This window comes from Ammodytes marinus, assembly GCF_949987685.1.
Source record: "Ammodytes marinus genome assembly, chromosome: 18".
NCBI classification, from domain to species: domain Eukaryota; kingdom Metazoa; phylum Chordata; class Actinopteri; order Uranoscopiformes; family Ammodytidae; genus Ammodytes; species Ammodytes marinus.
Window position 1 is genome coordinate 12,462,452 of NC_137222.1, and position 72,089 is coordinate 12,534,540.

At 39.8% G+C, this 72,089-nt stretch overlaps 3 protein-coding genes across 3 annotated transcripts; 1 reads left to right on the top strand and 2 right to left on the bottom strand.

The window, feature by feature from the left end:
- Positions 1-2,132: 2,132 nt before the first annotated feature.
- Positions 2,133-31,162, bottom strand: lrrc75bb (leucine rich repeat containing 75Bb; the record flags this gene model as incomplete). The annotated part of the gene is made up of 4 exons (XM_080047039.1): positions 30,845-31,162; positions 25,589-25,717; positions 21,634-21,746; positions 2,133-2,751 (listed from the first exon to the last, which is right to left on the bottom strand). The coding sequence occupies exons 1-4, from the start codon at positions 31,148-31,150 to the stop codon at positions 2,133-2,135; spliced, it is 1,167 nt and encodes a 388-aa protein (XP_079903165.1). The 5' UTR covers positions 31,151-31,162.
- A 6,766-nt stretch (positions 31,163-37,928) lies between these two features.
- ggt1b (gamma-glutamyltransferase 1b) lies at positions 37,929-47,553 on the top strand (the record flags this gene model as incomplete). The annotated part of the gene is made up of 12 exons (XM_080047032.1): positions 37,929-38,095; positions 38,469-38,599; positions 38,735-38,824; positions 39,067-39,259; positions 39,358-39,518; positions 39,979-40,128; positions 42,549-42,685; positions 44,974-45,161; positions 45,270-45,397; positions 46,349-46,461; positions 46,549-46,662; positions 47,407-47,553. 12 exons carry the CDS (start codon positions 37,929-37,931, stop codon positions 47,551-47,553), a joined length of 1,719 nt encoding a protein of 572 aa, XP_079903158.1.
- A 3,157-nt stretch (positions 47,554-50,710) lies between these two features.
- Positions 50,711-58,759, bottom strand: ggt5b (gamma-glutamyltransferase 5b). Its single transcript, XM_080047031.1, has 12 exons — positions 58,321-58,759; positions 56,037-56,164; positions 55,849-55,944; positions 55,189-55,384; positions 54,440-54,600; positions 54,174-54,320; positions 53,858-53,988; positions 52,965-53,146; positions 52,748-52,839; positions 52,524-52,633; positions 52,325-52,435; positions 50,711-51,971 (listed from the first exon to the last, which is right to left on the bottom strand). Exons 1-12 carry the CDS (start codon positions 58,479-58,481, stop codon positions 51,819-51,821), a joined length of 1,668 nt encoding a protein of 555 aa, XP_079903157.1. The 5' UTR covers positions 58,482-58,759; the 3' UTR covers positions 50,711-51,818.
- Between the last annotated feature and the right edge of the window lie 13,330 nt (positions 58,760-72,089).

The window sequence follows — 72,089 nt, forward strand, 5'->3', positions numbered from 1 at the left end:
AATGACAATGTTATAAAACAGCAGAGAATTGTATGAAAGCAACTGATACGCTCCCCTTAAGTGGCTAAATATATCCGTTATTGCAGGTTTGACAGTTCAGAATTTGCCTAAGTTTTTTTTATCTGTTGTAGTAAATATAGGGATTTCTCATTATTAAAATATCTCCATCTGCTATCCACCACTTTTTCACTTGACTATGTCACTGATAATACAATGCACTAATAGTTCATATTTTGTGCAAAATTCATTACTTGACACTTGCGTTACTACAAGAAGTCCACAAAATGCAAATGTAGTCAAATCATGTTTATTCTTGAAGCAACAGCAGGCAAACCTCACTTTAACTTAAAAAGCAGGCGCTGATCTTATGAGCAGTAAATCTACCAATAGATGTCAGGACAGTGAAAAAATTAAATTCAGATAATAAATGCATTTTAAGATAGGGGAATGAGTTGTTTTTGTATCAACAACAACCCATAAAACAGTGCTTGTTTATTCAGGAACAGAGTCGTTCTTAAAGTGCAAATGAGTAAACATTTAATTTCACAGATCAAAGGTAGTAATTTACTTGCATGTCCACAACACACTCATGCGCAGAGGCGCACACTCTAATTATGCTTTCATGGACACACAAACACACACACACACACACACACACACACACACACACACACACACACACACACACACACACACACACACACAAACACACACACACACACACACACACACACACACACACACACACACACACACACACACACACACACACACCAAGCATCCTATCCATTAACATTCCTTTAGACACAAATAAATACTATTTCCTGAATAAGCATGGAAAGAGAACATACCACATCTACATCTGTAGTCAGGATAGAGAGTGAGCTTGTGTTTACATGCAGAAATGTTTTATAATCAAATCCCCCTCGAAACAATGTAAGATTTCTGTAATTGAAATATATATGTAAACATGCTCTCTGTCCGGGGGAGCTGATGTAACAGTAAACAGTCATGCCCATTTATTTTATTTTTAAACAATACAAGAGAATGAGAACTTCACATCCAATGGGAAAGACTAAATCAAAAATAATCTGCTGCAGTATATTCATGCCACAAAAAAGATGTGTGTTTCCATGTAGCACCACTGAAAACAACAGAACAGTTTCTTGGTGCTGATGGTCTGATTAATACATAGAATTATTCATAAACCACAAGTGGAAATGATTATCTGGGGCTAGTCCTATTTGCTGAGAAAAAAAATAGATCCTCTTCTAACCATCTGTGCCTGAAGGCGCCTAACGAGGCCTGATATAGGCAGCAATCAGTTCATCGGCTGCTCATGCCCATACGCTGTGTCGTCAGCATGTGTGTATCAGGGCCCATATAGCTGCAGCATCCGTTTATCTGCACTAACTGCAACTTCAGCACTGGATATTTTAATTAAAATGGATTCAGTATGCCTTATTTTCTTACAATAACTAACCATTTATACTAAACTATTTCCTGAACTGAAACTGTGAACCAACAGAAAACAGTGGAAAACAGAATGTGCAAATTGCAAATAGAGTACATCTATTTCTTTAAGATCTATATTTGGTTACTTTGAATTTTATTTAGTTTTATTAAGGGGCAAAGTTGTTTGGAGAGGTTGAACCAGTTGGCTAAATGTGCTGCTTAGGGAATGTAAATTAGTTACCAAGCAATACTGACGAGGTGCCCTTGTGCAAGGCACTTACTGTAACCCCCACCTGGTCCAGTGTAAAGCGGCAAATTATCGAAAGCCTCAAGGTGTGAGAGGGGACAGAACATTAGGAACAAAAAGCACTGGGAAAACAGCAAAAAGCAAAATGTTCAGTTCATGAATTAATGAAGGTTAAATCAATCCATAGAGAAATTCTTGGTGTCTGTACAACCACAGAGCTGCCTGCATCACATTGCTGAGTTCCAGCATTCAGAGGATCCAGAGGGACACACACACCACACAGTGTTTTAGTTTGAAGTTATTTCCAGAAACACGTGGGTCACTGTAAGCATCTGCCACGGTGACACCTGCTACCACTGGAGGCTTGAGGGAGAAGATGCTTTTAAGATATGAGGGGCAGCCGGATCCAAAAGAAAGCAGCTCTGGGCAATCACCTCCCACAGAAGTGCACCGGCACAACTTTTGACATATTTTCCTCTCCAAAGCCCCAGGCCTGAAGCTCCAGCCTGTCCTCCTCCACCTCTACCTCCACCTCCTCTCTATCGTCTTCCTCTCCATCTGCCTCCTCGTACAGACTGAGCTCCTCCACAGAGGTCTCCATTGTGGGGTTGTAGCCGCCCAACGCCTGCGCCTCCCTGTACTCGTAGATGGTGGGGAGGCTACTGCGCAAACCGAAGCGGCGCCGCAGGGCCACGAGCAGCGACTGCGGCACAGTGAAGATGTCCGAGTTGTTGCCCAGGTCGACCCAGGACAGTTTGGGGAACTTCTTGGGATCCTTCACCGCGTCCGTCAAGTCCTTCAAGATGGCGACGGTCAGACGGTTGCCATTGACGGCCAGTATGGTGAGTTTGGGCAGGCAGCCGAGGGAGGGCAGCAGCAGCCTCAGGCTCTCGTCCTGCAGCTCGGTGAAGCTCAGGTCCACGGCAGACACCGCGTCACTGCTGCTCTGGAGATAGAAGGCCACGCGGTGCACGTCTCGGCCAGACAGAGGGATGCCTGAAAGGTTGACCACATCCCCGGACTGTTTCTTCTTCAGCGTGGTCTTCAGACTGGGAGGAGGGGACAAAAAAAGAATTCCATCACTTTTTTTTACACACTGTACATGTGAATTTTTTTTGGCACAAAATGGCTATTTGTTTCACACAGTATTAAAGGTGTGCTTATTCATCAGCACCGGCAGTTAGCATTTTCAAAAGTGTGTAAAGACAAACAATCTCTACCTAATGATACTAGGGGTTATTGATCTGAAAGGCTCTCTGTACTGGAATGCCACACTGTCCCACAGTGGGAGTACAGGGGGAACTGCTAGGTACGCAAAAAAAGAAACGGCATACACCAGTAGAGTGTTGAGAGTGAAGCAATCAATAATCTAAAGGAGAGAATTTGCATTTAAATGTGTCTCTGTCTGAGTCCCTCAAGCAACAAATTCTGTCTCCTGTTCCAAAAGTCAGCCGCTGCAAGCCACCAGCTGTTTTCAGTTTCGGGTGAACCTAACATGCAAAGCCATCTCAAAGACAGCTCCCTCAGTCTGTAAGTGCAAAACAGCCATCAAAGGCAACAAATAAATAAATTAATGATTGGAAAACTGTGTAAAAGTTGCAAAGAAGGAGTTGCCCTACTATGGCAACTGTGGGCTTGTAGTTTCAACCCTGAGTGTCATTTTGAAAACATGAATTCAGGAGAGATTTAAAAAAAAAATCCACGCAGTTGGCGCCTGCAGTGCAAGTGATAGAACTCGACCACTGAAATTTCTGTGGGAGATTTTTCAAACTTAGTCGTTTCAACATGGTCAAATCTAGGGACAAATAACTACCATGAGCCTCTGCTCGTTGCCCGGCAATCCAAGACATAGTTTTAGACTTCGGTTTTTGTGCGGATTAAATAAAATATAATGTATTAATTTGTGACAAGTGATAAAGGCCAGTGGTCATTTATTTATGTCCAAATGACTTCATACAACAAGTGCAAAGTGAATCCATCTCACGGAAAAAAATCCTACCACAGCCATCACACCTGTCAGGTTGGATTATTGTATCCCTCTAATAGCACTGGGCAGTCTGAAACCAAAATGTTCTGGCTATAACAGAGTGTGGTTAAATATGCATAAGAAAGCTATAAGCAAGCTGCACGCATGGTGCCAAGGTGTCACTGGAGAGTTAGAAGGAGCCTGCTGCAATGCATTGGATTCATATTTTGTTTTTACTGGGCTTCCAACTCAAAGGAAATCGCAGGAAAGTCATCTGCCAAACAAAATCATAATGAGGTGGAAGTGTGTTGTTGATATCCGACAAACGGCAGAAAAATGTTGTGTTTAACTGGCCTAAGGTTTATCTCCTCTTTGTCTCAGTCTTGTTTGCCTCTGCTTCCTCAGGCACCGCAAGGATTATTTTTCTTGCATCTCTCTCTCTGCTTTGTGGTCTGTCTGGGAGCCTTATAAATGGGCAGGCTGTACGATTTACATCCGTCTCCCTTTTCTGCTCGGTTAAGGGAAAGCAAAAGATCTGTAGCACACTGGCGCTGTGATTCGCACGATTATTGATTCCAGGAGTATGTATGCTATAATTAATTTCTCCTTCTGCCGCTCACTTTATTGCTCTTTCAATTTCTTAGCATATTTTCCTCTTAGCCTCTTAGTCTTTCTTGTTCTGAATTTGGTCTGCCTGGGGCACCCAAATCCACTCTTCTTCTTTTTTTAATTACTTTATTTGAATGTAAGTTTATTTCAATTCTTATTCAGCCAGCCAAGTCTTTACAGATACAAATGTCAATACTGATTCCTTTTGTTCCTGTCAGCTAGTGATTATTATCATTAATTCATTTAATCATTCTATTTGGTCCAATAGTTCACAACTTGGGGATGCGCGCCCCTCCCTTTGCATTTGAGAGAAGGAGAAAACATATGACTGCAAAATATATTAGATTATATGATATTACATAATCAGGGCCCTTGAAATTATTTGAACAAAACAGTCTGAGGAAAAAACAAAAGGCGATATCTCAGATATTGAGTGATAAGCTAAGGTATTGGCTAGATGAAGAGTTCATGGATCACTAGTTATAACAATAAATTCTGAAGGGAACATGGATGTCTGTATATTTCATGGCAACCCATTGAGTAGATGGATAGAGGATAAATTAATATTTTGACCTGCTTTTGAACCTCAACCAAATATCTGGTGATCACTAAAGTCAGTATGAATCATCTTCTTGACACAATGAATGTCTGTCAAATATTTCATGCCAATCCATCCTCTAGTTATTTATATATTTCAGTATGGACCAAACTTTGATACTTCTGTTGCCCCCAAGAGGAATTCTCGAGAGTCATTACAAGAGTCATTACAACAACACTGTCGGGGGCATCTACATAAAATAATCCTATGGTGATCGCACATGGATTTTAGTTTCTGCTGTACGTCAAGGTTTTTTCTTAGCAATAGAATCTACAAATGAAACATATGTTGGGCGCTTCTTGGTATTTTTCTGAGCTCCTGCGCCATTGTCAGGGGCTTGCACCAGTTTGTAATCACTGAAATTCTGAGAAATACAGAGAGAGTTTTGTGGAGCTGATTAATCAACTTTGGCTTAATACACTTTGTTTCAACTCGTTTGGTGATAGATTGAATGTAACCGACATTCATTTACAGTATATAAAAAAAGTTACACACTATAGCTTTAAAAGTATAAAGCATTAAAGGTTTGACATTTGTTGCTTGACAAAGTCCTTAAAATGTATCAATTATTAAATAGATTGATTTGATTAATTTCCTGTTGATTTGACTACCTTTTCATTGACTAATCGTTTCAGCGCTCAAACAATATTGATTTTGAAGGTAGCCTGTAAAAATGCCAGGGGAGTCTGGCTGCATTTGCAGCTTGTTGGCACACTTTACTGTACCACTGTGCAGCTCTTGCACTTTACTATGATGAACGGATTAGGAGCATCGTCGACATTTGTTCCATTGGACTTTATAAAAGGACTTTCCTAATTTTGCTGGATCCCTCCCCTCTCACCTGTGTCCCTTTGTTTGTGTGGGAAGAGATATTCTATGTGACAAATTCATAATGTGCTTTTAATGAGAGAGTATAACACGACTTCATAGATCCTTCCAAATCCGCTGCATCCCGGCTCCGTGGGCACAGTTCCGCCCACAGGTTGCTCGGCTGGCTGCAGGCCCAGGGGCACAGCTAGCTTATTCTAAAGCCACAGTGTACACTATAGTCCATCGCCGTGAAATTATAATAACGTAAACAACTAAAACGTCTGGTCTCGCTCCCTGTGATGTGGCTGCCATGTTCGTAGGCAGTTTTGTAAATCTTCTTGGGTAACACTTTACAATAAGGTACACAAAATTGTAGTAGCTACTACATACCTACTACATAGTTTTTTTTTTTTTGTGCTACCTATGTGTTAGGTAGCACAAAAAAAAAACCCCTATGTGTTAGGTAGCACATAGGGTTTTTTTTTTTTGTGCTACCTATGTGTTAGGTAGCACAAAAAAAAAAAACCTTATGTGTTACCTACTACATAGTTTTTTTTTTTTTGCGCTACCTATGTGTTAGGTAGCACAAAAAAAAAAAACCCTATGTGTTAGGTAGCACATAGGTTTTTTTTTTTTTGTGCTACCTATGTGTTAGGTAGCACAAAAAAAAAAACCCCTATGTGTTACCTACTACATAGTTTTTTTTTTTTGTGCTACCTATGTGTTAGGTAGCACAAAAAAAAAAAACCCTATGTGTTAGGTAGCACATAGGGTTTTTTTTTTTTGTGCTACCTATGTGTTAGGTAGCACAAAAAAAAAAAACCTTATGTGTTACCTACTACATAGTTTTTTTTTTTTTGCGCTACCTATGTGTTAGGTAGCACAAAAAAAAAAAACCCTATGTGTTAGGTAGCACATAGGGTTTTTTTTTTTTGTGCTACCTATGTGTTAGTTAGCACAAAAAAAAAAAACCCTATGTGTTACCTACTACATATTTTTTTTTTTTTGTGCTACCTATGTGTTAGTTAGCACAAAAAAAAAAACCCTATGTGTTACCTACTACATAGTTTTTTTTTTTTGCGCTACCTATGTGTTAGGTAGCACAAAAAAAAAAAACCCTATGTGTTACCTACTACATAGTTTTTTTTTTTTGCGCTACCTATGTGTTAGGTAGCACAAAAAAAAAAACCCTATGTGTTACCTACTACATAGTTTTTTTTTTTTGTGCTACCTATGTGTTAGTTAGCACAAAAAAAAAACCCTATGTGTTACCTACTACATAGTTTTTTTTTTTGCGCTACCTATGTGTTAGGTAGCACAAAAAAAAAACCCTGTGTTAGGTAGCACATAGGGTTTTTTTTTTTTGTGCTACCTATGTGTTAGTTAGCACAAAAAAAAAAAACCCTATGTGTTACCTACTACATAGTTTTTTTTTGTGCTACCTATGTGTTAGTTAGCACAAAAAAAAAACCCTATGTGTTACCTACTACATAGTTTTTTTTTTTTTGCGCTACCTATGTGTTAGGTAGCACAAAAAAAAACCCTATGTGTTAGGTAGCACATAGGGTTTTTTTTTTTTGTGCTAACTAACACATAGGTAGCACAAAAAAAACTATGTAGTAGGTAACACATAGGGTTTTTTTTTTTTGTGCTAACTAACACATAGGTAGCACAAAAAAAAAACTATGTAGTAGGTAACACATAGGGGTTTTTTTTTTGTGCTACCTAACACATAGGTAGCGCAAAAAAAAAAAACTATGTAGTAGGTAACACATAGGGTTTTTTTTTTTGTGCTAACTAACACATAGGTAGCAAAAAAAAAAAAAAACTATGTAGTAGGTAACACATAGGGTTTTTTTTTTTTGTGCTAACTAACACATAGGTAGCACAAAAAAAAAACTATGTAGTAGGTAACACATAGGGTTTTTTTTTTTGTGCTAACTAACACATAGGTAGCACAAAAAAAAAAAACCCTATGTGCTACCTAACACATAGGGTTTTTTTTTTTTGTGCTACCTAACACATAGGTAGCGCAAAAAAAAAAAAACTATGTAGTAGGTAACACATAAGGTTTTTTTTTTTGTGCTACCTAACACATAGGTAGCACAAAAAAAAAAACCCTATGTGCTACCTAACACATAGGGGTTTTTTTTTTTTGTGCTACCTAACACATAGGTAGCACAAAAAAAAAAAACTATGTAGTAGGTAACACATAGGGTTTTTTTTTTTGTGCTACCTAACACATAGGTAGCGCAAAAAAAAAAAAACTATGTAGTAGGTAACACATAGGGTTTTTTTTTTGTGCTAACTAACACATAGGTAGCACAAAAAAAAAAAAACTATGTAGTAGGTAACACATAGGGTTTTTTTTTTTTGTGCTAACTAACACATAGGTAGCACAAAAAAAAAAACTATGTAGTAGGTAACACATAGGGGTTTTTTTTTTTGTGCTAACTAACACATAGGTAGCACAAAAAAAAACTATGTAGTAGGTAACACATAGGGGTTTTTTTTTTTGTGCTACCTAACACATAGGTAGCGCAAAAAAAAAAAAACTATGTAGTAGGTAACACATAGGGTTTTTTTTTTGTGCTAACTAACACATAGGTAGCAAAAAAAAAAAAAAACTATGTAGTAGGTAACACATAGGGTTTTTTTTTTTTGTGCTAACTAACACATAGGTAGCACAAAAAAAAAAACTATGTAGTAGGTAACACATAGGGTTTTTTTTTTTTGTGCTAACTAACACATAGGTAGCACAAAAAAAAAAACCCTATGTGCTACCTAACACATAGGGGTTTTTTTTTTGTGCTACCTAACACATAGGTAGCGCAAAAAAAAAAAAACTATGTAGTAGGTAACACATAAGGTTTTTTTTTTTGTGCTACCTAACACATAGGTAGCACAAAAAAAAAAACCCTATGTGCTACCTAACACATAGGGTTTTTTTTTTTTTGTGCTACCTAACACATAGGTAGCACAAAAAAAAAAAAACTATGTAGTAGGTAACACATAGGGTTTTTTTTTTTTGTGCTACCTAACACATAGGTAGCGCAAAAAAAAAAAAACTATGTAGTAGGTAACACATAGGGTTTTTTTTTTGTGCTAACTAACACATAGGTAGCACAAAAAAAAAAAAACTATGTAGTAGGTAACACATAGGGTTTTTTTTTTTTGTGCTAACTAACACATAGGTAGCACAAAAAAAAAACTATGTAGTAGGTAACACATAGGGTTTTTTTTTTTTGTGCTAACTAACACATAGGTAGCACAAAAAAAAACCCTATGTGCTACCTAACACATAGGGTTTTTTTTTTTTGTGCTACCTAACACATAGGTAGCGCAAAAAAAAAAAAAACCTATGTGCTACCTAACACATAGGGTTTTTTTTTTTTGTGCTACCTAACACATAGGTAGCGCAAAAAAAAAAAAACTATGTAGTAGGTAACACATAAGGTTTTTTTTTTTTGTGCTACCTAACACATAGGTAGCACAAAAAAAAAAAACCCTATGTGCTACCTAACACATAGGGTTTTTTTTTTTTGTGCTACCTAACACATAGGTAGCACAAAAAAAAAAAAACTATGTAGTAGGTATGTAGTAGCTACTACAATTTTGTGTACCTTATTGTAAAGTGTTACCTCTTCTTGGACCAGCTAAGATGCAAACAACTTCAAAGGATAGTCTACCCGCATAAACATGAGCATCCCCTGCATCGGGACTCATTTAAAGGCAAACAACTCAAGGAAATCCATTTATTGACATCCTCAGGAGCAACTGATACAACAGTGCAGGAATCTAATGAGAGCTGACTCTCATGTGTCAACCCATTGGCTGCTTGAATGTGGGTTCAGGCAGACTGTCTAATTGCTTTTCATAGCCTGTCTTTCCTGGTGGATGTTAACCTTAACACACTGAAACAAGGGTCCTTGCCATTCTATGGTTATGTAAACCCTAGAGGTAGGAAATACAACATCTGGGGTTTGTATGGTTGAAAATGCAGTGCAGGAAAAGCAACCAAGCTTACAAAGAAGGTCAGAAGAAAAATAAGAATGTGTCTTCTATTTTATTTTATTTCTTTAAACTGTTTAGGTAGGTATGCTTCTGTGGATTCTTTGATTCAATCCCTTTTTTGACTACAGTGGATATAGAGTACATACTGGATATAACAAACCTGCAGTGATTTAAACCATCTCACAAGCTGCCAGTGTTGATACAGAGATTTACTCTGACAGCTTCAGCTGTCCAGTGATTACTGGAACAGCTGCACAGGAAACCCATCAATTTCCATAAAGTCCCATCTCTGATAATATGTGAACTGTGGCAGTTGGCACTGTTATTTCCCCCCAATATTAACAACATTTGATATACAGGAGTGCATTATAAATTGAATACTGTATTGATAAATTCCCAAACTTCCACTTTTGTCAAGGGCCTTAGAAAAGGTTGTTCACAAACAATTACCAGCTCACACAAGTTCTTGCAGCTAATTGACTTTAGTTTGGCACCTATTACAGTAGATCGTTAATTCTTCATTTATTGTCTAAGGGACTCACAGACACTGCTATCAAGTGGTTCATCTCCTCCCTCTCAAACAACCAGTTTAGAGTATATGGTTATTCATTTCACTTCATCTACTGGCCCTCTGAACTGTGGAGTACCTCAAGGCTTTTTCCTAGGTCCCGTTTCATTTCAACCTTCTTTTACTTGGTATAAAAAAACTGAAGAATCTGAAAAAAATCCAGTTTGGTTAATCATCTTGATTGTTTTAGTAATTCCCTAACATGAATTAATATTTTTCTATATACTGTATATATTCTGCACCTCTCTTTTGCATTAGCTTCTAGTTGATTTTAAAATGTATCAAAATTGAAGTTTTCACTAAATAATAATAACAATATTATTATTCAATTGTTCCATTTTAATGATTCAAATGTTGAGCCTCTCCATTATAGGTCCATGCAGGGCCATTGATTTCTTTTCAATAATTTTTCCAACCCACTAGGCATCAGATTAGTCTCCATTCCGTCTATCTGTCTCTCCTGATGCTCCAGAAGTGCTCATCATTAGAGGTGGCTATCTGTAGCTTTCCCTACTCTACCACTCTGATAATCAATTTCCACTTGAATACAAGAAAAACACACTAATTCAAAGACTGAACCTGAAATAGGTTTTAATATAGGTCAAGCCAACTTGCATGTTCTTCTAGATGAAAATACAGAGACTTTCAAGTGGATAATCTCACAACCCTTGTATATTCTGCCACCATAGTGAACGTTAAAAGCAAATGGCAGGGCAAACTTGTTATATGTCCACCCACACAGAATACATGTTCCCCTTCATTTACTCTCATGAATCAGTAATACATCACAAGATGGGTGAGTGTTAGAGGTTTCCTCATTTTTAATTACTGTGGGATATATTATAACAATGGGTGGTGCATGTTAAAAGACGAGTTTGGTTTGGTAGAATAAATATAGTTAACTGGATGACCTATTTTTCGGGCACTGCTACATGATCAGAGAGACATCAATGGAGATACTGGGGGCTGCAGTCTGATTATGTGGTGGCCATTTTAAATAACACACCCACACTCAGTAGGGTTTATCAGTTGTTACTAACATATTAAATCACATGTTCCAGATACTCACTGCACTTGTTTAAGAAATACACAAAGCACACCTTGTTTTACGCTTTAGTCTTTGTATGGGTTAAACAAACACAATATAATGTGTTCATTAGCGATGGTGTCCCCTTTCAATCGAGCAAGGCTTGCTGTTTACCCCTGGCCTGGGTATACATTTTCTCATGCAACTCTTGGCAACAATTTAATATGTGCATTTCCCAAAATGTGGAACTATTCGTTCAATGTTTTATATATGAGTGAGGCAGCTGGCTAAAAAGACAAAGGAAGTTAAAGTTCACGGACACAAAGTTAATGTCAGAGGAGGATGTAAACTAACTGGGCAACCCAAAACACACTCTTGTTCATGCCTTATGCTATTACTGATCCTCAAAGCACTGCTACATTATTTATTAGCAATTTATAAAATATTAACAATTCATAAACTCTTTAAAAGAAAGTGATAAGGGTGATTGTCTCTGTGACTGTCTCTGGACAATAACACATTTAAAACTGCAATGATCTGGCCAATTCAAATGAGGCACTGATCAGATCAGAGATAGATGCAACAAAGGAAACTCTGTGTGACAAATTTTAATTAACTTCCCTCTGATCATGCAGAGAGACACTCATTTTAAGGGAATGAAATAGAAGCACTTGAGAAACATTGAATGTTTATGCCGTTCCACAGACCCAGGGCTGTACGCTTATTTTTTCAGGTGGTAGCACTGGTGCTAGCAAGCAAAAAAATTCAGTAGCACAAAAATAAATTTGGTAGCACACAAAGTAGGCTATGATTGAAAACTTGCATAACCTTAACCCTTGCATTTTGCTCTAATTACCTTTGAGCATGTCATCCTGGTCTCATTTGAGATTCACAATTAATATGATATCCTAGTGGGTGCAGTAATAATTGTAGAAAAATTAATAGGGGTGCACTGATTGCAATTTAGAAAAAAGAATCTAACCTGCCAATTGCAATTTTTTGCTGATTCAGAATTATTATTATAATGTCCTTCTGTTAATTAAAACCAAACTTTAAAACATTAAACATAGCCTATTAAATAAATAAGTATAAATATTGGTACAATTTAGGATAAATTAAATAGGTTGTTGTGAATGTGTTGGGAGTAGCTTTTCAGTGGCTTATTTAAAACTTTGTAAATAGACTAGGCTACTGTTGACTGCTCTCTGCAGCTGAATGAGTTGCCTTTCAAGCTAGAAAAAAGCGCTAACTTCCTGTTCTTACCGGCTTCAAAATAAAAGTCAACTCACGTTTGGCTAATAACAGGCTTTTAATGTGAAGGCGCACAGGAAATGTTCTGTTTGTACACGAGCTAACTTAACTGCGGTAATGTGCCGTCTCCTTCCGGTAATTGCCGTTGGTGAAGTTTTTATACCTAGAATCGCTGCACCCGCACAGATCCCGAGGACACATCTTTCACCAGCCAAAGTGGAGGGTGGATTCAATAACTTACTTGCCTAAGACTCATTTACCCGCAGTGTTAATGTAGAGCCCTCTAAGCAGTGTTGTGCATCTCTCCTCTGTGTTTCAAAGACAGCCTCTCCTCATTAGCAAGCTGTCGCACGAGTGCTAATGGGTTCGTATTCATCATCGCACGTGATCAATTTCAGTAGCAAATGCGATCAAAACTGTCGCACTGTACAGCCCTGCACAGACCCACGGGATAGGTAAGATCAATGACTGCTGCTTCATCAACCCTTTTGGTCTTGACCTGTTTATTCTTCAGATAGATCTTAGCTGTTTTGCCTCCAGGCATCTGTATAATAATTGCGCACAGCAGTCAGCCGTGGGAGGGCCTATGGTCGTATGTACAAACCCATCCCTTTAAAGTGAGCAGCTGGTAAAAGGCGGCTCCTTCATTTCTGCTTCTTTGTCTTTTATCTGCCTTGAGGTCTGTGACTATGGGCTAAAGTGCTGAACAAATCCCAAAGCAGTTTGTTTCACATGTCGTAGAGTTAAGTGACTGCTTGATGAGAATCCTATTCAGTCACTGCAAAATATGTAGTAGAATTTACCTCAACTATGGGACTGGTTCTGCAGAACACTGCGGGAGAAACATCAAAGTGGTTATTTCATTCGCCATCCAGAGTCCTCCAGTTTCATGAGGATAATGGCCCAATTTCTGGGGAGGAAATAAAAAGCTCCAAAGCTAATTTGGATTAAATTTCAGTGAAATTGGCTGCATAAGGCTTCCTCTATTGTGTATTGTCAAGAGAGCAGCTCTGTGATGTGCATGGTTTTGACATCTCAGATCAATCACTTGGTTCTCGGAAACTTTGTATTTGAAGTGCGGGGGGAAAAGTAGAAGCAGTGATGTCAACATGGAGTGGACTGACAACTGTGATATACATTATCATGTGCATGGGCAAAATCCACCAAATGCTTCAATATATCTCTAAAACAGATGTGAAGGGTCTGTCGAGTGCAGCAAATCTCATTTAGAAAATTCATCATACAACTCTCATGGGCTTTTTGGACAAGAGCATTGGAAACATGTCAACATGTTTTCTCTATGCAACACAACATACAACAAAGTAAGAAGGAGAGACAAGACAGACAACATAAGTTAAAATGCCAACACCAAAAATAAAACAACATAAATCCTCTTGGTACAGAATGTACCATAATGCAACTGCAGCGTGTAAAACGTGAATGTACTCTGCGGTTGAGCTATAAATTCAGCCATGATTTGATTCACTGTGACAAACGACACGCTTAGGAGAGAAGAATACTGTGACGGAAGACATAGCAAACAGTTTGCATTACATAACTGTATAGCATGGAGGAGTGTGCAGTGTCTGCTATACAATGTCAAGGCACAGTTATGAAATCATCATTAAAATGCAGGGCCCAGAACACATACCGAGGGGTTTGATCTGTATTTGTATCTCAAAGGAACGAAGTCCACAGATCAGCCGAAGCTCAACAACATCTTGTTTATGTTATTCTAAAGCAGCAGCAGCAGCAGCAGCAGCTTCATCACAGATTTACAGTTAACATCCAATCAATGAGAGGTTAACAGAGGTTCAATCCCTGGATAAAAAAACAAGGAAGCCTTGAAATGCTGTTATTTGAGCATACCTTTCAAAGTGCTTCAAGTTAGTTTTTTTATTCTGTTGAATTAGAAACACCTCCAACATGGTATTTACCAAATGATTTAATTTTGATAGTATTACTAATGATTTCATTTTGGCCCCATGCCCTGAAGATTGGAACAATGGGTACTGTACTCTCTTAGTCCTCCCCCTCTTCCTCCAGGATCTCAGTCTGTAGCCCTCAATTATTCATAGACGAGGACTGTGGCTAGCTTTTTAAGTCTCTCTTAAGAATGGAGTTCAAGCTGAAAGCAGATTGAGCAGACCAAGTGTAGCAAAGTGGAATACTTAATCTCTGAGTGGAAATGACCAGGCAAAGAAAAACGAAGAAGTCTGTTATTATAGTCAAAAACACAAATTGATATTGTTTGTAGATTCTTTCCTCGTGTTGCCAGAGTGTTGCCTTAGGGTTAGTCAGAGGTCAAGCCTGTTGAGTCATCCGGCCTTCCAGTACACACCTCAGGGGGGTGACTTGACTCCAGAAATAGGTTGCATTCTTGTTAAAGGAAAGATGGCACATGGCTCAGTGTACAGATGCCCCATACAGTCAAGACGAAGATACACTTACAATAAAATGTGGAACATACAAATCTAGGCACTCCTAAAATGTATCTGACAGATCCACTTTACCACAGAAACACCCACTAAAATGTATAAAAGTACAGCTTAGATGCAGAGCTGGCCCAAGCCTTCATGGGGCCCTAAGCGAAATATGATTAGGGGGCCCCTCTCCAATGTTAGCGCTGCTGAAACTATAGATCTTTGTTAAATATCATTCACACACCCAGTGTTTTCCGCTAGTGCCTCCACTGTGCAGCTGTGCGAAAATATTAGACAGCCGAGATTCAGACCCTCCTAGGGAGGTCCGGGGGTATGCCCCCCCGGGAGATTTTTTTATCCTTTTTAAAGTGAAATGCATGAATCTGGTGCACTTTGAGAGGAAAATTAAGAGGCTAAATCTGAGAAATTTTGTGTAAACAAATAATTTGGAGACACTGGGTCAGATGAATTAGAAGCTATTGAAGAAGGACACATGGATTTTCCATAAAAATATTAATATAAAATAAAATATTATGGAGGGTCCTTTGGGTTGGGCTTGGAGCTCTTTTTCTTTGACGGGACATATTTCTCTATAAAATAATGAACGCATTTAAATGCAGTGAGAGGAACGAAGCAGAAGAACTCTGTTGTCCAGCTACTGTATCTTTTTTTCCACAGACGAGGCTGAATTAGGCTATAGACTAAACACAGTGCATGGACAACTGAGGGCAGCCCCATTTCCAATAGTTTTTAAATAAACTCAATACACACTGTGCATGGATGTGAACGTGACATGATCAGATAATTTCGGATTACCTCCCAGATGAACTGATTAAATTTTTAGGCTGTTAATTATCTAGCCTGGCTCCGCCCGCCCGCCTACTTCCGGCCAAATTTAATTTTCCCTTCAGTAGTCAGTCTGGGTGTACAGCGCATTTCCCAGATTCTCCGGAGAATCTACGATCGTGCCAATCAGCGAACAGAGCGAGTGGCTGAGACCGCTCCAGTTTCAGTTGAATGCTGCGTTCCTTTATACTCGGAAGAAGGAGATTTCCGACTTGGTAGTTCCGAGTTCCGACCTGTCTGTGTTCCAGTGCATCTGCTCGCGAAAGTATGGACGCCTAAAACCTTTCTCGTCCAAATAACTAAACGTTAGGCTCTAACAAGTTACTGTTGCCAGGTACCGGTAGATTCATAGACTACAATATTGTAGTGAAGTCGGAAATTTGGTGATGCGATTGGTTGGCTAATCCAGAGTGGCACTGGGCAGATCCAATAGTTTTAAACTTCGACAGACACCCGCCTCCAAATGAGTGAACGTTTGCCAATTACAGCACTTCCAGACCTTCTGTACAAATGAAATGAAGTACGATGGTCTGGTAGCACCAGGCTATTAATTATCTAGAGTCTAGACCAAAACATTTTATTCCTTTCTTTGTATAACTTACACTTGCATAATATGATGTTAATACCAAACACACAAACTAAGGCGGTCGGGGGCCCTAAGCGACCGCTTAGTTCGCTTATGCCTCGGGCCGGCTCTGCTTAGATGCCCCATATGGTAAACATGATAATGTGCACTCTACAGTTCCCTTCTAGTGGAGAAAAGGCAATGCAGTGCCATATATGCTGCACCATCGCAGGCCCAGGCGTGTGCGTATTGGAAATGCAGCAATATGTGGGCCTATACAATATTTCAATTGTTGTGTTTAGCCCTCATCTTGACGTCTCTTGTAGTCCATTGGTGAGGAAGTGGAAAGAAAAAGCAAAGGATTTAAATTGACATCAATAGACATGACCTTGAATGGAGAGTAGAATAAGCTTAAATTCATAGGTCGACAAACACTTTACCCATGAGGTGGAATGTGTGGTGACTTAACAATACTGCGTTTGCCCTGGCAGGATCAAGTAAAAGAGAAGGGCTCAAAATAACAGAGAAGAGGAGAGGTAGTAGGGATTTTTTTAAAGATTAGAGCAAATTAGCCTGAGCAGAGCAGAGAGAAACTGCAGAGAGAATCCCAGTAAGCACTTCTACGGTGATTAGCCGCTGAAGAGTCGCAGAGGATTCCGGACTAAAAATATAGCGGTTGTATGCAGTTGAAAAACGGTTCATAAGCATCCAGACTATAACACAGCCGTCTCTCTAATAGCTAATACTCTCTATGGTATGATGATTCAGAAGTTGGAGGATAACATGGGGCACCACTTTTTGGTAATGAGTTTTTAAACATTATTTTATATCAACTCCGGTGATGAAGGAGAAAAGGACGAGTTTGTAAGGTCACATGTTAGCTTGCTACCTGGAGGTTGCCAGCTTTCCTTCCTTCCTGCTGTTTCAATAGTTGAGACAAGAGATGATTTAAAGAGCAACCCCTTGCTGCTACGGCTTCTAGGAAAATGTATAAACAAAGCTTTCTGAACAAAAACACACACTGCCACACACAAATATTTAGCTAGCTAGCTCACAGCTAATATCCGAACAGTCCATAATTTGTGGCTGTTTGGGTCAAATAGCATGTTATTGAGTGCAAAGCGGCTACTTTAGGTTGCTGCAAGGGCAAAACAAGATGAATTGTATTCAAATGGGGGCATGCACTTTCTGGGTGGCCTTTCCTCAAAGGCCTTGTGCACTCAGCTGAACACGGGAGGAGTGGGCGAAAACAGTTGTGTGAATAATGCATAGAGCTCGAAAGAGTTCAAACTCTGACTCAGTTTTTAATTCAATTTCTCCAGTTTATTTCAGTCATCCTCTGTCCACGTGATGGCTTGCTTGCTCGTATAGCCAGGCAGGCGGTGAGTGTTTCACATGACGTTGGGAAAAAGTGACAAGCACACTTGAAGCGCACTGATGCCTTTAAGGTTCTAATGGAGGGGTCAATGTGTGACTGTCACTTCTGATGGAAGGGGAGGAGCCTATTTGACATGTTGAGACCGGGTTTAAGCAGAGATCTAGTCAGGAATCCATCTGCAGAGCAGCATATTCAAACAAAATGTAAGAAGACGATAAAGAAGTAAAGATGTGTTCAGCTACTTGAAGATGGAGACCAGCTCTTGCAATTTTTTACTTCTTAAATTACATAATGCAGATCCTTCTCATAATCTTGCTTTTTCTCATAAAACAGCTTTGTTTATCATTGTTTGCAAAATGAAAAAGATAGAAACAAGACATGATGGCATTGTTATGTTAAAATTCCAAAGTGTTTCCTCTTTGAGAATATTGCTGTTGTATATCACCATGGTTGAAGTGTGCAACAATAAATATGATGTGTCTTCTAACATGTTTGTGATGTTAAATGTTCCCAGATGCTGCTACTGATAAAGACATCAGCCGAGCAGCATCAGTGACGGATCCTCACCGTTATCTGTTTTTTATTTGTTTGGTACACCTATGAGCACTGATTCGTAGATATGTATGCAGAGTGCAGATTTGTATTTTTGGGGGCAGGTGAAAGTACTGCAATATACTTTCGTTATTGATTCAACAGTGTTCGATGACTATCAAGCTTTATGGGAAGATAAATAAAAGCAGTAAAATGACTTTTGGACAGCCTTGGCAGTGTGAGCTGTGGGAGGAAAGGCACTTTAGCCTGAGCAGTGTGAGGTCTGGGTCAAATATCGGGGCTGGCAGACTATCGACGCTCACCCACAGCTGATTACACCTTCCCAAACAGCTGTCATAGCCAGGACGCCTTTCACTCTTTTGATCGGTCGCCACAACCTGCGCAACCGAACATTAGCACTTCACTAAATCCTCAGAGTTATTCTGCTGAAGAGTGTATCATACTGTATGCTGACTCAAGTAGAGCAAAAAAGTGCCAGATGCACATAGATTTCTTTCAGCGCTCGGGAGTGTCTTCATTCTACAAAGCTTATATACGATGAATGCAACACTCCAGTTGTCTGCTTGAACCACATTTGTTTCTTTTACTGGAAAGCTGCTGCAAGAGTCTAGCATCAATTACTCTCTCGCAGTAGAGGCAAGTAATGAAATGGCGTGCCATTTCTTTAAAATGTGCTGGAAGTGCAATTTTGGTGTATTAAAAAATATGAACTTGATTAATCAAAAAATCAATAGCAATTACAATAACATTAGAAGATCGTCTGGGGACTCAGGAATAATGTACTTCTCAGAAACCCGGCACATGCAGCTGCAGAGAGAAAAAAATGGAAATTGCCAACTTGCTTTGCATTTGCAGCGTTTCAAAAAGCAAAGCAGGCGAATAATATTAAAGCGTGAGTCAGGATTAATGCGTTATTGCTGGAAGATTTGCAACCAATTGCCTCCATTTCATTTTCAAACAATTCAATTTGAGACGTTCCATGGTTGGAGAGCGGGCTGCGGCATCAGTGATCAGTGATGAAAAAGACTTTTCAAAATCACTTGGAGAAAATAAGAATGTACAAATACAGGTTATATGACAGCAAATGCTTTTTTCACCCCTAAATATAACCAAATTCACGATCGATTTCAAAGCGAGGCAGGAAGAAAGGGAGGAATATGCGCCTTCTAATTGGCTTCATTACAGTGATTCCACCTCTCGCCCTTTTTCCCCCTCTCCGTCTGACAGAGCGTTTCCCAAGAGCCTCGGCTCAACCTGCAGAACGGATCTGTGTGGCAACTGTTGAACAAAATGGACTCGCGCAAGAAGGAGAGAACAATCCCACAGGAGAAGAAGAGAGGCTAAAAAATCAATGCAAGGGGAAGGGATTCTTAAACAGTAAAAAAGGGAGATAAAAAAAACCAAAGGAAAAGGAAGAGGAAACAGACTGAAATGTTAAGGGGAATGGATAAGGACAGCATTGAGCTATAATGAAAAGATCGATAACAGAAACAAAACCATGTAAACTGTGCCCTAATGCCTCATTTACAGTAATCCAAATACATAATTTCTTGCTCATTTGAGTGAGCATCATATTGGCAGGGTATAGAGACAGTCTTGTTGGAGACGACCCACAGTATTGCATGCGCTGCTGTCTGGATGTTTGCAGCAGAGGCTGTGGGAGAGACACAGCTCACTAATGAGCACGCTGGCAGAGTCTGCCTTGTTGTTCTGTTGAGTGCTATTTCGAAAAATATTGCAACCATGAGGCTGGGGCTGGAAGTGAACTCAAGCTGTCAAAAAAAAATTCAATCTGGGTTAATTGCTCAGGGAGAGGGAGCCTCATGATGATCATTAGAAATGTTTTCCCCCCTTTAATAACGTCTCCACAAATGTACCTGAACCTAATTTGAGTTTGAGAACATTTTGCATTTGTTCGCAATGTGTTTTTGCAGCTGCTTTCTGTTGCTCTAACTTTATTTTACTTAGGCAAGGATAATCAGCATCTGACCGCTGATGGCCTGCAGTTTGGTGGAACTTTGATTCAGTTTATAGTTTCTTGTTTGTCTCCACATCACTCGCAGAGACATTGGAATTCGGTAGAAAAACTGGGTTGTTAAAATCACCCCCAAAAAACATCACACTTTTCTCTGGTGGTGTTCAAGCTGGTGTTAGGCTGTCTCTGTCACAGTAGTTCAGAGCAGGAATCTGTTTGTTATGCTCCTGAGAGACAAGTGTGAACAGAGATTGAAGCAACAATACAGGTTGATGATTGGATGTCCCCGCAATTACAACCGGACTACCGGTGGGCTGTAGAGTATGTCAGACAAAAGCAGACAAACAAAGATTTAATTAAATTAACATGAAATAGAGAATGGTTGAATTTGGTCCGGACCAATAATTTGTTTTTGGTTCAGTCACATGGTATTTCTCACCAAAATCTGCTTCTGTTTTGAAGGAAACATACCTGCCCATCCTTTAGCATGACTGCAGTATATTATATACAGTATAATGAAGCAAAGATGCACTTTTTAAACCTCATCAATGCCTCAGTGCAACTGCCATTAGTCCAACGTAGTTAGAGTATATATATCAGCTTTTAATCTGCAGTAGTTTCTTATAATCACTACCTCTAGAATAAATCAACAAAGTTGAGTTCAAACACTGTTAATGTGAACTATGCTAATTGTTTAACATTGACTTAATTTGATATGCAAAGTACCTTCAACCAAAATCAGAGCAGCAAGTCCTAATTAGGTAGAGCATTGAACACGTGTAACATTGAGGGCATAAGAATGTCCTTACTGTAAAAATCCTCTAGTTCTTTATGGACATAATACACTGACATATCTGCAATGCAATGGATATTCTCTACCACTGGAGCGGTAATTACCTCAGTTCAGCACTATAAAGATGATCAAACTCTCCATTATTGATCGTAAAACTTATGATACTCTGTAAAACAGCGGATCAAATATTTTGCTGGCATTGTGGTGTTTTCTATCTCAGGGAACATCAGAAAACTGCATTTTATAATTAAAAAAAATACTTTTTTCATTTGAGGCAAGATATCCTAGGAGTCCTGCAAAAAGAGCAGCATATTCCCAAAGAGTAATAACATTAACATTACGAGGAGCATCTTCAGCGGCCCCGTACTGTGTTTAACCTTGAAACACTGGAAGGAAGGATCTTCCCAGACACTGGCTGGGGATTTCTTCCAAAACTTTCCTTAAAGTCGGAACGAGTATTTGTGAGAGGCTGTGTAGACTAGTTTTATGAGTTGCGCTGACCCTTGTCATGATGAGGATATGTTAACTGTGGCAGAGGAAGAGGACACACACTCACCAGGCCTGAGACTTCCTCCTGGGCACGCTCTGTCTGCTCCACTTGGAGTGAGGGGTCAGGTGGTAAATCAGCTGCCGGCAGATCTTGTTGGTAGACTTGAACGAGCCGGTCTCCTGCAAAGGCACGGATGACAGGCGACAACTATAACACTTTAAACAGTTGCTTGTTCATCAATAAATGCAGGATGCCCTTTGAAGAATCACAGGGGAAAAAACCCAACCAATAAACAATGTATTTTGCATATGACCATGGAGAAAGAGTATCTGTTTTCAAAGGCTAGTACTAGATACTGTATCTGTGAGTCAATTATAAATGCTGGATGCCTGATGTCTTTTTCTTTCTTCAAGGAAAGTACAGATGTACTGATTTATTTCAGTCTTGTCGCTTTCTTTCTTGTCCCTTTGAATGCAGCAGCTTCGAACACTTTTTGATTTGTTAATTTATTTTTCCCTTTTTTATTGCCTCCCACTTGTTTCTCCTCTCCCCTCTCCTCCTCGTCGCATTCTCTTTTCTCTACACCTCCTCCGTCAAAGAGCAGAATGGGTTGTGATGAGCAGGGTAAATCTAATTAATGGTACAACACAAAAACAAGGAAGAGGCAATGTGGCGAGAGACAGAGAAAGCTAGAGAGAGAGAGAGAGAGAGAGAGAGAGAGAGAGAGAGAGAGAGAGAGAGAGAGAGAGAAAATACGGGGGCAATATACCTTAAGGCGATTAACCATTCCTGCTGCCACTTCTTTTTTTGGTTGACCAAACAAACACGCCTCTTTACTTCAATACATTCAGTGAGGCTGTTTCAGCCCCTTGGATGACTGAACACAGCGTTACAGCTGCGCATACTGATATGCACTGTGAATGTATTCTTAGAGAATGTGAATGTGTGGCGTGGAAGAGTCAACAAAGTCGCTAAATGCTGTGCAGCACTCTGGAACTCTGCCAGCATTTATCATGGGGCCATAAATGCATCATACAAAAAACATACAGTACATTAAATGAACTGTCTGAAACTGAAGAAGGCTAGGCTTCAAAAGCACTCCCAAATGATGCATCTTCTAGCCCCAATGTGTCCTTGAATACATAATCTAAACAAATGTCAGTGTGGTGGAGAATGCGGGCCATCGAAGCCCACTGCCAGGCCCTTAAATCTTGACACATTGCCTCTCTACATCCTCGTCACGTCTGACACAGTATCCTGCCATGGGTCGCCAGCCAGTCAGGAGAACATTGGTGCCAGCTCCTCCTCACTCTCCCTCCCTTCTCTCCTCCTGGGCTTTCCGCGGCATAAAGCAAACAGCGATCAGATTAGCCTTCCTTACAGGTGATTATCATCTGGACTCGGTGAGTAAAAAAAAACTAGACCCCAGTGACTTTATCTTGAGGCAGCCCATCTTTTCCTAAAAGAGATAAGTGCTGACTTTTAGATAAGTGTATGATGGCTGCTGGCTCACAGCTACTCTGAGCGGCTTCTGTAGTGTCTTCAGGCTCAAATCCGAGTTATGAAGTTTAATTTAAATTCTTAATATCACTGATTTGTATGCCATGTTACAAGTGGGTGAGACGGCTCCCGGCTTGGATAAATCACAATGTGTATTTTTAAAGGGCAAGTCCTTTATTTTATCTAGCATAAATCTGAACTTTGTTCACATGCATAATTAAAGAGTGTGTCTTCATTTTTTAACATTAAAATGTTGCGCATCCAGCTCAAAGCACTGGAAAATGTAAGCCTGTTATACCGCTGTGTTTACAAATATTAGTGATATGGACAAACCTTTTTTACGGCATCAAGACCCATTAATAATATTACATTCAACTGTCTAACATTAGCCTGTATCTACCAATTGTTTTATCAAGGTTTGAACAAAACAAAAAGTAATTGAGATTGCAGCAGATGGTCAGAAATCTGAGAAAACGGTTGATCCCATAAGAGGCCCTGCATTTCATGACTTTAATGGAGGAGTCATTAAAGTCATTAAACCCTTTGCAAAAAAACAAGTCCTCCAAATGAAACTACTTCATACCTGGTTGGTCGGTGCCCTCTACAACAACACAACAAGTACTTTCTAATATGGCGCCATTAACAGCAAGAGGACTTGCCTATGCCTTTCAAAATAATTACGAATTTCATTTGAAAAACAAAGTTTGTATGATGTGATTTTGTTATTCTTAAGGCTTAATTAGGTTTTGGGAAAATGGTTAAGGTTAGAATTGTCACTTTGTCACTGCTGGTTAAAGCAAAAAACAGCTGTCTCCTGACATTTATAAAACCATCACAAGACTTGCATCTTTACTCCCGTCAATATTACTTTGGCTGCTAGAAGGCTTTTGTCACTTGAATGTAACCATGTGTCGTTTAGGGGCTGGAATAACTGAAGCTGTCCTTCTGCGCTGGGCAGCCTCTGTCCAAATAGGGTACTATTTACTAACTTTTGTACAAACGGAAGTCTTTTTGATGTTTTGATTTATACAACTTAAAAGTAATAAATGTAGTAGAAGAAAAACAGACCCACCACTGCTTTCTCTCTCTGACTACCCTACCGCCAGCCAAAAGAGAAATTACAATACATTCCATTTTTTCTCAACCCCTTTTTCATGCAGTCACTTACAAAAAATGAGAGGTGGCTGTACTCTGGGACAGAGCAGCTTGAAAAACATACTTCAGGGCACTCAGTTGACTTCAGCAGCACCCGTTTGATCCCAGTGCACCCCTTGCCACCTGTCAGATCCCTCAAAGTGCTCTCACTGCCAGTGCCAGAGCCCCTCTGCCCCCACAAGCCCCTGCACCATTGAGCGTGGCCCCTTGCCCACTCTCTCTCCAGTATGAAGCAACAAAGGAAGATAATCTCATACACCTGCAGGTCTTTGAGCACAGTTGCTGCCCAATTTGCCAGTGGAATGAAAAGGAGCACGCGCAGCAGGACAGGCAGACCACATGGTGACTCTGAAGAGACAAACCTTGACCCAGAGTATATGCAGGTGTTCACTTTGTAGCAGGGGCTGATGGGTAGCCCTCTTTTAACCCTCCATAATGTCCTCCAAGTAGCGCTTTTTATTACGGCAGAATGTGCAAAACGTAAGGGGAATATTTTTAAAAATAAATATGAAATTAGCGTCTAAGTTCAAAGCTTCTGTTGTTAATGCTACTAATGACGAAAATGAATAATGGAAGGGTTGGCCTTTTTCTGTTTACCTCGTCAAGGTTTGAATGAGGCGATGTCATCTTACCTCCTGTGAAACTACTTATCATTTTACACTTCAGATTCTGCTGAACAGATTAAACAAAGAAAAAAATAAGTTTGAATAAGTGAGCTTAAGCAGTGCTTGTAGACAGATTGTGTTACTTTCATACAGAGTCATGCTAGCTGTTTCCCCTTTGTTTCCAGTCTTTGTTGTAAGCTAAGCTAAATTGGGTGCTGGTGATGGTTTTATATTTCTCATGCAGGCATGAGAGGTAGTGGTAGTATAGAGTGGTTTCTCAGCAAGAATTATTTTTACCAAAATATCAAACTATTCCTTTGATTTAATCCCCAATGACCCCTGCAGCTGTACAATTATAAATTGAAATTCATGTTAAAATGTTCTGTTTAGCAAATCATTTTTCCCTTCACAAACTTAATCCGGTGACTTGTGTTGGATGAATGAATGCAGGATCTCTAAATAATTCAAATTAATAAGTCAAGTGCACAGTAATCCAATATGCTAATGGTTAAACACCTACAACATAATTGCTCATGCTCCCTAGCTTCTGCTGTTGGGTTTACACAGAGCAAACTGACAGGTCATTGTCGTCACAGTAGCATGACAACAAATATTACACTTGAGTGTGGCTAATAAATGCAGACATGTTGCAGCTTGCCACCACCCTTCCCCCTCCCCTAGCTGATATATGTAAAAGAGCTACTTTTACACATATCATGAAGGCAACGGTTGAAACCAACTGGATCGCTCCGAACTCTTACCCTTTTTGGACATTGCAGATCGCGGGCGAGACTGAGCAGCAGCTCGTGAGAGATGGGGTCCACTAGGTTGAGAAAAGCTGCGTTCTTGTACAAAATGTCATTGAGAGACGTTCCTTGGAGTCCCAAATCCTGAGAGAAGAGGAAAAAGGGAGAGAAATTATTCGGTTAACTCTTGCTAAAGGCTAACACGCGGCAATGGAAATTCTGTGATGAATTCGGTAAAAAAATAAATAAAAAAAGATCACATCTGAGCCGCTCTTTAACTTAATATTCAAGTGACGTTTCATGGATAATTGAATTAAAATAGATTATCAACGTTCATGAGGTTTATTCATCATCCCCTTCCATCCCGCCCTCTTATAAAGCTGCGAGCTGATAAGGTTTCACAATCAGAGTAGCCTAGTGTGTGTTAACACCCAGTGCAGTTGATTAAGGGTAGGGGTAATGTGTGTGCGCATATATATATATATATATATATATATAGGCTATGTATTTACTGTATGTGTGTGTGTGTGTGTGTGTGTGTGTGTGTGTGTGTGTGTGTGTGTGTGTGTGTGATTGTGTGTGTGAGCGGTGGGGGGGCATTGGTGGGAAAGATTAACTTCAAATATTAAATTTATACCCTCTTGAAGAGAATAACACTCCTTGGGGTTCCTCATATCTCATTTGCAGCTTTTGCAGTGGTAGTTTTATCCCCACGGGAATCTATCATTATCACAAAACAGAACTCTAAACCATCTGATAAAAATACTTTTTGATTAGTGCACTCCTGTTTTCTACCTTCAGTCTTCAGAATTTATAGGTGAGAGATTGTTTTTATGCGCAGGGACAGTTCAATAAAACCAGAATCCTGTACTCGTGCCCTATGGGGGTTGATGATGAAATGTACCGTCTTCAGGCTGTTCCTATTTGCGGTCACATTGTAAATATATCGCCTTCACGTTATGCTTCTAGTGTCCTGACGTTTCATTATTAGCAGCCAGTGTTTGAGACGTTACACTTCATATAATATTCTCAGCAACATCCACCAAAACTTAAGAACAAACAGCAGGGAGGGCAGGAAACTGAGCAGATGAAACAAAATAATCAGGAGAACATGAAAGGAGTACGAGAAAAGAAAGTCAAAGAAAATCTCTTCTTTTTGAGCATAAAACTACATTTGATTCTTTCCTAATCCATAACAACTGTTGAAAGATGATTAGCCCTTCTCTTACACAGTGTTATATCACTGCTGAAGCTGCTGTATGAAAAGAACAAAACCAATATGTCACGAATGGACCATCACCGTAACAGCGATGAATGTCATGTAAACTGTAAAACTGGAAGCTAGTTGAGGAGCAAATGCCGTCAGCTCTCTATGAACTGAAGAGATGTTCACAAGCATGCTGGGGGTGGGAGATATGTAGCACACGCTCTATATGCTGTGACAGCACCAACACTTCGGGGCGCACTGGAGGCAACCAAGGAAAACTCCCATCAGCATTTTTTTCCCTCTCCAGCTTTTGGGTTGATTTATTGCAGCGCAGCTCAGTGGGATTCCCTGACGCTGGACAATCCTTCAGACCTACCCCCCTCCCCTTCCTTCTTTCAATAAAGCTTATTTAATCCAGATGGAGAGAGGGACTACATGTGTCCATACATGAAAACACAGAGGAATTTGAATGTTATTTTTTGATGATGATGATGTGATATAAGCTGCAGTAGGGTCAGATATGGCTGTTTATTTCTGTCATATCAAAACGGAAATGGTGCATGTTTTTTCAGATCCGATCTGACCCTGTGGATTCATTTTGACTGATTTGTGATTGTGAACAGCGTGAAATGTTGTCCAATTTGCCTATGATGGGATGCGTATGTGCTCCTTCAGTTCCCACAACAGGTATCCTGGGGCAAGCTGCATATCTAATCTGACGCAGGCCTCGCGGATGAGCCATAGAATGGTAGAACATCATCCCACACATGCTGTTCATTAGAATCGAATTAAATATATTACAAACTGTGACAAAGCCAGTGCCACAGTTTTCTGCTTCGGTTAAGAGACATGTCACAGCTGTCAGGTCAGACCAGGCAAATTCTAGTTCAGTTTACTTATTGTACTGTAGGATTAAAAGTTCCGTAAAGAATTGACAAAATGCCGTGACCCTTAATGTAATGATGACAAAATCAAAAAGTCGAAAGGGCAAGTGTGTGAAAAGGAAAAAAGTACTGAAATGCTGTTTTCTTGAAGATTTAAAGGCACAAATGCTTGGCTGGCAGCAATAATGTGTCTGGCTCGGAGATACTTAAGACAAGGTCAATATGTCGGCCTAGTTATATGTGACAGGAAGGGTTTGCTCTCCATATCACTATAGTCATTAGCAGTCTGTCTTTTAAATAAAGGGGGAAATTCCTATTCACAGTAAACTTTAAATTTCATTCAGACGAAAATGATTAGAAAATGTAATACATAAATCAGGTTTTTCTTGAAAAATCGTCATATATTCGTCATATTTTTATGATATCTATTCTGTAGCTACAGGCCACTTGAACCAAGTGCCATACATGAACTTTTGAATGTTTTCTCAAATTAGACTGAAAACAGGGGGAAGCAGCCTGGCAATGGTAAAACTAAAAAAATATCCATCAGAGTTAACTGTTTTAATAAACTTGTTTTTGTGTGTAGATCCAACAAACAAGATATGATGTCTAAATTATTGATCTTTGAAAGACTGGTAGACGGATTTCTCTGGCTTCATAATACCCGTACAGACAGGAATCTTTTCATCTAACTCTCGGGAAAAATAAAACTAATAAGTGTGTTTCTCAAAAGATCAGACTTCTCCATTCGATAGCACACATGATATGAGATACTGTAAAATAAAAAGAGAGTGAAGACATGCAGCAAAGGCCAAGGCTGGATTTAAACTCGGGATGAATAATCGGATGAAAAATTATATAATTATAAAGGCACCAAAATCTGACAGGCAGTTCTCTCCTTGGGAATTTCAAGTTGACAAAAATAAACAAATACAATGGTTGTTTAGAGGCAGCTAACCTTGGACATCAAGCAAAGATCTTCCTGCATGTCAGAGAACACCATAATTAGTGTCTTCCGCATCGCTGCACATTGGTTACTGAGTGTGCATGTTGTGGAGTGTAATTGATATGAGTACTTGCTGATTCTTTGTTTACTAATGAATATCTAGAAGGTCCCAAACTAATTAACGTAACTGCCCTGAAGGCCAATCTGCGATGGGGATGCTGTTGTTGCTTCCTTATTTTTTGTACTGACTTCCTGGATGTGAAAGAAACATGTTCCAGCATCCATCATGTCAAGGTGATTATCTCACAATCCATCCGCCTCCGAGAGGAAAAGCTGCTGGAGAACTACAACAGGAGATCTAATGCCAGTTTTTTTTTCTATTTTTTATTGCCAGTGTTGAGGCATTGTTAGTCAGGCAGTTGGCTTCAGCCCCAACAACATACAACAGGCAGCACTCTGGCCTCACCTCGGTGAGCGATGGAGGGAGTGTTCATGCTTCGTGAGCAGTTTTACGAAGAAAGCTGCCCCCTGCTCATGACTAGCAAGTGTACACGATGATCTTTGAAAACGTCTACTTCTTATAAGGCAAGACTGAATGCGGGGACTGCCATATCAAAATGATTCTATGCATGAGTCACATCCCTCCTGCTTTATACAAATATGCACATGAAGCTTACAGTGAAGTTTAAATTCATGCCACACTGTGTATGCCTCACTCAATGCGGATCTGTGCCGAGTAGAAGTGATCCCCACAAATCCATCTTCCATTCAGACACATGCAGCCATTCCTCAACATTGTCTCCTGCTCCAGTGTGCACACATTAGTATAATTTATTCTACGGCACCGCACAGATGTGCAAGGAGTTTGCATGACAGGGAACCCTCTTGATCAGAACTGCTTTTGTATGAACATCAACACTATTCCCCTTTGATCAATTTGCAGGTACCAGAAGGCAGTAGAGAGCTCAAGCTAAGGTTTATAAAAGCTATTCCTTTTTTTCTTCTTCTCTTTAGTTTGGATAAATCTTCAGAAAGTGAGGATTAGACCAGGGAAGGTTTTACATGAGCAAGTGTAACAGATAAGACCTAAATACAAGAAACAAACCTACATATGGCAGTGAGCTTTATGAAGCTGACAGAAACAAAGTGTTTGCACAATGCTGTGGAGAGATTAGAGCTATTTAAAAACACAAGGATCTGCTGAGTTTGTATAAACTGCTCCTTCTTATGAGGATTTGGATATTTAACATCCTCTCTTATGTACATTTCAAACATCATTCTACATATGGAACCGGTGGACAATTGCAGAAAGAGAGTGCAAATACAGATTGCCATTCATATGTTATTTACATGAGATTTCGTCATTTTTTTAGACTTAACCCTGAAAACACTTTATATGTGTATCTTGTGAGGAAAATGAATATCACGTTTGTCACATTAACAAATGAAAGCAAGGTTCATTTTAAGCAAGTCTTCCTTTACTGTTTTTGGTATATTCGGTCTTCTGTGTTGTTTTGAGCAGATTGAATATTCAGAACATTAAACAGGTGGTTGATTCAGTCAGACCAGCCTCCCACCCAAAGAGACATCAACCCTCATTATAAGCGCTTCCTTTTTTATTTTATTTTTTTCTACCTCGGGAACAAGAAGTGCAGTGTTCTCGTGCCCTTTATATCAGCGTGGAGCTATCTGGGAAACATTTATGAGGGCTGCAAAAAGAAGTTGGTGATTAAATGACTTTTAAAGGAAACATTCATTAACTCAGAGACACCTGCTGATACACGTGCTCCATGAGAAGTGGGATTCCCTCCAATGAGATAGCTGTATGAATCTAGCTCTGAGCTTTCGCTGGATTATTCAGTCAGGAATAGTCTGCAGTAGCTATATGCCTATTAGTTGTCACCATGATCCGTGCATAGCAAACCCAGTAGAATAATATAGAATAATACAAACATGGACACAATAACTGGCATCTTTTTAAGCACCTGCAGACTTGGTTGACACGGAAACCTAAAAAATGTATGACTTGCAGACAAAAAAAAGTTCTCTTGAATGTAAGCAAACTTTATGCGAATAAAGGGATGACTCCCGAGTCCCGACAACACACAATTAGGCTAAACCACGTCTCTTCTTTTCATTGACAACGGTTCAAGTGAATCTAAAGAAGTGCAAGCGGAAATAACTCAGCGCTTCCAAAATAATGACCAGTGTCCCACCCCCCTCTCCCCCCTTACCTTTCTCAGCAGTTTGAGCACTTCGGCGGCTTGCTCCATCTTCTGCTCCCGTAGAAGCCTCTGGATCTCCCTGATCCAGGCCACACGTCTGACATACGGGCTGCGGTTGGTTTTCCGCAGCATCCCCGGGAGCTTGTCGGACCTGAGCATCAAGGAGGTAAACAAGAAGTCCCCTCTCCTGCTGCTGCTGCTGCTGCCGCCACTTCTCTCGCTCTTTCCCTCCGGGGCGTCATTTCTCGGGCGTCTCCTCTTGGCCAATTTGCTGTCCAAATCCAGACTTCTCTGTCTGGTCAACTTAGAACCCATCACTCCTCAGAGGATGTGTGTGTGTGAGTCGGTGGTGGCTAGAGGGGTTTAATTACAACATACAACCAAAACATCACACTTAACTGGCAGCGAGATGTGCCGAAATACTCCTAGATTTAGGGAATTAATAATAATAACAATAAAAACGATTCAAAGTTACAAAGCTCGCCCTGAACTGTAAAGCATAATCATAACAATGTGTTGCCCGGACTCGCCTGCGTCCCCCGCTTCTTGCATCCGTCCATGCACTGCCTGAGCACTCTTGGCATCCTTTGCTTTACTCGGAGCTTGCTGCGCCCCTCAGCCAATCATATCGCGATCCACCGCACAGCCCGAGAGTGAGGGAGAGACAAGTAAGATATGAAACTGTTCGCAGCTTAGATATTGTCTCAGTCAACCCCAAATCATAACGAACATGTTGTTTAATTGACACCAGAGCCGGCCCAAGCCTTCATGGGGCCCTAGGCGGAATTTGTTTAGGGGGCCCTCTCCAATAGCGCTGGCCAACTTATTGATATTACATGTCATTCACAAACCCAGTCTTTTCCACTAGTGCCTCGAATGTGTAGCTGGGTGAAAATACCACCCCGGGAGATTATTTTTTTTTTACCTCTTTAAAGTGAAATTCACTAATCTGGTGCACTTTGAGAGGAAATTTAAGAGGCTAAATCTGAGGAATTTTGTGTGAACAAATAATTTGGAGACACTGGGTCGGATGAATTAGAAGCTAATCTATTAAAGAAAGACATGGATTTTCCATAAAAATATTAATTTAAAATAAAATATTATGCAGGGTCCTCTGGGATGGGCTTAGTGCTCTTTTTCTTTTACGGGACATATTTCTCTGTAATATAATGAATGCATTTAAATGCAGTGAGAGGAACAAAGCAGAAGAACTCTGTTGTCAAGCTATCTTTTTTTCCACAGACAAGGCTGAAATAGGCTATAGACTATACACAGTGCATGGGCAACTGAGGGCAGCCCGATTTCCAAATATTTTTAAATAAACTCAATACACACTGTGTATGGTCGTGATCATGACGTGATCAGTTAACCTCGGATTACCACCCAGATGAACTGATTCAATTATTAGGCTATTAACTATCCAGACCAAAACATTGTATTCCTTTTTTTGTATGATAACTTACATTTGTATTATACAATGTTAATATCAAACACACAAACTCAAAAAATAATAATAAAATAAAATAAATGTTTTCCCGGTCGGGGGCCCTAAGCAACCGCTTAGTTCGCTTATGCCTCGGGCCGGCTCTGTTTGACACTTACTAAGAAAAGAAGGCTTGTGTTATAATAGATGTCTTATGTTACAAGTTTATTATCCAGTGATATGCAAATTTAGATGGATATTGATGTTATTTTCCCTAAAGGGTTCCAATTAAGTAGCCTACAGATTATAATTTCAGTGCAGAAAAAAATGTGAATTATATAAGCAACTCTCTGACCCTCTCCACAACATTTGATTTAATCTCAGTGGAGTTGCATTATTGTATTGCATTGGGGATATCGGGTAGCAGGCTTTAAAGGAATATATATATGCAGTCTATGGTCCCTATTAAACCTATGGTGGTGCTGGTGAATGTGAAGAACAAGCTTGATTTGGAATTTTTGATTTGGAAATTCAAGAACAACTGGAAAATGGGTCCATGGTTAGTTCATACTTACCGTAAATACACCTGGGAGGTAATTTTCTTTTTTCATGTTTTGAAATGTGGGGAAATAGGCAGCACTGGCTGTAGGATGAGCAGTCTGCTGATGCTGAGCAATAACACTAAAACTCCACCGGTATAACATGCTAAATAGCCTCTGACTCAAGTACATCCATCAGCAATGCAGACTGCATGCACTCAAATTTTGGGTGTCCATTAAATCAGGAACAGTATTGATCCAGGCCAGACGGACGCGGGCTGGTAGACGGATTTAATGAAATACTGAAAAACATGACCTGTGAGTTTGAGTAGCGGGGAGACTTTAACAATTTTAAGACAAATTAACAAGTGATGTTAGATATCTAAATAGCTGACGAAACTGCAGTGATGTAGAAGTGTACCCGATGGTGCGTCTATATACAGTGACATCACTGTTGGGGTGTGGCTACAGGTGCAAGAGACTTAAACTTCTACCAATGAAGGCCCAAAACATTGCTAGGCAGGTAAGTGTAAAGAACTCCTTCAAACGTCAAGTGAAATCCCATTTAGTCATCATTTTATGCATTTCAACATTATGTCATTCTTTTCTCACCTAAATGTATAGTTAATATTTTGTATCATTAAAAGGTAAAAAAGGGGGGTTTGGAGAAATATCAGAAATGCTCGTTTTACCTGTCAGTGGCCGGAGGTGTGTGTTGATGTCGGCTTTCAGTCATCATGAAATCAAATATATAAAATATTCTGCATTGTGTCATTTCTCTCATCCTTTCTCAAACACATGAAATGTAACATAAAGAGCAGGTAAGTACACCATAGCAAAAACAAAACAAAAACAAAACAATAAGAAAAGAGAAAATCTTGTTTTTCCTGACCTTCTGTAGTTACCTTGTCACCTACAGTACTGATGTGTACTCCACCCTGTGTCAGTCCACGGTGACATCATTCATTGCACATTCATTCATGAAACCAGCAGAAATTGTGTAAAATTGCGTTCGGTGATAATTGCCTCCGGTCACAGGAGTGTTGACATTCAGGGTGGCTAAATGGAGATGATTAACACCGTGAGACGACAGGCTTGTTTTTGCCACCTTCTCCAAGCTTCATTACATACATTCGCTGCCATTGAAACGGAAGCGTGGCCTGTTAACCAACTAAAAGCATGCAGTGATTAATGGATCTCTGTTCAGAGAAGGATGAAAGGTGAGATAGGGCCCAAGCTTTTTAAAGACCTGAGTCATTGGCAGCCCAGTGTGATTTAACAGCGGGTATAAGCCTAAGGCATACATCACCAAACAACCCTGAGTGTGATGGAGTGTAATATGTTGTGACGCCTCCCAGACTAAATGCAAAGCCATGGAAACAGTGGGGAACTCTTTCTTGGAGAATAGAATAAAATAGTAGCCCCCCAAGCGCCTGGTACAATCCCCATCATGCTGGTACTGAAATCTAATGGCTCTCACCGGCTCGGTCTGGATTTCAGGATTTCACTGCCCACCTCATTCTCAGGGCTGATGATCTCCTGGATTGTATGGGTTCTTGTTTTTTTGTTGTTGTTGTTGACACTGGATTTGAGCCGGGAGCAGAGTCCCCTTTTAGGAAAAGAAGAATCCTCTACACAACAAGGTTTGTGGCAAGGTTTTTGCATTATGTAGTTCTGCGTTAAACTGAGCAGCGTAGTGCAGCTGATGGTTTAGCAGATGTGCACTGCAAAAAAAAAAATATGTTCAGATGTTGCTGTACATTTCTAAATGATGTGTGCTTCAGTATATTGCGAAACACTGCATACTGCATTTTGGCATATTGTCTGGCATTCGTACAGCGGAGGGCTGAGCATAAAGGCTGCAATGGCCTGCTCATGTGTATAAATCTCGATCTTGTAAAATAGAAGATGATAATCCTCAAAAAAAAAAAAAAAAAAAAGCTGTGGTCATTTAAAAAACACTATGATGGTGGCTAAACTTGTTTTGTCAGGTTGTGGCTGTTTAAAATAGACCTATGTAACTGTACGGATATTTAGTGCAGCTGATGGACCACAGCTGTGAATAAACAAACATTAAGCGTTGGTGTTATTACAGCTGTGACTCAATGTCCAATAGTTGGACCAAATGAATGAAAAACATTAAAAAAAAACAATTACGAGACTTATTTTGCGTTGCTATCACTTTTCAATATAAAAGAGTTGTTTTTGTGTATTGAAAGCTAACATTTTGTGATAATAAATGTTTTAATGCTGGATTCTGAAAAGGCTATTTTTACAGTAGATTATGATGTAACAGCACCATTGCTTTTTTTTTTTTTTAAGGAAAAACCTAGACATAACAACTTGATTGGGAATCAAATTCAAGGCTGCCTGTCAAGGCTCTAATTGCATGGACCTCCCCACCCCTCCCCCCTCAGCACCTTCAGGCCATCTGAAGCTGAAACAACTTAAATTTTTGAGCACTTTCTTTTCTATCCCATTTTATCTGTGAACCATCTTAGTGGTGGAGCTTCTCGGGGGGGGGGGGGGGGGGTGGGTGGAGAGGATGCAATCTGGGACTGTACAGGCTTGAGTCAAATTTGAGTATAGGTTTTCTGTTACCTGGGCTAGCTGTTCTGGGCTCCCCCTATCAAAGTTGAGAATGTGTCGTGTCCCTGTTGCCCTCCACCTATTGGCCTGGCTGCTCATTGAACTGACCCCTTCTCATCCAGCTCTTCACACAGTCCCCCTGCAGTTTTGTTCTTAGTGTTCGTTCCTCTCCTCATGGCAGATGTGATCTTCTCCCTCGCAGCCCTGAAAGCCTTCATATTCCTGGTGAGGAGGCACTTTGTTTAAAACTTAAATATTAAAGGGGTTTTGTGAGCAGTCACGCAAAACCAATATTAATTTGAGAGCCAGTCCCTACTTTATGATTTTGGGAGACATCTGTCTAGAGACATATGTCATATACAGTGTTAATCTTACCACTGCACGTAAAGAACTATTAGTCCTGCGACTTGTCTCAAGTGCCAGGGTCGCACAATTGCTTTGTAGTATTTTAAAAAGTTATGTGAAGATTGAGCAAAGATGACTTACTATTTAAGGGACAACCTCCTGTCATGGTTTTTCCTCTATCTGTCTGTATTCTTCCTCCCCTTGGTAACACAAGGTAGGTGTTTTATGATGGTGTGGGTTAATGCTTTATGGACTTTGTCATAGTTAAACATTGAGAACCTCAGTAAGCCTATCACTCAACTTCTGTAGATCGTCAGTGAGCAGTCTGTCACTGAGGCCTCAACATTAATCAAGGTAAGATGAAACATTTTTGTAAATCTAAATTGTCCAAATCTTAGAATAGTATTTGGGTTCAAATTATCCAAAAGAAAAAGACAGGGAGAGAAAAACTGAATTTACCCTAAATTTGAAGTAACTTTGTATTTTTAGTTGAGTTTAAGAAAGCAACCATTTGTCTGTGTACTGTTATGTTCACCAGTGGGTAGTGCTGAGCAACCACATCAATTCACGTGCTTGTTAAGTAATCTGGTTTCATTCCTTTGACCGACCAAAGAATCTGCATAACACAAGGCTTTGGGGTTTAGAGTAAATTGGAGGGATCACAAAGCTGAAATCTCTTAGCTTTTTATTTTTTCTGTTTCCTCCTGGCTGCTAAATGCACTGCCGGGAGGACACACCTCACAGTCAGAAATACAAAATGGTTCAACATGTGATTTTCTTTCAACACAACACAACACAACACAACACAACACAACACAACACAACACAACACAACACAACACAACACAACACAACAGAGTTTTTATTTGGCTAACAGAGGTTTTGATACAAATCTCCAAATCCCTTTCTAATTTTTGTGTAGGATACATTATTTTAACTCTACATTTCAACACATGTCATTCATTTGATTGACGCAGCAGTTCGCTGTGGAACCTATGCTCATAAATTCTGCTCCAACCTAAAACATTTAGAAAGTAAGCTCAGTACAGAATCTGATATGATATGTGTGAGCGTGTAAGGATTAGACGCAAAAATGTTATAGTGGTGTATTGTCTTTAGTATGGTAAACAGAGAGGCTTCAAAGAGGGCACTTATTTGAAGCATGGGAATCAAACTGAATTCCCATCAACCTATGGCTTTACTTTGAGTGTTTTCTTATCTTATCTGGTTAGATCATTGACGGATAGCTATGCTGTCTGGTGGTAAATTATTTGGCTTGAGTTGTCTTCAATCAGAACATGTGACCAGTGACTGATTTGTGCAGCTTATGTATTTACAACTACATGAATTTATGCATGGTGTGTACTAGGGAACTCTGCTGATTTCCGCACGTCAAAGTCTCTTAACAGGTTTTGTTTAAAGCTTTGTATAGAGCCTTTTATAAGTTGCAAAATCGGACAATTGCCGGAAATGAAAAGGATGCTGTGGAATTAGAAATAAATTTGTTTTTAAAGTTTTTATTCACCCAGTGATAAGAAGCGAGAAGTGAATGCCTTGGTCTGTTGACCATTGTAGGATATTATATTATATATGATTCACCTGCTTGCACCATTGGGTTTGCACATGTTTAACTGAACACACAAATGTGCAAATTCCTGGTTATAAACTGGTATTAGGACTTGGCCCTGCAAATTCATCAGAATCTTGAAAAAAAATCACAATGTTATTTATGCCAGACAGAAATTAAAATGAAAAAAAGTAAATAAAACTTTGTTTTGGACCAACATTTCAGCAGACAGCCTTCATCGGACTGTTCTGAATGCTGTTATTGTTTAAAAAGTAGTTTCTGGAATCTAAGTGATGTCACTGTTAAAAACACACAAGGAAAATATCAAGTTTTGTGACACTAAATCAGTTTATCGAATTTTCTGAATATTGATTGGCTGGATAGATTTGACATGTATATTGTTTTTATTTCATTCATATCACAGTATTAGAGGCTCAGTTATGAAAAAGGGATTTAAAGCTATATAATTGTACCATATAATTTCCATCTAATTAATCATTTGGATCTAGCCTATGTCATTTTTTAGATTTGAGTGTGTGCCTTTTTGTACATCAAATATGAATACATATTTTTTTCTCTTTGCAGACATTGATTGAGGAACTTTTTGTTCCCGGGCTTTAAAAAATAAAAATGGTCAAGAAGACAATCATCGTGGCACTGGCGGTGCTGCTATTGGCATCTGTCGCCACATTTGTGGGGGTCTTCTTCGGCGTGGGGAGAAAGAAACAACCAAGTCAGCAGGTGTACCTGAAGGCAGCCGTGGCAGCAGATGCCGGGCCGTGTTCTGAGGTTGGCAGGTGAGGAGCATGCACACTGAATAATCTGATACATCCTTCAGGACAGACATGTTGCTTTGCTGTAAACACACACTTGCATGCAAACGTATACATAACACAAACATAGAGGCAAGAACATTGCTCACACACACACACACACACACACACACACACACACACACACACACCCACACACACACACACACACACACACACACACACACATACTCACACATGCAAACACACAAACAATATTTGCATGCATGCAGATCTCTGCGATCCTGCTGTATTTCATGTCTTTGCACATACAGGGTCATAAATCTTAAGTGAATAAATTAATCATTCCACCCCTTCCCCACCCTCCCTGCTTGTGATTTAACTAATTTTGCCACAGAGACATCCTGATAAAAGGGGGCTCTGCAGTGGATGCCTCAATAGCTGCTTTGCTGTGTGTTGGACTCATGAACGCTCACAGTATGGGCATCGGAGGAGGGCTTTTCTTCACCATTTACAACGCAACAACCGGTACACCTTATGCACTTAACACACATCACCATCGCAAAGTCTTGTGTTGTTTACTTTCCCCAACCGACACAACAAACCCACACACCATCTTACATTGTCTGAATTCTGAATTCCTGATGTGTGACTCATAAACAGGGATGGTTGAGACCATTGATGCCAGGGAGACGGCACCGCGCAATGCAACAGAGAACATGTTCGGCAACAGCACAGATCTGTCCCAGAAAGGTAATGTTTAACCAGCACTATCAGACATGGAAATGAGCTGAGGAAGCGGATCATAACATTATCCTGAAAGAGCATGACCTTGTGGTAGTAATAAACAATATGAGTATATTCTCTTAGAGAGATAGAGACCAAACAGAAACAAATCCCATGGTAATATCTGTACTGGTGTCATAAAACAATCTCTGAATAACTTGTGAGGCAAAGATACAAGTGTTTGTTCCCTTGTTTCCATGGTGGTGTAGGAGGCTTGTCTATTGCCGTACCAGGGGAGATTCGAGGTTATGAGATGGCACATCAACGGCATGGCAAACTGCCTTGGAAAGACTTGTTCCAGCCGAGCATTGATCTTGCAGAAAAAGGTTTCCCTTTGGGCAGGGCACTTGCCTCTGCTTTGTCCAGTAACAAGAAAACCATCCTAAAGGACGAAGCCCTGTGGTGAGAAGAATGATCTGAAAGTCTCTTCAAACATGTTCATTGGCGTCTTAAATCAACCCCCCCCCCCCCCCCCCCCCCACCCCCTCCATCTATTTCAGCGAGGTGTTCTGTGGGAAAAAGGACGACGTCCTGAAAGAAAAGGACATTATCAAATTTCCCAGGCTGGCAGAAACATATAGGAAGATAGCTGAAGAGGGTCCAGATGCTTTCTACCAGGGACAAATGGCTCAGAACCTTGTGACAGATATTCAAAAAGCAGGTACTATTTCTCATTGGTTTTTTTTTGTTTGTTTTTTTAATCATCCGGTCATAACATCAGGTAAAACTGCACTTGCTGTTTTACCTGTTGAGATGAACAGACTTCAGACTCCAAGCAAAAGATAGGAAAGCCAACTATAATCGCAACGATGGAAAGTTTCCACTTCTGTTATTCTAAGTGTAAACATTGCAAAATAGAGTCATCTTTTTAATATCTTTAATTTCGGCAAACTAACTCATGTTTATCTACCCACCCACCCACCACGTTAATGTCACACATTATCATTATCATCATAATTGCCACAAAATGTCATTTGATAAAACGACTTCAGGACATATTATAAAATATGCTAACATGCACCTCTCTCTGCACATCTCTTTTCCATGGTAAGGAGTATTTAAATCTCCAGTTCTGTTCCAGTTTCAGAGTGCATTCTCAGTGTTTATCAATCTGTGTTTAGGCGGCATCGTCACAATGGAGGATTTGAGGGATTATGTGGCTGTCTTGGATGAGAACCCTCTGAGGGTGATTGTGGGCGACTACACCATGGTTGTTCCCAATGCACCCGGTAGCGGTCCTGTGCTGTCGCTGATATTAAACATCTTGAATGGTAAGCCTCAATTCTTCGTCCAAAAACATCCTGAGTGGGTGCAAATGTAATTTACCGTGAGCTGCCTTGACTATGCCAGTCACTTCTCTCTGAAAGGACTCCACTGTGAGCAGCATGTTGAGCTACTATATAGTTAATCTGCTCTTAAAATAAAATAAAGCTTTGTTGAATTAAGTAACCCAGATTTAGGAAGTCTTTACAATATATAAACATGCGCCACTGCAATATATTAAATAACAGGATATGACCGTAAAAGATATAATTAACTTCTAAAATGTTGGTATATTTTGAACATGACCATCATCTTTCCCCAAACATAAGAAGACGTTTTAAGGCTGTAGTTAGTTGATCATTCAAAAGGAATGTTTATTGGCCAATGAACTGGAGGAACAAAAATTATTTTCCACATCTCAAAATATTACTTTTGCACGTGGAAAAGAGATATAGCAAAACAATTAATATGCAACCACTAATTGCTATGAATGAAAAGTCAGATTCATGTCAGAATGAGATTCATTTAAACTCGCAATTCTAGCTGTGAGAAGAACAGTATGAGTGGCTGTATCAACCAGGGCACTGTGGTGTACTATCACTGTTATTATTATTATTAGGAGGATAATCATTATCATGACTATTATTACTGTCATGTAACGTTCCACGCTCCCGGTCCCTGTCACCCACAATATCCTTTGTTATAATGAATGCGAGCAGCATAAGCCGTCCAGGCAATACTGTATGTGGTGTCCTGTAGTTATTTGTCTGTATTGATCTGTTGATTGATCTGGCAGGAAGGTTCGGACCACATACAGGAAGCCTCCCCCCAATGCACAATACACATTTCAGATCTAGCTTTCAACCAACAGCACCAATTATAAAATTATGTTGTTGTCATGAGTGATGACATTGTGCTGCTCAGTTATCTTGACATCTTCTTAACAACTATATGTTCATTGTTAGGCTAAAATGATGTCCCATGTGCTTGGAAGATGTTATCAACTATGTTGCAATAAGAACAACAAGAGTGTAACTGCAAAGCTGTGGTTGAATTGCAAATGCATTGCATGCCTTCAAATGGTTTTATAATGCAGCAGCAGCATCTCAAATGTCATGGATCTATGCCTGAATTCTGTCCAGCATTACTGTTAAAATGTTATGGAAATTTTGATTATAATTTCTATAAATTCCCATTGTTTTATGAGTAATGACACAAAGTATGGAGTTATTGCTAGCAGCATATAGCATCAAAACTAGAAACAAGGGGGTTTGTTCCAAAAAGAATAATATGAATATTTGTTCTATTTTGTAATAGAAGCTCATTAATAAACAAGTATCTTGTGGCCAAGGAAGAGTCACGCACACAACCACTCGTCCAACTTCAAATTCAAAAGACAATACGCGTATATTCCCAAAATGTGAACTATATCTTTTATCCTAGATGTGACGGATAAGAGAAACCTCATATGAGCGTCATTGACATACACAGTTTTGTCATACCTTTTCTCTGTTTGTGAGGACATCTTAGGTCATTGATACTGTCAACAGATGGAGCCTCCTAGAGTATTAAAACAATAATAAAGTACTCAAGCTATATCAAGTTGGCATTTAATTTCTTCCATGTTAGAGAATAAAGTGAAAATCACTGAGGGAACACCTCTGTAACCCTGACAGAAGAGCTTTTGCTTGATTGAAGTAATTAAGACCCAAAGATAAATGCTGTCGGATTTCAGACCCAGAGTCTCAGCAGCAATATTCATGAACGTGTTGCTAATGAAATTATCGCTAACTTGGGTCTACCATCATTTTAATCATCTAATCATTTTTCTTTTTTGGGTAAACCACAATCCGTCTGATTTGACCTTCTCTTTTGTTGGCATGGTCGTTCCAAATGGTCCATGTTAAACACACTGCTACTTTTTAGCACAATGACAGTGTCTGCCTTCCAAGGATTAGATGAGAAACTTCCTTCTAAAGTAATTAATATCTCTGACCCTTTCCTTTTCCTCTGTCTGGCCGCCCACTCACTGCAGCCCCCCAGCTTCACACACTAACACTAATCTCCCCCAATTTGCCTCCTAATTGGAAGCAGTCGAGTGGTGGAGGCCTCACACACATTTTCAGTAACTGCCCTTAAAACTTTCATCCGAGCTGATTTGCCGTGACTCCTGTCTCTGGTGGAAAGCTGAAACCCATCAGACCAAACTCTCCGGTTCCCCTCGGCCATTACTGTGCTTTCCCTAAGGTGGCTGTCAGCTCGGGCTAATACCTATGCTCTTGTCACCGCAGCTTTTAGACTAAATGAAAACACAAGAACGGGCTGGCTAGAGTCCAATTTTAGCTGTCCCCATACCTGGACAGCCATTCGAATGAAGACTGACAAGTGTTTAAATGGAATTACTTGACCATGGTTGTATTTTCTACAGGGTACAACTTCACCTCAGATAGTATGGCAAGCACTGAGAAAAAGATCCTGACCTACCATCGCATCGTGGAGTCGTTTCGTTTTGCTTATGCAAAGAGGACCTTACTTGGAGACCGGGCATTTCTCAACATCACAGATGTAAGGTCATGATCTCAGCTTAAACAATTGAATAGTTAAAGGGTTGATTCTAGTTTCAAGGGAATCACCATTTACCTGTACAGTATCTCACAAAAGTGAGTACACCCCTAACATTTCTTCAAATATTTCATTATATCTTTCCATGGGACAACACTGAATAAATGACACTTTGATACAATGTAAAGTAGTCAGTGTACAGCTTGTATAACAGTGTAAATTTACTGTCCCCTCAAAATAACTCGACACACAGCCATTAATGTCTAAACTGCTGGCAACAAAAGTGAGTACACCCCTTAGAAAAAATTTACAAATTGAGCCCAAAGTGTAAATATTTTGTTTTGCCACCATTATTTTCCAGCACTACCTTAACCCTCTTGGGCATGTAGTTCACTAGAGCTTCACAGGTTGCAACTGGAACCCTCTTCTACCCATTCATGGCGACATCAAGGAGCTGGTGGATATTAGAGTCCTTGCGCTCCTCCATCTCCCGTTTTAGGATGGCCCAAAGATGCTCAATAGGGTTTAAGTCTGGAGACATGCTTGGCCAGGCCATAACCTTTACCCTCAGCTTTTTTAGCAAGCCACTGGTCATCTTGGAGGTGTGTTTGGGGTCGTTATCATGTTGCAATACCACTCTGCGGCCCAGTTTACGAAGGTTGAGTGCACATGGTCAGGGTCGTACACAGAGGTTGGCTTTGGAAAATAGACGTATGAGTGCTGCCAGCATTGCTGAAGGGCTTGAAGGGGTGGGGGGGTCAACCTGTCAGTGCTCAGACCATACGCCGCACTCTGCATCATACTGGTCTGCATGGCTGTCATCCCAGAAGGAAGCCTATTCTAAAGATGATGCACAAGAAACCCCACAAAAAGTTTGCTGAAGACAAACAGACTACGGACATGGATTACTGCAACCATGTCCTGTGGTCTGATGAGACCAAAATACATTTATTTGGTTCAGATGGTGTTAAGAGTGTGGAGCGGCAACCAGGTGAGGAGTACAAAGACAAGTGTGTCTTGCCTAGAGTCAAGCATGGTGGTTGGAGTGTCATGGTCTGGGGCTGCATGAGTGCTGCCAGCACTGGGGATCTACAGTTCATTGAATTCTAACATGTACTGTGACATACTGAAGCAGAGCATGATCCCCTCCCTTCATAAACTGGGCCGCAGGGCAGTACTGCAACATGATAACGACCCCAAACACCCCTCCGAACGACCACTGGCTTGCTAAAGAAGCTGAGGGTAAAGGTTATGGACTGGCCAAGCATGTCTCCAGTCTTAAACCCTATTGAGCATCTTTGGGGCATCCTCAAACGAGAGATGGAGGAGCGCAAGGTCTCTAATATCCACTAGCTCCTTGATGTCGTCATGAATGGGTAGAAAAGGGTTCCAGTTGCAACCTGTGAAGCTCTAGTGAACTACATGCCCAAGAGGGTTAAGGCAGTGCTAGAAAATAATGGTGGCAAAACAAAATATTGACACTTTGGGCCCAATTTGGAAATTTTTTCTTAGGGGTGTACTCACTTCTGTCTCCAGCAGTTTAGACATTAATGGCTGTGTGTCGAGTTATTTTGAGGGGACAGTAAATTTACACTGTTATACAAGCTGTACACTGACTACTTGACATTGTATCAAAGTGTCATTTATTCAGTGTTGTCACATGGAAAGATATAATGAAATATTTGAAGAAATGTTAGGGGTGTACTCACTTTTGTGAGATACTGTATATGCTATTTACCCTGAGGCAGCAGCAGCAGCAGCAGTATGGGAAAAAGCTTCTTCCAACTGCCTCTTTCATAACTGCGTGAACAAGAACACAATCATTCCATAACCTTTACCAAGTGCTCTGAGTACCTTAAAACAAACACATTTGTGTCGGGAAAAGCAATTATTATGAGTCCTGTTTGGCATACACATGTTAATATTCAACTGCTGTATACAGGGCAGTGTGATACAGAATTATGATTTTTCCTGATAGTAAAATTATTAAATTTGCATTGTACTGTAAATACAGAAACGATAACACATGTAATTCGACAAGCGATTCATTTTTAGAGAAATCAGTGAATGTCTGCTACCTTAGACATGGGTGGCTTATACAGTAAGATAGAAATAGAGACATATAGATACTGTACATAATTAAAAGCATGCAGGTCTTACCGCACTGTTAAGAAACAATAGTGGTATCTCCCAGAACACATATCGATGCTTAATAAATAACACTTACAAATTGTTTGTCCCTAAGCATAGGGTGTTTGAATGAATTCCCTGTGCCACTTTCTCTTCCAAAGCTCGTCCAGAATATGACCTCAAGTTTCTACGCCGACGAGCTTCGTGAAAGGATCACGGATGACACCACGCATCACATGAACTACTACGAGCCAGAGTTCTACCTGCCTGAGACGCACGGCACCGCTCACCTCTCTGTAGTGTCAGAAGATGGGAGCGCTGTGGCCGCCACCAGCACCATCAACCGATAGTAAGAGCTCCTAAATGACCAAGACATGTTTGATTTTGAATGAATGTTCGGTGAATTAGCTGCTGAATCTGAACTCTTTACATTGAATGGATTATTGTCTTCCCACAGTTTTGGCTCCAAAGTCATGTCAAGATCCACGGGGATAATTCTGAACAATGAGATGGATGACTTCAGCTCCCCGCTCATCACAAACAGCTTTGGAGTGCCTCCTTCACCCAGCAATTTCATCAGGCCAGGTTAGATTTTAGACCAACACTCACATAAACACACCGAAACACACATAAGGGTTCTGTGATATAGATAGGCTTTTCAACACTGGGTTGATTAAAGGTCACACTGAGGACACAGGACAATATGCTTTTGTCTTTTCAATAAGGTTTTTGTGTATTGGCACATCCTGTAAGTGCAGACTGGATTTGAAGATATAGTTCAACATTATACATTTTTAGCTTTTTGCCTCACTCACCGGCTCAAGAATAGGTAAGAATATGTAACTGTGCATGCATTTTTGATATAAAAATGGACAAAGGTCGCTCATACGTTAGCTTGGCTCATACATCGGTAGTCAAGAGGAGCAGTTCAAAAGATAAACTATACAACATCACTAAACGCTCCTGTGTGCTTGTTGGGACTTTAATTACCACGTTATGTTGCATTCTATTTTTTTTACACATTCTATAATTTAAAAAAACAAAAACATACAGTACTAGAAGGAAACCAGGAAGTCCCCTTGACAGTCATGTATGTATTTGATTCTAAAATTACATAACCTGTTACAATATAGAGTGCAAGATAACGTGATAAATAAACAAGTCCCAACAAGCACACAGGAGCGTTTAATGATGTTGTAAAGTTTATCTTTTTAACTGCTCCTCTTGACTACCGATGTATGAGCCAAGCTAACGTATGAGCGACCTTTGTCCATTTTTATATCAAAAATGCATGCACAGTTACTGGAACGGTTTCTGTCACCTAACCCCATTTGTAAGGGTTCATCTTCTATCGTTTTTACCACATAGACTTTAAGTACATTTAATGAGTATCTAGTCACACTGAAAGTAAAAGTGCCAACAGATCTATTCAAAGTGACTATTACTAAATACGTTTTATAGACAGCACAAAGGACATACACTTGTCCCATTTGACCTTGCTTCCTTAAACTATATACCATTACATTCTGTTAAAAGGAAAAAGGCCAATGTCTTCCATGTGTCCGACCATCCTCCTTGACAAAGACGACAAAGTTAAAATGGTGGTTGGTGGATCAGGAGGAACCAAAATCACCACTTCTATCGCTCAGGTGAGACAAAAGCCATAGTCAGAAGTTTGTTGGAACCTTTTTTTAAATTAACAATTATCATTGGCTGAAATGTTTTCTGTTCTGCAGGTGATTCTGAATGCCTTGTTTTTCAACTACGATCTGAAGAAAGCCGTGTCGGATCCAAGGCTCCACAACCAGCTGAGTCCCAACGTCACTGTAGCAGAGCCTGGCTTTGACATAGTGAGTGTCACAAACGGCAAACAGTACTGATAGGTGTGACTAATAGCAGGGTGCCTTGGTGTGCAGGGAGACAATCCTTCAACCCAAAGCTAACACAGAGCCCTCATAGCTCAGTCATCATGACCAGCACCAGGGACACTGTTCTTTATACTGTATATACCTTCAGGGTTGGGTGCAATGTAACATGGAGAAACATACATACATCACAAAATATTATACAAAGTATACAGCAAATATTGTCTGATTAATTTCATGATAAGATTTCTTCGCTCCATGTTCTCACATATTAAAACTTGCACATAGCAATTTGATATATTGTAAATATACCAGTTTGGGGGATGCATAGAAAAACATTGCTGCTCTAAAGGCAAGGAATATGAAACAGTAGATCTGAATTTGTTTGATATAGGCCTACTACAATTCAAACTTTTAATTTTAAATTTTACATTTCATCTTAACCTGATCTTTTGCATCCCATTGCTTGTGTGTCGGACAGGCCTTCACATGTTTTCTCTTGTTTTCTCTGATTTCTTGCTCATTGAGAGAGAGTTGCTGTCACAGACTTAACTCCTCGCGGATTCATAAAATCGATATGATTCCTCACCAAGAAGGCAGATCCTGATACTGTACATGAAGGTTTTCCTAATTAGACACAGCATTGAAACGATTTGGTGTTGACAGCATGGCACACCTTCTTCACTTTTCCTTGGTCTGCATGTCTTAATTCATGCTCCTGTTTCCTAGAACGTCCTGGATGGTTTGAAACTAAAGAACCACGAGACTGAGCTCCTCAAATCGACAGGAGCTGTGGTGCAAGCGGTGGTTCGTCACGGTGACGGACTCCACGCTCAGTCGGATCCTCGCAAGTGGGCGTACGCTGCCGGGTACTGAGGGCAGAAACACGCCTCTCGTTATGCAGAGACACTGTAGCTGTCTGAACTTTGAAACCAGCGGTAAACGAGCGGCGAGATTACAGGTTTAATAAAGAACCAGCAGCAGTCGTCAGCTGTCTCGGGCAACAATTGTTAACGTGTATGTACTTCTTAAAACACAAACTCAGATGACGAAACAGTGACTTATTCCTCATTCTGACCCTGAACACCCTTGAATTAATGTTGATTACTGACTCTCATGTCTGATTTATATGGCACATCATCATTTTGTGTAATTAACATATGCTCGTTGGAAGTTGGATTTTATTTTGAAAGGTAGCTTTACCAGGATTCAGGTCTTTTAAAAGTTGGATTTAAAATAAGAAAAACAGATGTACATTTACATGTCAAAATCAGTGTTTTCAACGAAGATTTGTTCACACTGTCATGTTTCTGTCATGTAATTCTGTTCAATTTCTTCTTATTTATGAAGCACTTCTTGTAAATACATCTAGATATGAGGTGTGACATATACAGTAAAGACTAACCTTGATTAAGGAAATATCGACTGAGAAGGTCAACAAAAAACTAACAGAGAGACATCAAATATAATTTTCATCTTAAAAAGTAATTTCTATCTGTAACATATTTCACTAGAACTGTTCATATGAGATGAAGTTTAACAGAGAGAGAGAGAGAGAGAGAGAGAGAGAGAGAGAGAGAGAGAGAGAGAGAGAGAGAGAGAGAGAGAGAGAGAGAGAGAGAGAGAGAGAGAGAGAGAGAGAGAGCAGGCAGGAGTTGTAGTTATAATAAATGTCCTCAGGGACAAACAGTCCAGCTCAATGACTTACAGTAATTTCACATAGCACAGAGTTCAAAGGCCTTTAGTGACCCTATAACAACATTACAGCTGTTAATGCTCAAAGGGATTTCCGGCCTCTTCCTTTCTCAACTGGAATGTAAATATGTTACATAAATACTGAAATGTATAAAAGTGTGAAATTATAATGCCTTCATCAACTATTATTCTACAAATGACTGGTTCATATACTGTATGATAGAAACAACAAGTTCATCATTAACAAAACTTGGTGGACATATTTATTTGAAAATAAATGAAGGGCATTCTCAGTGGATTACTACTCTTTGATTCATCAGTATTCATGTCATCAAATCGTACAGCAGATATTGTGAATGTTGTTTTTTAAATGTTTTGCTATATTTTTTTTTAAAGAACGAACTTGAAATTAACATACTGTAATTATTAAACAAATGTATTGATTATTGTGTCTGTTTGCTTAACTGTGGTTTGATTGAACTGAGCTAACAGCACAGCCATGCTATCGCTATTTTCAGCTAAATTCTAATGTCAACAGGCAAACGTGCTTACAAAGCCATGCTAAGCAGGAAGTTAGTGTGCTTTATTTTATCATGTTAATACATACTAGAATTGTAGCTAACTAGCACTGAACACGTCTGAGCTTGATGTATGTCATTAGTTTGCTTAGTTTTGGTGATGGACAAAATAAAGATTTTACATGATGGCAGTGATAGAGTCATAGGATTACTTTTCTGGCGACCATGAACTTCTGCAAAAAATGTCAAGCTAATCCATGCAATAGTTGCTTAGATATTTCAGTCTGGACTAAAGTGGTGGACAGTCTGACATTGACTTTCCATTTAGCTACACCACTAGCATGGATACATTGTTATTGTGGAGGAAAATGTTTGTGTTCTTTCCTCTGACTATATTGACAGCGAAGAGTGACAGGAAAAGTGTGGTGACATAAAACAAATGTCCACTGCCTGTTTGGAACTGCGTACCACACATAGATAGTAAATAATATGGATGTAGCATCCGGGCTGACCTCAGTTATTCACACGGCATCCAATAATCCTGGTTTGTGTGTGTTGCCATTTTGTGAGATTTTTACTCCGCCTCACGTCGGGGGGAGGGAGATAGCTGACGTATGCCTCCGAGGCAAAGTGAGGGACAACGGGTCGGAGAGCTGTCACTCAAGAGATCGCGCCAATACATTTTAACCTCCAAAAGAATAAAAACTAGCGTGGTCCAAAAAAATTCACCCCCCTCAGTGTTGTTATGGAGATATGACCTAAACATACGGACTAAAATGGTTTTGTGGACCAGGCTGTAAATAGGTTTAATAAGACTTTGAAAACGGCCTGTCTAACGAGTGAGTCAAAGAAAAATTGCTCAGTCTTGGTACCACGTCCTCGTGGCACTTCCGGGTTACTACAGTTGTGGTCACTTCCTTATTGGATGCTCTCTAGATTATTTTAAAATGTCTTCTTCCTAGGATAATTCCTTTGGTTAAAATTTCTCTCGAAAAGGTGGGTTATGCAAAAATGAGCAAGTCACTTTATTAGTCACAATTTTCCTTTAAGGCCCAATTAAAAACAATCTCACCTCCACATAGTTATAATGATCTTCAGTGTTATGCAACACGGACTGGCCAATTCACTCACCCTTTAGGCATGAAAACATCTCAAGTGTGTATCAGTGCCTGCGTGGATGATATTTGAGCCACCAGCAGTTACAAATCATGACCCACACAAACAGAAGGCCTGTATTCTAACATCAAATAACAACTATTGAGATAATTTGCTTCATCAAGGGACTTGGTGACTGCAAGTGTGCTAACACTGGAAGTCACACAGTTATTATTGAACTGCTTCTGCTTTGAGTGGAAGAATGGAGAGACATTTTCTGCATAGTGTAAAACAGTGTTAAATAGATGTTAATATCATGACACTACAACTATGAAGTCAAAACTCATCCAGATTGACTCATTTGTCATAAAACAAAGGCAATAGTGCTGCACTTAGACTGAAATGTGCATACTCTCATAAGTCACATGGTGCCTCAAAGGAAAACGCAGCAGAATCCACTTAAAAAATCATTACTAATTCATAAGGCTCTTGACTGAAATGTATCTCCTCCTTCCTTTGCCTCAGTGCAAAAGTGCTGCTCTGAAACAAGGCAAGCAGGGAAATGTGATGCAGATTACAGCTGATCATATACTAATTAGAAAGTATACATGTTTAAGGAACTTGAGTTTACAGCTCAAGTAATGTTCAGGCTTTCTAGGTGAGAAGTATGTAGTAGTAAGTAGTCTGGTGACAGCTCAGCACTTACTCATCTTTTTCATGATTTTATGTTTTATTGTGAAAAACACAGATAATCACAGTAGACAGTTCTAAAAATGTGTACTTATTCAACAAAACATTTGTGACGTACTAAAACACATGGACAATACAAAATGAAAAAATGGTGGTGTAAAAATAGATCATGTGTTTCTTCCTTGGCTATACATATACAGTAAATATATTTTTTATTTTATTTTTCTCAGCATTTCCTTTATCTTAAAAAAGATTCACAACATGCTCAGGGACCTGAATAAGGTAATGTCATACAGTAAAGTCACAAACAGATCACAGTTCCCTACTTGGGAAGCTCACAGCCTGTGGCGGCATTCTCTTTGTCACTTTGAAAGGGTTCACGTGGCTCAGCTCTTATACACAGTAGAAACATGCAGTGAGAAATGAAAACATTCATTATTATCAACAGACTAAGCATGACACAGTGGTTTGTTAAGTTTTGGTGGACTACGGTTGATTTGCTTTTATGGCACGTTGCACTTTGATAAGGAGTGTCTAATAATTATCCTCATAAAACGAGTAGCAGCCTCATGGTGTGCTTACTGTGCGTTAAGTCTCCATTATTCACACATGACATCAGGGTGTGTGTGTGTGTGTGTGCGCGTGTGTGTGTAATGTGGCCATTAATACTGTATATATGGAGAAGTTTTCCAGAGAGTTCAATTGTCATGGCAGCTGAGCAAATTCCATGTGATGAGGAAGACTTAAAAAGTAGCTAATTACCCAAACTGTGTGTGTATATGTGTGCAAGCAGATGGCATTTATTTTCTTTGTTTAATTCTCAAAACAAAATCCTCCAAAAACTGCCCTAAATTTGAACAGAAAAGTACTACTTTCATAGAAAACCTTTTAGTGATTCATATGATCATCTGACCACTTGTGTTTCTTCCTGGAATCTCACATCTCTGAAATTGGTCATAAAATGGAATTATCCTTTAAGGCCAGGTAGTTCCCTGATAAGCTCTATCAGGAAAGAGTTGCTCAAATTTTTTCATCAGGGTTTTCGGCACATTCATGGTTCTTGAGGGCTAAATGTTCAGTGAGTGTCCGTCTTTAGGAGAGATCTGAGTGGGTAAAGATAGTGCTTCCTCTTGGTATGTTTGGTCAGTATCCTGCTGGCGTCCCATTCTTCCTGTGATCCGATACAGCCACAATGCATCCGTTCTCCTTTTCCACAGCATTGACTACATTGAAGAAGAAGTCTTCTGGCCAGTTCCCTTTTTTGTGTCCGATGTCTATGAGGCCTTTTTTCACAGTCTGTGAAACACAAACACAAACACACACACACACACACACACACACACACACACACACACACACACACACACACACACACACACACACACACACACACACACAAACACACACACACACACACACACACACACACACACACACACACAATTTAATACCACTTACCCTTGCAACTTGCGCGATTTCAAAACTGATTACAGGTCAATAAAATATGACTTTGCAGGATTATGTCCGGGTGATCTCTGCCAGAATCCATTAACATAAATAGAAAATGTTATTCATTAGATGAGCGGTCACAGTCTAGTGAACTCGAATGTCATAAATGGACAGTCGTGATGAAAATATTAGCGCCTCACCTTGTCAAAATGATGCTCAAAATTCACTCCGAACTTGGAATCGACGTACACAATACGTTCGTCAATGGCTCTTGTCAAATTCATCCCCAGCCACAGGCGATTCATTATAGACTGCACAAATATAAAAGAGAATAATGTAACGTTATGAAGACATTGAAAAAAGGATGCAAAGCAAGTTCAATTGATGGGAAATTGTTACCATAGCTACTGCTGAGGTGATCATGCTTCCTCCCGATCCACCGATCACAAGGAGCCCTCCAGACTTTGTCTCCAATATCGCAGGAGTCATGGAGGAAGGAGGCTGTTCACCTATATATGACAACAGTGACACTCCATTTATCAGACTGAAAAGTGACTAGATGACACCACTTTAATTAAATTGTCTTAGGTTGAAAAGCTATATGTGCCTGGCTGTGACTTTACCTGCACTCACTGTGTCTGCTCTCCCGCAAAAGTCTGACAGCTCATTGTTAAGGATGATGCCTGTCCGACTAGAGTAAATGGCTCCTCCGAATCTACAAGACACAAAATACAACACAGTGGAATGAGCTGACAAATATCCCATTAAAGCAGATGTGATAGAATATAAAAGTAGATGGATATATCTTCTGCTTGAATAGCCCCCCCCCCCCCTGCTTACACTTGGTTTATGGTGCTGGTGGCAGAGACTGCCAGTCCATCTTGGTCCAGGACAGACACATGCGTCGTCCCAACGTGATCCGAGGGCAGCGTGACATTGTAGTTGTTGTTGTTGGTGCGGTTTGGAAGAATCATCTCCCTGATGCGATTAATGAAGGAGTCATCCATCAAATGATCTGCACTCTGAAAGGAGAATATCACGGAGAGACTTGAAAAAATAATGTCCTATGTATGTAATGCTGTGGGAGATGTAACTACATGTAAAGTATATCAGGTGATTTTTCCTCCTTTCTCTTCCATTTCTTTCTCTATTTTTTGGGGGGTTTATTTGGTCTCTTAATTATTTATTGTGTGTGCCATTTTTGGAAGCATGGAGAGAGGGCAGGGTAGGGCGTACACCTTTTGGGGAGAGGTACTAAGGTGTAAACACAACATTGACAGATTTTCACCTAATTTACACCGTTTGTGTGTCTTCCCTCCCCGAGACTGCAGTTTGGAAATTGTCTGGTAGCTAAATCTGATACAATACATATTTTCTCTTTGGATAAGATTAATGTTTTTGTACATGGGTCCCTGACAAGTAAATCTCTTAAACTCAACTGAAGTAAAGCAGTTAAACATCCTGCAGACATGCAGTGGCAGTTGTGTTTTCCATTTACCTGAAAGATTTTCAGTGGTACATTCAGCTTTGTTTTGTTCTCCCATCAACTCAGAAGGAAATAACTGGCTCTTCAGCTGCCTAATGCTCTGCTAAATAGCTGTTACATTTGTCTGCCTACCCTTTGGTGCTGGGCCTTCCCATCAGATGAGTGCCTTTAAACTGTTATATTGTAAGATATAAACTTGGCCTTTGGAAGACATGAACTTGTTTCCTTGTAATACCCTTGTTCCAACCTTGTTGTTGAAAAAGACAGGATCATGGATAGTCCTCCTTTGCCCATTCGCAAATTTAGCTGCCTCTACATAACGATGGTATGTCTGAATTTTCTGGTCATCCTCCAGGGACTTAGGAGTCAAAGAGAACCCTGTGGGAAAAGCATAACAATTTAAAACTTTAACACTACGCATGGTGATGTATACTTGTTCGCATTTTCACTTTATCATAATTCAGAGAATAGGATTAAGATACTGGAATTTAATAAAAATGGCTACTGTTGAGTGTTGACCACATTAAAGGATCATAGGGGAGTCATCAGACAGCAGATCAAACCTTGCATCAGTGTGAGAATGAAGGCAAGCAGGGCGCCCCCGGCAGGTGGCGGAGGGATGTGCATCTTAGTGTCTCCCAGAGGAACTGTCCATGCATCCTCCACCCGCACCTTAAAAGACTTCAGATCCTCCATTGTTATCGTCCCACCTAAGAGAAACATGTAGTAAACAGAAGAAAAATGAAATCAATTACAAGTATGTTTTTCTGTTTCTGTCTATTCAAGTGTAAACCCCAGCATGCCCAGGCTAAATCGAGATTTCACTAACCTGCATCTTTTATATCTTGGATTAAATCTTGTCCTATCTTGCCAGTGTAAAAAGCATCTGCCCCTTGCTGTGCAATTATTTTCAATGTTTCTGCAAGTTTAGGAAACTTCAGGACATCTCCATTGCCCAGAACGGCTTTGTCCTTGTTGCATAAAATTTCACTGTAAAAAAAAAGCCATAAGTATCCATGTAAAACGAAGAACATATTATAACACATGAATTTTAAACAGAATACACTGAGAAATACACATGCTGCACACAATAATCCCCTATAACCCATTTGAGTCATTTTTGACCTCTCTAACTACTTGGTTGACAAAGATTGGCTTTCATTCCATGCTGCTGACATCATAATATATCATACACATCCTCTTCATTCTCAAGTGCTTAGCAGGAATTTGTTTCTGCTCTGTGCAAACACTTTTGTGGAGGCGTTCAAGAACCACATGCACTCTTTGGTGAAGGTGAACACTGCTTTTATGGCTGGATTGATAACCGTATATCCTGAAATGTTATAGTATAAGAATAACAAATTGTGCACCCTTTTGCTGTTAGAATATAACAACAATTTCTACTAAAAGTGTTAAAAAGAGCAACTGGGTCGGAAACTATTTTGCTACGTTAAATACTCAGTTGATAACTGACTGCTGACAACTAAAGTTGAAAACTTTAAAAAATATTGCAGGATTTCTCCTATGACACACTGATGAGAAAAGGGTCTGCCAAGATTGACAAGTAAGAAGCTGTACCACAGACTGGTGTTTTCCACGTGTTTTTTCACAACGGGATGGCTGAGGAGAGTTGCCAGATATGGCTGCAGAGGTATGCCCTTCCTGGCCAGGTCAATAGTTGGCTCAAACAGCTTGGCCCAGGGCAGCTTCCCATACTCTTTGTGAATTGCCTCGTAGCCTCGCAGCTCTCCGGGAACACCGATCCACTGGCTGCCTACAATGCACAATTAAGAAACAGTGCAGCAGTAGCAATAAACAAATGATGCAAACCAGTGATGAAAAACGTCAAGTGTGCTAATACGCAGAATAGACATAGAAAAATAGTTTATTGACTGATTTTGGCGATGGCATTCCTTTAGGTCAACAAATGTAAAATGAAACATCTAAACTAAGCATTACAACAAAAGCTCAAGTGAGATTTCTCATTATCGGTGGTAATTACAATTATATATTTAAAAGAGACATATATCAACATTTAAAGCTATCCTCTATCTTCTTACATATTCCCTCTTATTGCCACTAGATTGCAATACAGGCACTTCAAGCGGAAAACAAATTCTATTGAAAATTAGCCAAAATTATCCATTAGGGAAAAAAAGTTATCTGAGTGACTGGGTTGACATTTCAACAGGGATTATAAGATATCTGCATCACAAGCTATCACATAACTCAGCCTACCTTTGATCAGGCCAACTTTGGTGGGACAGTCTTTTAACAGGTTAGGTTTGGGATACTGCGGGACGGTCTCTCTGAAGCTGTAGACTTTAACATTGCCTGGGAAGAGATGAGCATTTAGAATGACCGTTCCAATCATCAAGTATTATTTGAAGAATAAGTCACACACAGATGAATGAGAGAAGGCCCACCTGTTTTATCTCTTATGGTGACTATAGACCCTCCTCCAATCCCCATGCTCTGAGGGTTGACCACAGATGTGCACAAGAGAGCTGCAATGGCGCCATCTACTGCCGACCCCCCCTGCTTGAGAATGTTCCTGGAAAACAGTCATTTTAACAGGGTTTATGGGAATTGTGTGAACACACAGGAAGTTACTAATTTTATCACTGCGTGGTTTCCAAATATTTGCCACACACACACAGACACACACACACCGACACGACACAACACGCACACGCACACACACGCACGCACGCACACACACACACACACACACACACACACACACACACACACACACACACACACACACACACACACACACACACACACACACACCATTTTATTTTTTATTAGATGCAGTATCTATTCAAGATAGTTTATATGCACTCAGGTGCTGCCAAGAGACAAGTTTCAACAGTGTGCTGCTGATGCTTGAGGTAGACTTACCTGGCAACATACCAGGAGGCTGTTGGGGTATGGTGGTGGTATTTTATTTTACTTTTTAGAAAGGCTTCTTAAGGTAAACTGTCTTCTTCAGAAAAAACTCATTTTGTTTTACTTATGTTTATCCAACCAAAATGTACTACACAACAGAGCATGTCCTAAGAAAGCTCTGAATGGGTCTGTTCACTGGTTGGCTTGTGGTCAGATGTGTTCACTGAGCAACAAGAGAAGGTGGCTTTGGGAATGTTTTGGCTCTGGTAAGGTCAGGCCGGCTCAGCACTTTGTAGTTTGAAGCGTTTAAAAGAGGAAAAAAATCTGAGGAGGCGGAATGACAGGTTCATACTGGTTTATGTCTTCATACAATGGGATATTGACTACACAGGGACAAAATCAAAGATGCAGTAAGTTGTAAAAAATGTTGTATAAGGCTTAGCAACAGTAATCTGGTGATTTCATTTTCATTTGTACACATAACTTTGTGTTTGTTTTTCCCCCATTACTAAATAATAACTTTTAGGAAAGTGTTATGCAATGATGCAGTTCAAAAGAACACAGGAATGGTATCCAATCAAGAATAGGCTTTAGCTTTTGTTTCTCTATAATGCAAGACAATACTGAGATTTTGCAACAAGACTGTGGTCATTTGGATCTAGGGATGGGAGGATAAAAGATTTATTCGCAAATGATTATTGGGGTAATAGCTATCACAAATCGCAAATAATCTGGCACCGATAATCCGGACATGAAAATGGCCCCATGACTATATAGCTATAATGTTGTAATCACACTTCAACAGTGTTTTACTTTACTTTCTTGCGTGACAGAGATTATCCTTTCTGTCCTGAGTTACACAATTAAATGGGAGTGAAGTCTGTTTATTTACATTTCTTCCCATGAGTCAATTTATAATAACAATTCACTGACACATCATCAAAGGCATTGTTGAATTTAGCGGCATGTTTAGTTTGACAATCAGAGAAAGTAAAAAAGGATGTCCTTAAAGGTTTCCTACATCCTATGAACATGTTGCCTGTTGCCTCAAGGCATCAGTCATGAAGCTCGTATTCATTGTCTGTGCTGTGAACTGGGAAATGAACCCATTACAGATCTTGGTAGAGGACAAAAAAAAATTAAAATAAATACAAAAGCCGGACGTGCTGCATGCACATACCAACCTTCATCTATTTAAAACTCAGCTTTCTCCTATACTTAGATTAACTCTGATTATAGATTGATGGAGTTCACATTGTGGCTCATATCTGCTGCATCTAAAGCACCAGTGAAAAGAGCCAAGTCCTTTTTACTCCATTACAAAGATTCAAATCAGTTTGTGGGTGAGGATATCTAGTATCGTCTTCCAATCTGGTCCAACAGAATGGATACAGAAATAAATTAACAACAACGGAGATATAATAAAGGCCTTTCTGCTCGCGGGCATGATCTCTATTCCTCAAACAGAGCCTATCAAATCTCTTAAACTGCTTATCCCTTTGTTCAGTTCAGCTTTTCATATCATCCACACAGGAGCAGGGAGGTGTAGCCTCATAGCCTACATACCGACCTGTGAATAACTAAAGTCATCAATGCCAATAAATAAACAAAGGCTGTAATGGGAATACTGTTTGTCTAATAACACACACTTTAATTAACTTCCACATTCTTAAAGCATTCACAGTTATATGAATGTATGTGAAGTCCCCAGATACTACGAAACTAAGGTCTAAGTCAACACTGCAATCACTGCACCCCTTCAGTTCAGTTCAGTTCAGATCAGTTCAGTTCAGTTAAATTCAGCGGGTCACTTACCTGCCGATCTCTGAACAGCGCAGCGAGTCTGCAGCCACAGCCGCATGGCTGAAGCTGCCGGCGGGACATCCTCTGTCCACGAGCGACGCGAAGAGAGCGACGCCACAGATTAAAGCAGCCAATGTGAAGCAGCACACCAGCCAGGGCCTATATTTAGCCATTGCACTGTCCGTGCAATAAAGGTTGATGGTTTGTTCTTTCTTGTTGTGTTAAAGGAACTGTTGCTGCTGTTGTTCAGCGCGCACTACTGGCTCCATGGTGCGTAAATCCAAGATGCGTGTTTCTACCCCTCCCCTTATTAAAAAAAAAAAATACCTTAGTGAAAGTGGGAATGCCGAATAACGGAGTTCCACGCCAAACTCTGTGGAAATAACCATGATATCATCGTGGGTATTCCCTTTTGGCGCTTTTGTGTCATTTCAATAGTTAAATGACTAAACGAGTTGAGTGTTCTGATCAGAGCGGAACAGATGTGCCTTTATTAGTTGGCTACTAGAGAATTTGGCAGAGCCTTCCATTTAAAATGAACCGGATTTCAAAAATTACCATTGTCACTCTTGTGCAACACCGATAACGCTCTTCCTCTCTTGTCCTCATCCTGGAATTTCAGAATGTCCCACTATTCTGATCCACACAGGAAACACAGCCTGCTCCCCATTATACTTGAATGAGAAATCCGTGTCAGTCACGCTGTTGAGCCAGGAGTCTTTAAACTAGGGCCATATTACTGCAAACAGGGGCCACATCAGGTTTCAGTTTGTCTATAACATACTGTCTTGTCTTTTAATTGTATCAATTTAACTGTAACAACTGTGGCTGCTGGTTGTTAAACTAGAAATATGGCCAAATAAAAGATACAACACAAAACATTTAACTGACCATGTTAATAGAATTGACCATACAGCTTGAAGGTTACATTCTCCGAAGCTTTTCAACTCACACATTGCTCTTGTTCTTATAATCCTATATGCAGCACTAAGGGTGTGCGTGTGTGTGTGTGTGTGTGTGTGTGTGTGTGTGTGTGTGTGTGTGTGTGTGTGTGTGTGTGTGTGTGTGTGTGTGTGTGTGTGTGTGTGTGTGTTTGTTTGTTTGTTTGTTAATGTAGAATTTGGTTTATTTTAATGTAAAGTCAGAACCATGTCCGGGTGATGATTCCAGGGTTTCCAACTCTTAACAGTTTACAAGGTTCTATCTATAATTTCTCACAGTACACAACCATTAAAAAGGGGGGGGGGAATAGACTTTAAGAATTACAGCCACAGAGCTCTGCTGAGGGATATAATTACCCTTTCTCCTCAAAATGACAAACTCATGTAAGGTAAAGGGCCATAAACAGCAACATTTCACCCATACAGGATACTGCAGCCAGGGCCACACATAAGGGGTAGAAAGCGGGAAGGCTTTCTAGGGCCCAGCCACTTGGGGGGCCCATGGTCTTTGGAAGCCAAGAACCTAACTAAGCTAAACTTTATTTTTAGATTTTTAGATATTTATGTCAATATCTATTCCAAGTTTAAAAAGCAGTAGAAAAGCAGACATGTTCAAAATGTTTCAGATTGAGCACAGCGGAGTGTAACGGTTTCAAACATAATCCATCCTATAAACCCTTTGTGTGCCACATGGTGACAAGATTGTGTTTTGATATTAAACAGTTTTGGCTGGATTATATTTCCTGAGTCGTTCCTGCTCACGGAAAACACATGTAGGCCTACCTGCTACTTGTGTCTGGGTGTCGTTGTGAAAAGTATTTGGACCCCATGAAAAAACAGGTTGGGTACCTTTTGTAGTTCTTCTACATTAGTTACTCTGTAATTTTCCTGAGTCTAAGGAAATTCTCTCTCCCCTAACGTTTGGGGACTATACCTTCTAAAGGCTTTGACATAAGTCTTCAGGTTGACACGACCAGCCAGGTCTGACCAGTTTTTCAGAAACCTGGCCAATTGACCAACCAGACGGGTCATACCACAATGAAGCTGACGAGCAGCATCATCCTGTTTTAATTATTGCCGTAACCACCAAGGTCCTGCTTTCTGTATTGTTTCCAAAAATAAAAATAGACCTAAAAAAGTTCTTAATGCAAAGAAAGACACAAGGCACAAAGAAGTTGGAAATAATTTAAGGAACAGATTTGAGTTCAAAGATTAAGAACTTTTTTTGTAATGATTTCAGTGCTTTTGCAGTGATGAGAGCAGAATGAACTAAGCCTAAATGTTGCAACCCAACTTTATAGTTTTGAGGGTAGGTTGGTTTGGTTATTCATGTAGAGAACCGCTTTTTTCATTTGTGTGTGAAGAATTTGTTGTTGATGTTGTTTTTTAAGTGTTATTTATTTCAACATTACCACCAACAGATTTCAAATGATTTAATGTCATGTGCAGAAATACAAAAAAGGGCAATATTTGGTGCAGTCAATTAGTGTAAATGTATCTTACCAGAAACTAGTAGCATAGAAAACGTGCAAATTGTGAAAAACATGTTTGCTTTAGTGAATACTAAAGAAGAACAATGTCTCTGTGTGAACTGATTATTTTGTAGAGATCTGTTGATCTGTTAAACAATTGTGTGAGTGTAAGGGAATCAAAATAAATTGGTAGGTATGCTGGGCTAAGTCAGAAATGTGCTACTATTTTAAAATAATAATGAGCCCTTGCTCCCCCAACTGTCCCTGCAAGTCCCTGGTTGAGAAGATAGTTAGTCTCTCTACAAATACATGTACTGTATGTGTTTATTGAGGGATGAGCGCACTCACACTCATTGTTGATAGGAGTAATGGGTAAGGATATTGACTGGAGGTTTTCAGGGGCCCAGCCATTTGTGTGGGCAGGCCTGACTGCAGCAGTGAGACTGAGCATGTGGGTTGACAGATTACCAGGTCAGCCAGACTAGATGGAGGATCCGATAATCCACCAGCTAATTACACATGATCACACATTGTTATCCTTTCATGGGCACAGGCAAGGGTGCTGCTATATATCTTGCCTCTGTGTGTCAGTGACTGTGCTGGTGGACGTCGCTTTGTGAAAAGTACAAGTGTATTAAAATCAAAAGTTACCACGGCTGTCAGATCTATTCAGGATTTTCTTTTCTTCTTTTCCTTCTATTACTTTTTTTTGCTGTATTCCAAATCCATTGTTTGTTTTTGTGGATCTGCATTATAAGTCCTAATGGGGTGTATCTACTGTCACGACACAGCTCCTACGTCATGACACAGCTGCACTGGGAAATCAAACAATCATTTTAATATGTGGAAATTGCAGCAGTAAAAGTTTGAATGGGTAAATTAGTTGATAGTGTGGATGTGAATGTTAATGTGTCAAAAAAAAGTGTGGAATTTGCCCAGTGGCAGTAATGGAATCACCTACCTACTCCTGATTAGAGAAACAAACCACAGTTATTACTACTACAGTCATTTGCCGCACTCCTTATGGCCTTTTAAAACTTTAACACAAGGGGGAGGTGGTGAGTATATGTTCAGCTGTGAACCTCTGTGCTCCTGTGATCACCACAGAAACAGCATCAGGTTTGGGTGGCCATTCAGACAGAAGTAGTTTGATGAAATCGAAAGTCTGTTAAAGAGTGCAAGGAGGATGGTCAAGCCACAGAAAAAATATTTCAACTGTAAAAGGTGTGCTTTCAAGTAAGAGATTTTATACAATCTTATCTTTAAATACATTTTAGTAGGTGATGTGATGCAGCTCTAATTGATAAGGAGCTGACCCCGTTGTTGAGACAGCAAGGGGTGATGGTAATTAAGGTGTAGTCAGCAATTTTGGATAACGTTGTTGTCAAAGTCACATTTTGTTAAAATCAGTGAATATCTCCTCAATATCCGTATACTTTCACAAACAGGAATGTTGCTAGCTATGGTGGGCCCCCTTTGTTTACATACCCTTGGTTTACATACCAGTTTACAGAGCGTAGTCTGTGTAATAACACCAGAATTTTTCAGTGCAGAGTAGACACAGTAGGCAATGGACAAATAGCGGATCGTGAGGAGCTATTCAATGGTACTGACAAAAAGTGATTTTGAAAACGAGCGTTCTCCAGAATCTGTGGTGCCTGCACTTTGGCCTGCTGCCACGATTGCTGTAGCCCCTGACAGGGTTTGATTAACCTAGATCAGAGAATTTAAAGAGAATGGTGAGCTCTTATATTAAAAAGCTGGGAGCTGTGTGGCTCTGTATTGACAGAGGAGCTAAAACTGATGATACATAAGTGCCATTTGGGAGAAGGAAACTTATTGTAGTAGAAAAAGGTTCTACAAGATGTTTTAGAGCAATCTCTCAGGTGAGGGGTTTGAAAAAGGTTAGCAAAGTAGAAACATACAGTAGGAAGAAAGTGTGGGGCCTCCATCTCCCTCAATGAAGCTCAATACTCTTAGCAGCAGATGCGGCTTCGAATCCGGCCCGGGTCGTTCTCTGAATGTCCTTCCCCACTCTACCCCATTTCATCTCTGTCTCTCCGCACTGACAATAAAGCATTAAAGATTTTTTTTATTTATTACAAAAGTAGGGGAGAACGGGGGAATCTGAGGCATCGGGTAATGTGAGCCACCCACTGTACCTAGGCAACAGAAAAAAAAATTGGTCATGTGAGATATATGTTTTCAAGCCCCTCTCATTTCCCCATGGCCCTGAAAGAGAGGACCTCATGGTGCTGTGGTAAGCATGTTTTTTTCACCAAAATAGGTATTTTGCATGTAAAAGTAAATTTTCTTGCTGTCAACTTAATCAACTGTTGTGCCAAAGCAAATGTATTCACGTAGAAAAACTTCTATCATACGTGTTGATGAACTACCAACATATAAAAACCATGTGATGATATAGCTAAAGATTAGCCTGACAGGCTAAGAGAGGTAGTTTTTTCTCAAATTGTGGTGGTGGGGGAAAGTGAGCCAAATGCTGTGGGGGAAAGTGAGGCACTGTCTCACTTTCCCCCACCATGAGGCACAAGTTAAGTTTAGTCTTAAACATATTTTAATGTAATATTACATAACATATGTTTTATTTTAATGTCATACACATTGTAGAAAAGCCATCATGCCAAGGAAATACACCAGGAAGACGACCTGGGGCAACCACATGGAAAGAGCACCTTCTCATCTTTCCCTGTAACCTTCAGGGCTGGAATGTAGAGTAGGCCTAGTTGTAGAGTATGACAGGCTGATGTTATAATCCAGTTGGGTCTTCTCCTGTGTTCTGAGTCCCAGGCTGTTCTCGCTGGTTCTGATTTTCCTATGCTTTGACCCCCAGACACAAGCTGGCTCTAAGGGTCCTGTTGTCTGACCCCCAGACGGTGTTCTAATCTAACTGGTTCTATCTTTCATTTGAATCTTATTAAAACCTTTTGAATTATAATATGTTGTATTTGATTTTGTTCAGAGTTACTTTCAAGTGTTTAGAAAATTTGCTTTGCTTAATTGACCAAACCCCATCATTCTTTTACTAGTCTGACATTAGTTCTGGAATGTGTGGCTAGCTTTCAGGATTCTAACTGTTACAATATGTGTTGTTATGGTAGTTTCAGAGTGGAAAAAGTAAGTGGATCAGTTTACCCCCAGCTGGTTCACTTTACCCCACAACTGGGGTAAAGTGAGCCACATGACAACTTTTTTAAAACAATCATATTTTCACTGCCCTTTGTCTTGAAAAAAATCTTCTAATGCCCATTTCTAGGAAACATCCTGAATTAATGGGAAATGTATAAATTTGAGTGATAAATAATGTTAGCTCGCTTAGAGGGGAGCAAATGTAAAAAGTGGCTCAGATTACCCCGTTCTCCCCTGATATCGAGACTTGCTCAGATGGCTTCATTAAAAAAATAGATGATATTGTAACACACTTTACAAAAAAAGGTAAATCCAAGCAACAAAAAAATGATCTGCCCTGGGTGAACAACGAAATTTTAAAATTAATGAAAAACAGAGATATTGCCTTAAAACAATCTCTAAAAACAAGAACTACAAGTGACAGACAAATTTTTACATCACTACGAAATAAAGTCTTAAGGATGACTCGCAAATCGAAAGCAGAATACTATATTGAGACAATAAAACGGGCAAATGGCAATGGAAAGCTAATATGGAATAATCTAAATAAATTATTAAGGCGGGACAAGTCTAACTATCTGAGTGATTTACAACTCCAGGTAAATGGTAAGCTAATTAACAATCTAGACACCATTGTAAATGAACTCAACAGATTTTTCATTAGCTCAGTTGAGGAACTGACAAAGCACTTTAAACGCACACAGATTCCTCACAATCCTGTTGATGCGAGCAAGCCAATATTTAACATAGAAGAAATATCTGTCCCAGAGGTAATAAGAACAATCTCATCTCTAAAAAATTCAAAGGCGAGAGATACATATGGTCTTACTAGTGACTTATTGAAGACCCATAAAGAGGCTCTTGCTGACCCAATTGCACATCTTGTGAATCTTTCCATAAAACAAGGAATGGTACCATCAACATGGAAGATTGCTAGGGTCACCCCAATCTTTAAGGCTGGGGACAAGACAAAGTCTGAGAATTATCGGCCAAGAAGTATTTTACCAATAATTTCAAAAGTAGCTGAGAAATGGGTCGTCAAAAATCTGACAGAACACTTAAATAATGACTATGCCACTCTTAATCCAATGCAGTTTGGGTTCAGGAAATTTCATTCAACAGAGACGGCTACTTGCTACTTCCTAGAAAACTTAAAAAATCTGCTGGATCAGGGCGGCTTTGTAGCTGCGGTATTTTTGGATCTAAAGCGTGCTTTTGACACCATTAATCATGACTTGCTTATTGCTAAATTAACTAATTTTAATTTCTCAAATAATGCCCTCTGTTGGATGAAATCATACCTGTCGGACAGAAAACAGGCAGTTCAAATTGGTGATTCTCTGTCTTCATACCTCACATGTACTGCTGGTGTACCACAGGGCTCGATATTGGGCCCTGTTTTATTCAGCCTGTATGTCAATGATTTACCAGATGTCTGTAGAAATATTAATATGCAACTATATGCTGATGACGCTGTATTGTACTGCCATGCCAGCTCTATTCAAGAAGCTGCTGCAATGCTTTCAGGAGCTATGGTACCAGTGTCCCATTGGCTCCAGAGCTGCTGTCTGCATTTGAATATAAGGAAAACAGTCTGTATGTTGTTCTCTCGACGGCCAACAGGCGGACAGCAACCTTCTGTCATGGTGGGTGGAGAGAGGCTTGAAGTTGTTGATCATTTTAAGTACCTTGGGGTCATTTTTGATTCTGGTCTGAACTTTGAGCGGCATGTTAAGAAGGTTAGAAATACAATTACATTTAATTTATCCAACTTCAAGCATATAAGACCTTTCCTGACCATGGAGACGGCAAGGACTTATATGCATGCAATGATTTTTGCCCATATCTCGTACTGTTATACAACATGGTCACACACATCTGAGACCACCCTTAAACCAATCAAATCTCTATTCAAAAGAACACTTAAAATACTAGTCAAAAAACCCATATCCTACCACTATTGTAAAATTTTTAATAAGCATAAAATCATGGACCTTGATAGTTTTCAACAGTTTTTGGATGTTTGTTTAATTTATAAGGTTTTAAACGGTCTAGCCCCTCCACCACTACAGAACTACATAAAGAAAAAATCCCCTAGAGTAAACACCAGGGCAATAACTAAAGGTGACTGTGAAATACAACGGCGCAGAACCAAATTTGGCCAAATGGTCCTGTCCATCAGAGGAACACAGTCCTGGAATAAATTACCAGCTCAAGTCAGAGACTGTACCAGCTACACTACCTTTAAAAAGACCCTCAAAGAGTGGTTAGTAGCAAGCCAGACCTGTTCTCATGCATAACTTTCTTTTCTTTTTTTTTTTTTTTCCTCTTCTTTTCTTCCTGATGTTGTTTTGTTTCTTTTGTCTTTTCTAACCGCCTATACTGATTGGGTGTCAGTGTAAAACTGTATTTTAGCTAGTTGTGAATTAACTGTGTAAAATTGTTTCATGTAGTTGTATATTGATGTATTGTATTATGACTTGCCTTAGGACTACGGATGCGAATTAGCATTTATGCTAACTCCGGCATATTTACATTGATGCTTTGCTGACATGTTGATTAATATGCACTGTCCTAATCAAATAAAACTAAAAAAAAACTAAACTTATATTTCTTCCTCTCTGCATACCATTGCATATGTTGTAGCTGTATGTGTACACAGCAGGGATATTAAAGAGTAACCAACAACCTTTTACAAGACCTTTAAATAAATAAAAATGCAAATTAATGGTAATTATTGTTGCATTAGCGTCACAGCCACATACAGTGTCCTTTTCATTATAACAGGGCATGAATGCCAAAAGCACATCATTGTAATCACAAGGAATTGGATCATTTACTGTGTTCTCAATTATGAGGCCAATTCATTTCAGTAAAATATCTCCATAGTTGAATAGCACACATAGACGGAGCAGGAGCATGTTTTTGCAAAGATGATGTAGCCTACTCTAGGTCACTGTGTTCCTATAAATAGTCCCTGTGTATTATTCTACCCTCCCTGTTTCAAACCAACCCCCAACCAAGCCATGCCAGCCCTATTCACTCAACCACAGTGAATAGAATTTTTCTTCTTAAGGAGAAGGATTCTTGATCCCTAACAATCACTTGTCTTGTCCTGTTTTTAATGTGGAGTTTGGAGAATATATAATTGCCACATGCAATGGGATGCACAGGAAAGGATGATTAGTGAGTCCCCCCCAGAAAAGCATAAAGACAGAATGAAACGTAACAGCTGTGGAAAGATGGAAGATGGAGTACATTCAAGATGATTCATCACAAAAATAGTCCTACCAAGTCAGTCCAGCAGATTTGCGCAACTCTGAATTGGTGCAGTGCACATGCAAATAATGCTTCCAAAAACAGTTAATATAGGCTACTAAATATGTTATAGATTACATTTTCATTCAAATAACTACATGTATATGAAAGGCTTGACCTTGAAATACTACAAGATTTGTAAGTCAAAATATGAATTGAAAAGAAAACCATTCTCTTAGGGTATTGAAAAAGGAAAAAAGAAAATAATTTGTCCGTGAAATCACCACAAATATATCAATTGTGCCAAGAATTAGAGCTGCGTTTAGTGTATTTGTTCTTCATAATTAAAAGGAAAAAAGAAAGAAAAACTGAACTGAACTGCAATAACCCTCCTCTCCTCCTTAAACTCTCCTTTTACTGTAATGAAACCATTATTGGAGTGGGTGGAAATTAAGCAGTTTAAGCTCAAAGGAATTAACACCTCCGTCACACAGTGGTTGGCTGATCTGAAATACAGTAAGCACATGCACACATCACCTGCCATCCTTACACCAACCCATTCTTAGCGCCATTTCAAGGAAATTTACACATTATGTCCTTGATGAGTTAACTACGGTCCATCAAGTGATAACTGTTAACACAAAAAAAAATGTAGTTTAAGGTGAAACATTTTATGCAAACATTAATATTTTAGTTACATTTAATCTTGGAGCAGATGTTGGATATAAAGGGTTTGTTTGTGTAAAGAATTTAGAGATTTTTTTTTTAAAGAACTGAATGTTAAGTTTTTGATCAAACTAAATGTTAATATAAAGCATTCTGACATATCTGCTGGCCTGCTCTGTTCTTTCAGGAGTCAGCAGAGAGTTTGAGAGGCTTAGATTTAATAGTTTTTAATATACATCATGTACCCAGCTCTGCCTCCAAAGCAGCACTGATGAGCGGATTATCATGGTGAAAACCAACTAAACTTCCGCACTTTATTTTTTTAACTTGATATAAAAGCAATGGTTGGGACTTGTGTGATTTCCTTCCTTGTCAAACACATTGTGCCACACATTGCGGATCTGGCCCTGGGTGGAAAACATGGGTGTAAACATCATGTCAGGGAACCTGGTATGACTGGTGCGGGGAAACACTCTCCATCACTGTGATGCAGCATGAATGCAATTACAAAGAGATACACTTATATAATGTTTTTCATTTTTCACATTTGGTTGTTTATGACACTTTATGACACATCACACCATTCTTATAGTAGCCCAGCTTTTTAAATGACAATGTAATTATTCTGCTGCCTTGCCAGTTGATTAAACCTGTTCCATCAGTACTTCTTTTGAAACAAACTTAAACAGAAGCCTCCCTCACATCCTCCATGCCTCCTTTTCCCTGCGATATTACAAAGAGAGGAAAAGGAAAGACATGGGAGAGCATGTTGAGAGGAAACCGGAGAGAGGATTTACACATACATGGGTCATTTCAAATTTGTCGGAGAATTCCCTGCTGTTCACCAACCTCCAAGCAACTACAAACAGAACTACAGCCTTTGGGACCAATAAAACTTATTTGTGCCTGCACATCACATGACACTTCTGACTGATTGTTGCTGTTCTGATTTGACCTCAGCCCTTTTCAAGTTTATGTAAAGACTGCTTTGTTATTCTCACCCCTCAAGATCCACAACCACAGCATACTGACACATTTAAAGCTCAGGATGAAGCACAATGCTCCAGGGCAACTTGATAATGGTAGTAGCATGTATATCAGAATGTTGTTTATTGACTTTACAGTTCCATGCAGCAGTGAAAATAAGAGCAGGGGACAAGTCCATGACCTTAGTCCATGACCGTGACCAATGGCTGTGTTTGTCTAATGCTCAAATAACATAATGATGAAATATGCTGATGACACCAAAGTGTCCAACCAATGGCAATGGGAGTGAGGACAACAACCCTAACAACAACGATAAATAATTTGTGTGAGAAGCTTTTCTGTAATGAACTTAACCTTCCTCAGAGTGTGAATTGCCGCATATGCCCTCTTTTTTTCCTAATGGCCACTGTGTCCATTGTCCTATTGAACCATTCGCACCACTGTTCACTCAAGTTGAAAGAATCTGGGCACAGGAATTTCATTGAGCAGTTTCTGAATGACATTTCTTTTATGCATGGAGAACATGTGGTGGTGCATTATAGTTTAAGCATCTACATTACAAACCAGAAAAACAGAAATTAAAACTTCTTTTAACTATTTGTACAGATGGTCTAGTTTGCTGTTACAAGTAATGTATGATCATCATAGGAATAACGAGACTATTTCAAAAATATTAAAAAGTTCCTCGTAGCTACTTTCAGGTGAAACTGAACTCTCACTTGAGAGGGACTGACAAACTTTGTGAATTAATATTTGATTATTGAATATGTTGTGCTCTGGTTCACTGAAGCATTCAAGGTATTCTCCTATGAGTCTATTGATGACAGTAAAGCTTTCATTTTGACTCACATTGGTTCCATGTGACTGTTGTCATAGTGCTTATGTATCAACCTATACAGACAGTGCTCACGGAGTGAATGGACAGTGTTGTGATGATTCAGATGAGGGAGCGCTTTCTTCACCTTATGGGCCCCCAAGCTGGCGTGTTGTTAATTATTCACCTCACTGATTAATCTTTCAGTGAAACCAAACTGTGCCAGGGGGACAAGGTTAATAGGGATGCAAGATGTGATAAGAGATGTGGTAAGAGAAGGAGCCATAGAAAAATAAATGCTGCATGTCAATGGAGAAAGTCAAAGTCAGCTTTGTCTGCATTTCATTAAAATGGTGAGTTAGTACAGTAGTTAGTGTCTTTCTTTCCCCAGGATATATCTTAGTCTTTCATTTGGAATTTTTTTTCAAAAGGTTTCAGAAATTACTTTTTTTTTCTTTCTTTTTACATTTTGTTTTATTGGGTTTCTCTATGTCTTTAAACTTGTTTAATTCAACAATGTTTGTAGTTTAAAGGAATTAACACCACTCCCCACCCCACACACACACACACACACACTTTGGCTTTAGCCTGGACACTGTCGGCTATTGAGATCCAGATTGGAGTGATCCTATTCCTCTGGATTAGATTTCAATATTTTATATATGCAAAAATATTTTTCCATTTCTTGAAATGAAACTGCAGCCTAAAGTCCACCTTGTCATGCATCAAGAAGCTTTTGATTGTGTCTTCAAAGCTCCAGGATCAGTGAGGGAAGTGGGCTGAGATGGTTTGCTAATAATAGTTTTATTCTTCACCCAGGACAATCAAACTGTTTTTCCTACGATATTACATTGCACACGTTCCCAATAATTGTGCTGTTTGTGAACTCAGAGCAGCAGCTGTGTGCGTTGAAGCACTTGCCATCTGAACCGCTGGGTGTTGGAGTGGGTGACGTCAGGGTGGCAGCAGGGAATGGGGGGGTTAAAGGCAAACATAGAATGTGACATGTGCATGGGCACAAAAAACAAAAAAATTGTCATATTTCTGTTTATATCCTCTGATGATCCATGTTCTTGATCTATTTGTTTTTTTAAACTCTTTCTGCCTCTGTGGATGTTAAATGGGCCATATTGCTCCCTATGGGTTGTACGCCTCCCTGCTGCGGCCCAATGTCTACAGAAGGGAAGCAGGAGAACAAGAGGGGAGCAGAGGGAACACAAAAGCCCCATACAGTAGAAAGAAAGTGCTATAGTTTAAATGAGCATAACGCACACATTTGACAGGAAAAACTTGCTCCAAAGTTATAGGCTCAAAACCTCACAATTTCTAGGATTATTATCATAATAGGACTTTGATGAGACAATAGTGGGACTGACAGATTATGTTAATGTCTACAAAGGGTGTTAACACTTGCCTGCACCTGAAGTGAGGATTAAATGGAGCGGAGAGAGGAGTTAAAGCAGGCTGCTGTTAGAGCGAAGGGGGGCTGATGGAGTGAAGATACTTTGCCTCTCCCTGGAGCACACACGAGACACAGATGTCAGAGAACAAAAAATCCCCAGAGAGAGAGCAGGGCAAAATCTGCTCACTTTGTCTGCATTGCACATGCGAAAAACACAGTTCGTGAGAGCTCAAGTGTCTAATTGGCCTGGGCATATTAACATCATTACGTACTCTCTCTTTTTTGCCCCGCATCCCTGGACATCTGCTGTGAGAGTTATGACCCTGGGTGTGCAGATGGGGTCAGGCGGAAGGTTTGTCACGCTTTCAATTTCAGTGTTGTTGTTCTTTTTTTCTTCTCTTTTTGATCTTTGCTGTTGTGATTGTGAGTATGCCACAGTCAAACCTTCCATCATGTCCACGCCTTGGCGTTATTACATCCAAATGATTCACTCATGATAGAATACAAATGTTTTGACTCATTAAGGGCTATTGGTTGTCATTTATACTGAAACTATTTATTTGCAAAAGTTAAAAATCAAACACATAACATTAACTATAGAAAGCAATCTGTAGAAACTAGGAAGTGGGGTAAAGGTCTGTTCATATAATATAAAAAAGCATCCACATTGTCAGAGAAATAAAAATAATTAGGTCTCATAAGTTTCATTGAGAGACAAAAGCCCCTTTTACACAGCCAGTGAAAGCCGGGAATATTCCGGAATTTCGGCCCTCCGCCCTGCTGTATAAATGCGACCGTTGCGGAACGAGGGAAGAAAGGTGCGAGAGATTGTTCCGGGAATTTTACTACCTCGGGGGGTAGTAAGATTCCCGACACAATCAGTTCCGCCTCTCTGTTTAAATGCGGCCAGCTTGTTGTTGTGGAACAGGGGGGTGTTTGACGTTCTATAGCCTACGTTCTAAACATGCGACCATGTTAGCAGTTGAAGGACGTGTGTTTAAGATTAACCACGGCGGCCTGATGTCCCGTAAAAATCACCAAATAAAAGGAACGGCTTATAATCTAGCTGGTCATAAGGTCCGCTGCTCAATACA

What these genes read in the sequence shown, in the direction of transcription:
- ggt5b (XM_080047031.1), bottom strand. Translation starts at nt 58,481, where the DNA reads ATGGCTAAATATAGGCCCTGGCTGGTGTGCTGCTTCACATTGGCTGCT. An exon ending in CATTCTCACACTGATGCAAG is followed by an intron (nt 53,989 to 54,173) that starts GTTTGATCTGCT and finishes CTTTTCCCACAG; the next exon opens with GGTTCTCTTTGACTCCTAAG. An exon ending in TCACCTCAGCAGTAGCTATG is followed by an intron (nt 52,436 to 52,523) that starts GTAACAATTTCC and finishes ATATTTGTGCAG; the next exon opens with TCTATAATGAATCGCCTGTG.